Below are 72,089 nucleotides of genomic sequence, written 5' to 3' on the forward strand. Positions count from 1 at the left end.
TTCTTTGCAAATCTGTTACTATTACGGTTTTGCGAGGGATGAGCGACAAATCTTGCCGTCGCAATAGGGCATGTTTTCTTGTAGTGTTACTACTGTTCCGTTAATAGTTACCATCTTATATAGATGGTTGGTTTGTCAATATTGACCAAAATCATGAGTCAGCTGGAAGTTCTCAATAAACTTCCACTCACCAACCACCAGTTTGTTGACATAGCGGTTCACCAAGTCCTTCTTCACTGTTGCATGGATATTAACAGCTTGTAAACATTAGAAATAATAAATCGTAAGTATACAAATACTAAAAGGATGTATTGAAGTAACGGAAAGGAAGGAGATATGAAGCTTGTCATCAGAGAAAATGCATTCAAAAGTCTCGTCAGTCATGTTTGTATACTAGCGCCAAGAATGGAGAACTTTCACCTAAATTCTCCAAGCGGTTTTGTAAGGACGGACGTCTCTTAAGTAAGCAAATGAAGCAGCCATATCAGATTATAGTGGTGTGGGATTTTGTTTTCGTTTAAGTGTGGTGGTGCTTGTAGTGGGTGGTGAATGACACATATATATATACTTGTCAAAGTTGTACGTAGGGTTTTCACATATTGAGTCGTATATAATCTTGATTCGCAAATTTAGAACATATGTTTTACGATTTGGTTTGTTTTGATTTAGGAAATCTTGTTTTTGCGTATTCCCATATTGTTCTGATTTGGTTTGTTTCAAGTTTTCTATCTTAATTACATCTTACCTAAGATGATTGTGTCTTAAATTAGTAGCTATAATATAGGAATGTCAATAAGTTAGCAAGTCCAATAGAATATTCGTTTGGAAAACAGGATGAGATTTGCAAAAGAATAAATCACATATATTTTAGAGAAGATCTAATTAGGGTGATCGGTTTAGTTTTTTTTTTTTTTTAATCAATCCAAGAATGACAAAAAGAATGGCACAAATTTGTATTCTAAAAATGTTAAGGTAAATATATTTTTGTTTTGTTTTAGTTGGATACTATTACATCATTTGTATGTGTAGAACAGTAGAAGTGTTAGTGGATTTTTATTTTTATTTTGTCGTAGTTGTTCTACTATATACTTTATTTATTGAATTAATCTAACAATATCTTTTTCTTTACCAAAAAGAAGATAAAAGTGAAAAAAGAAGAGATTTAATATGTTTTGTATTTTTATATTTTAGTGGATTACTGTAACTCATATGATTGAGTAAAAAATCATGATGCTTTCTTTTATACAATATCAATATCATCTCACTCATCCACGTCCTACATCATTTTACTTGAAGCGGAGCATTAACAAGTTGTAAGGCGGTGGTGAGGATGGTGAAAGTAGTCATGCATGTGGATGAATTATCTAGTTTGGAATCTTGGATAGCCTAAAAATCTAAGAAAAAAAAAAAGTCATTATCAAGTCGGTTCGATGGTAAATAAGGTATTTCTCACCATCTAGGTTTGGGTAGCATTGGCGATAGTGCCACAGTGGTTTGAGAAATTTAAACTGGTTTCCATGGATCCCAGAAATTTGTTTTAGGTCTAGAACCTTTTAGATCACCCAAATTATATAGAAAAACAAAAAGAAAAAAACATATTATTATCAAGAAGTTTTTGTCACTTTAGTCCCCTGTTTTAGAAATCGCTAGGCGCTAGTCGGGCGGTTGGGATGGGCCTAGCGCCTAATGAAAAAATCAAAAATTAAACGAGGATTAATCAAGAACTAGTTTTAGGGTTATTTTATTAAATTAATAATAAAATAAAATATATAGTACTAAATATATGTATAATTGTGTTTATGTGAAAAGAAAAATATCAAATAAAATATAAAATTATAGTATTGTCTTTAAAATTATGGTAAACATATAAAAACGTAATTTTTATTATGATTTTAATTAAAAGTTTGTATATTAGTTATTGTAAAACATCATAAACTCTTACTTTAAATGTCTAAATAACAAAGATATATATATTTGATTTATGTTTGGCTCTAAAAATAATCGGTATATACAAAATTAAACGGGAAGTAATCAGATTAGGCGATATAATCGGATAATCGATCCTATGTGGAATTAGTCATTAATCGAGGCGGAGACGGTGGGCCTAGCGTTTTTACGGGGTATAATCAGTGCTAGGTGGGGAATTTTAAAACAGGGTTTTGGTCTAACCATTTTAAGCATCATGAGGTACTAACCATTTCGCGTGGCTACCCGAGAATTTAGATGTTGCCCCTTATATTGGTCTTAACTCTTAAGTAATCGTCAACCTACAGACCAGAAAAATTTATAACTATTATGTTTTTATTCTCCAATCTATAAACGAGTGAATGTTTTGTTTCTGACCTGAATTAGAAGATGTTTGCCAATAAAGCATCTCTATTCCCCTAAAGTATTACATCCACAATTTATATCTATAAAATAGTTTAAATTTTTATAAAATAGTTTAAATTTTTTTCAAAAATGAAAAACAGAATTAATTTGACTAGCAAATGATAAGAGAAGAATGTGCTTAGCCGAAGTTAAATATAAACATAGAATTTGATGTTCATGAATTTAGGGTAGATGAGTATTTGAAAAAGATACCTGAGAAGATTTTTTCCAGGATCCAATTTGGAATAAACTGATAGGTTGAGAGTACTATTGGTCTTTATGAAGAAGAAGAAGAGAACAAGTGGGAGAAAGGCTAGAGTTTGGCTAAGGAAGAAGTCAACAGAAAATGGCTAAGAGTTCAGGAAGAGTAAAAGTAAAGAGAAGTTTTCTCTCTGTATCTTTTGTGGTTCCTCTGTGGTTTATAAACAGCCATTGTCACAAGCTCAGCTCTCTATCTCTCTCTCTCTCTGGTTCAAGATTCTAACTTTGGAGCTAGTAAGTGAATAAAGAGGAAAAATGCTGGAAATTGAAAGCCCTACGAGTCTCTGTTTTAGTTCAAACACTACTTGTAATGCTCTGCTTCGGGATTTTATGCAGTCGGATTGCCAAGTTAGTTTCAGTTTGAGTTTATGTTTGTTGTGTTTGTTGTGTTTGTTGTGTTGTGTTTAAGATATTTACCGAATGTTTGTCAACTCTTGACTATTAACGATGTACTTGTGTTGTTTTCTCTCAATGTTTGCTTGTATTGTTTCAGTTTAACTTGTCTTAATGATATGCATAACTCTGTTTCACCGAATGTTTGCTTGTATTGTTGCTGAACTAGTGACTCTGTTTCATCGAATGTCACAGCTACAGGCTGTGAGGAACATTGGGTTTGTTGCTGAACTAGTGATGAGTGGAACGCCCATTGACGGCAAAAAGCTTGAAGCTTTGTTCACATCTGATGCATGGTTTGGTTCATTGCAATGGTTTTGGTCATTTGCTCTGTATCTCTACACATTGTTTAGTGATTTTGAGATTGAATCACATAAATTTTGACACTATTATAAACTTTTTGTTTTTGGGTTTCTTTGGCAAACCAAGATTGAATTTGAGTATTTCATTTTAAGAACCCCAAATTTAACAACCTTCAATGGACCCATGAAATATTAAAGTTTCTTAAGAAGTTCTTAATTTCATTTTTTTTCAAAATTAAGAATAAAATATGTTTTAAGATACTTTGTTTAAATTCTTTGATGGCAATGCCCACAGTTGCAATTTTGCACACAGTTGCAATTTTCTTGGACCCAAAAGAAGCTTTAAACCAGAATTTTCAAACCAAACTCGAAACAAAAATATAAAGATATGGCTTTCTTTTGCTGAATTTCAATTTTTCTAACCAACAATGTAAATGACTCTAAACTTAAATGGTTGTGGGTCAATCAAATGTCCGCGTTGTGGGTAATTCCATATTTTAAAGCGGTTCACTTTCAAATTTTATTTCTCAAAATGCTGGGTCATAAGATTATCCTCATCAGTAAAAAAATCCACAGAATTTCTTATAAACAAAATAAATTAATATTTTAATTGTTTGATTATATTTAATTTTTTAAAGAAAGTTGTACCAATGAAGATAGTCTAATAATGTAAAAAACGTTTCAAATGTTTCTTGATGAAGAAACGTTTCTCTCCTCTCTCATAACTTTTCATTACTTTTTGATTTTTTTATTGTAAAAGTTTCTAATAAGAAACAACAACGAGGATAGTCTACAAGATTTTAAGTTACTTTTTTTCCTCATGACATATCTCTACATTTATGATGTGAGCACTATTGAGAGATCTCTGAGGCATGTCTAAGCATGTGTTTATAACCCAACCACCTTGACGCTGTTTCTTGATAATCATTGAACAATGAGGAATAATATGATGAATCCAAAGGAGAAGGCAATGATGACCGCGGTTAGAATTAGTTTGATACAACTTTTTCATGAAATGCATCGTTTGTACATCGTTTGGAGTATCATTTATCGAAAAGAAATAATAAACTGAAAATAATTAATAATATACTAGTATGCATGATGCATCCCAAACCTATGTACGGGAAAATGGTTAAAGTTGATTATAACTACACTTATTTTATTTTATATTTTTAAAGGATCTATAACTACACTCAAATTAATTATACAATTATCATGCCCGTTATTTAATGAATAACAGTGATTTTTGTTTGTGTTAAAATAAAGAATTATGTAAAAAACATTTACACAATAATTTTGGACTTAACAACATGTTGTAGAAGTGTAATCTTTCGATGGCCTCTTCGTCTACATGAAAAACTTGGGTATAATAAAAACAACACACACGGAATCACAGATAATTGAAAAACATTCATAGACCTTCTTTCAAAAACTAAACTTTGGATAGTCAAGCATGAAGCATGTGTTTCTTTTATACAACTCTCAATAATATGCTTTGAGAACTCTAGAAAGTAGAAAGTAGAGACATGCAAAATGCAATAATAGTATTAGTACAATACGCATAGTTAATTTGTGCTTAAGGCACGGTATAAGTGTAATAGGCTTCGGTAAAAAATAAAAAGGAAAAAAAATCTCCAAACTACTCATACCTTAAGCTTAAGAAAGAAATACATGCTAGCTATTAGTTGGTTAGTTTATATAAGGTAAACAAGATTATAAAAGTAGAAGAAAAAACATAAAATCTCTAAAATCAAAATATTGAATCTTTTTAATTTGATAGATATACGTACCTACAGCCTAGTTTATGGAACTTTTAGATCTCACTTCTTTTTTATTTTTTAGTAGGAAACAGGGAGACAAACCTCCATGCAATTATTAAAAATAAAAAAACAAACTCAGCCTGGAACGAGCCTTAAAGTCGCAACCCCTCACCAACACCAATGACTCCACACACAAAGGAGCAGCCTCAAACAGATAAACTCCCAGTGGTAAGTTAAACGCATAGTTAGCTAACCCATCAGCAAGACGGTTAGCTTCCTTATACACATGTGATATGCGGACTATCGAGTTCCTCGATAACAAGTTGATGTTCATATATTTTACCCTGTTTTCCCTTAGTATATTCACATCTTTTGCTATCCATTTTGACCATTATTGCATAGGTTTAGGACTGTTCTTGCATTAGAGTATAGTTGCATTGCATTTGCATCTTTTCATGCATAAACAGGTGATTTTGGAGCTTAAGGAGCATGGAAGCAATGCTGAAGAGAAGTGAAGCAATCATGAGGAGAAAGCAAGAGAGTTAAGGCTGAAGAACCAATGTCCGGAGTCCCACTCGACCGCCCACTCGACGAGACACTCGACCGTGTGCAGAGAGGGACTCGACCGAGTGGAAGGAGCACAAGAGGAGCCAACTCGACCGAGCACCGAGTCAAGTTGGCCGAGCCGCCTAGCTATTTTGTCTTTTAGCATTTTTAGGGCTTCCACTACTTTTTATATATAAAGGCTTGTACCCTGCAGCCACCAAGGAGTCCAGCTTTTTAGATAGTCAGAAAACCTAGTTTTTACCCTTTTGGGAATTATTCCTTTTGCACTTTTATTTTCTTAGATCTTGTACCTTCTTTTGAAGGAGAAAACATAAGATTCTTGAATTTTGTTGGTTCCATAACTTTCAAGATATTAAGAATTCGTGTTTGATTCCTTCTTGAATATTGTAGATATTTGCTTTATCTTTCATTTGATGCAAGTTTCAGTATTTTCTGGGTTTATGACTTTGATGTTCATCATGTGTTCTTGTGAGTAGTTGTTTAGGATCTTGAGGATGGGTTAGGCTGGCTTGTGTTTGAGGTTTGTTTGATTTGGTCAAGCTTGATTGTGGTAGATCTCTTCTAGGCTAGATGTTCTTAATGTTGATCCTATAACTGAGAGGATAGGGTTTGATTTCAAACATCTTAGCATCACACCAATGTTTAAGGAGCATAGATAAGGCTAGATCTAGAGTTTACCATTAGGCTTGCTAAGAGATTAGAGGTCTTGTTTGGTATTTGACATATTGCTTAATGCCTGCTTGTGTAGATTCTTTACTTTGTGAGAACAAGTCTAGAGATGCATGAGTTTGATTGTTTCTTGCCATGAGAGTGGATTAAACATGTCTTAGAAATATATGTCTAGAGATTAGCTCAAGTTGTTTGAGATTTGTTGACCAAGTTAGATGAGCTCAATCATTAGTCCAGCCCATGAGTCCCTCCTCAAGGCCTTCTTTGTTTATATATTTCTAAGTCTTAATCCTGCTGCTTGCTTGTTGTTTGATTCACTTTCATATTGCTCTGTTTTTCTTGTGTTGCTCTGTTTTTCGCGTTTGTCCAGCTCGACCCTGCACTCGATCTACACTCGATCGAGTGATTGCTCGAGTTCATCCCCAGAACTTTTGTTTATGATTTGTAGTTGTCCTGTCTTATCTCTTGTCTCATTCTAGTTGCATTTCAGTAGCATTCACTTAGTGTCCTGTTCATTACTTGCCTTGCATTAGTTTATTACTTGCATTACCATAGTTTCTATTTATGTTCTAGCTTCATAATTGTCATAATCATTCTGTTCCATTTACATTTAGCATCTAGTTCTAGTAGCTTTTACATTCCGCACTTTACATTTCATCATAGGATTGTTAGTGACAAACATCCTTTGCATTTGGCTTGACTTAGACATATATGCACATCCTGATTGCTTGCAAACTCTCAGATTGGATTGACACCTCTTATACTACAACTGCATAAGAGGAATTGAAACAGCCTGCCATCCATTCATTCATATCTCACCATTCCATACATTCATCATTTCACACCCACAAATATATGTGTTTCAATTTGGCGCCGTTGCCCATTTGAGAGTGTTTTTGTGACATTTAGGATCTTTATTAGTCTAAGATTAAGTTTGTTTATCCACTTGTGAAGTTGCTGAACTCGAATCTTCTTTTGCTTGGCTGTCTTGAGTTTCAGGTACCAGCTCGACCACCCACTCGACCGAGTAGTGATCGAGCACTTGATCGAGTCAGAAGCTGTATACAAATAGACATCCATTCCTAGTCGACTCGACCACCCACTCGAGCCTGCGCTCGACCGTGTACCTGTTCGAGTCTGTACTCGTGTTTGTTGATGCACACAAGGTCAAAAGGCAAAGACAATCTTCAAAGGCCTATTGACAACATCCACAGGCTACAAAAGGGTTTGAGACATAAGCAAAGAAGAGTAGTTCCATAACAGCAAGAGGATCCAGTCATCATGGATCAACAAGATCCAGTTCCAAGACCAAGGAACATTGGTGCTGGAGATGCACCCAACACTCACAACCAGAGAGCTGGTATTGTGCCTCCCACAGTAGCAAACAACAACTTTGAGATCAAGAGTGGATTGATCTCCATGATTCAAGCCAACAAGTTCCATGGGTTGCCAATGGAGGATCTCCTAGACCACCTTGATGAATTTGATAGAATATGTGGTCTCACAAAGATTAATGGAGTGAGTGAAGATGGATTCAAGCTAAGGCTATTCCCCTTCTCACTTGGAGACAAGGCTCACCTTTGGGAGAAGACTCTTCCTACTGGAGCAATAACCACATGGGATGCTTTCAAGAAGGCTTTCTTGACAAAATTCTTCTCCAATGCAAGGACTGCTAGATTGAGGAATGAAATTTCTGGGTTTGCTCAAAGAAACAATGAGAGCTTTTGTGAAGCTTGAGAGAGGTTTAAAGGATTTCAGACTCAGTGCCCTCACCATGGCTTCAGCAATGAGTCCCTACTAAGTACTTTGTACAGAGGAGTGCTTCCCAAGATCAGAATGCTTCTTGATACAGCTTCAAATGGCAACTTCCTCAACAAGAATGTGGAAGAAAGATGAGAATTAGTTGAGAACCTTGCTCAGTCAGATGGCAATTACAATGAGGACTATGACAGAACCATAAGGTCCACCTCCACTCACCAAGAGGACAAGTACAAGAAGGATTTGAAGATGGTCAATGAGAAGCTTGACAAGATCCTCCTTAGCCAACAAAAGTCCATTCACTTCATTGGTGAAGAAGAGGTTCATGTTCAAGAGGGGGAGAATGAGTTTGCTGAGCTCTGTTATATGCAAAATCAGGGTGGATTCAAAGGCTACAACCAAGGAGGGTTCAAGAACAACAACCTCTCCTATAGAAGCACCAATGTGGCCAATCCACAAGATCAAGTCTATCCACCTCAACAGCCACAACAACAGCATAACTATGTCCCCAAACAACAGCAACAAGTGTTCCAGCCCCAATTGTGTACTCCACCAGGGTTTCAGACTAACCAATGCCAAGAACAAGACTTAAGAGCCATGATGCAACAGTTGTTGATTGGGCAAACAAATGGAAAGATTGAGGTAGCAAATAGATTTGCTGAGCTAAGCAAGAGGATGGAAGATCTTTACAGTGACCTTCATGCCAAGTTTGACACACTGACTTCCAAGATTATGACAATGGAGAGTCAACAAGCTTCTACCCTAAAGCAAGACAACAACAAGGGTAAATCTATTGTGCACTCTATAGAGTGTGCTAATGCTATCAATCTACGCAGTGGACGAGTTCTACCAACAAGACAAGGAGCATTACCAGACACTGAGGACAGTGTAGAGCAAGTTGGGGAGGATTTTCAACAAGAAGAGACTCAGAATAAAAACGGTGTTGAACTCGACCTACCACTCGACCACGCACTCGACCGAGTGACTGATCGAGTGCCTGATCGAGCAGCTGCTCAAGAGAAAATCAAGCCAGTTACCTCCAAGGAAAAAGAAGCTCGGTTCATTCCTCCTCCTTATAAGCCTCCACTACCTTTCCCAGGAAGATTTAAGAAGCAGATGGTTGAAAAATACAAGGCATTGTTTGACAAACAAGTTAGAGAGATTGAGCTTAGAATGCCTCTAATAGATGCCTTTGTGATGATCCCTCCTTACCAGAAATTCTTGAAAGATGCTGTGATGGAAAGGATCAAAGAAGTTCATGGGATGATGATTCTTAGCCATGAGTGTAGTGCCATAATCCAAAAGCAAGTGAATCCTCAAAAGCTAAGAGATCCTGGTTCCTTCACTCTACCTTGCTCTATAGGCCCTTTAAACTTCAACAGATGCTTTTGTGATTTGGGAGCCTCAGTAAGCCTAATGCCTCTATCAGTTGCTAAGCGCATAGGGTTTACAAGGTATAAGCCATGCAATATATCCTTGATCTTAGCTGATAGATCAATAAGACTACCACATGGTATTTTGGAGGATCTACCAGTTAGAGTAGGAGCAGTGGAAGTCCCAACAGACTTTGTAGCCTTGGAAATGGATGAAGAACCAAAAGACCCTTTGATATTAGAGAGATCTTTCCTAGCTACAGCAAGAGCAATAATTGATGTGAGACAAGGGAAGATTGATCTCAACTTGGGAGAGGACCTCAAAATGACATTTGACATTGTGGAGGCTATGAAGAAACCAACCATTGGAGGGCAAGTCTTTTGGATTAAAGAGATGGACAAATTATCAGGAGAATTGATGGAAGAACTAGCAGACAAGATCACCTTAGAACTGCTTTGACCAAAAGTGGGGAGGAAGGATTCATTCATAAAGAAACCAAGGCTTATGAGGAGATATTGGACTCCTGTAGAGAATCAGACCATCCAGAGGTTTTTGAGGGGTTACCTGCACAAAGAGAGGAAGCATGGTCAGTTCAAATAGCAAATACGGATAGCTCGACCACCCACTCGAGCATACACTCGACCGAGCACCAAAACCACTCGACCGAGTGCAATGCCGAGTCTTACACAGATGACTGGTCTGAACTAAAAGCACCAAAAGTATAGCTAAAACCTCTCCCATCTGGGCTAAGGTACGTTTTTCTAGGTGAGAACTCTACTTATCCTGTGATAGTGAATGCTAAGTTGAGTAAAAAAGAACTTGATTTGCTAGTTGTTGAGCTAAGAAAGTATAGAAAAGCTATTGGTTATACTTTGGATGACATTCAAGGACTTTCACCTAGTCTCTGCATGCATAGAATCCATCTTTAAAATGAATCTTACTCCAGCATTGAACCTCAAAGAAGGTTAAACCCCAACCTAAAAGAAGTAGTTAAAAAGGAGATTCTTAAGTTGCTTGATGCTGGTGTAATCTATCCTATTTCTGATAGTACTTGGGTTTCACCAGTTCATTGTGTCCCAAAAAAGGGAGGAATTAATGTAGTAAAGAATTATCATGATGAGTTAATTCCCACTAGAACCATTACAGGACATAGAATGTGCATTGATTATAGAAAGCTTAATTCAGCTACTAGGAAAGATCATTTTCCTCTTCCTTTCATTGATCAAATGTTGGAAAGATTAGCTAATCACACTCACTACTGTTTTTTGGATGGATATTCTGGATTTTTCCAAATTCATATTCATCCTAATGATCAAGAGAAGACAACATTCACATGTCCATATGGTACTTTTGCCTATAGAAGGATGTCATTTGGGTTATGTAATGCTCCAGAAACTTTTCAAAGATGCATGATGTCTATCTTCTCTGATCTCATTGAGGATGTTGTTGAAGTTTTTATGGATGACTTCTCTGTCTATGGAGACTCCTTTTATTCTTGTCTTGCTAATTTGTGCAGGGTTTTAAAGAGATGTGAGGAGACAAATCTAGTTTTGAACTGGGAAAAGTGTCACTTCATGGTTGAAGAAGGGATAGTTCTTGGACACAAGATTTCAGAGAAGGGTATTGAAGTTGACAAAGCAAAGATTGAAGTCATGGTTCAACTTCAACCACCAAAAACAGTTAAGGACATAAGAAGCTTTCTTGGTCATGCTGGGTTTTATAGAAGATTCATCAAAGACTTCTCAAAGATAGCTAGGCCATTGACAAGGTTGCTTTGTAAAGAGACTGAGTTCAACTTTGATGAAGATTGCTTGAAAGCTTTCAAGGAGATAAAGGCTGCTTTGATTTCAGCTCCAATAGTCCAAGCTCCAAACTGGGATCTTCTATTTGAGATTATGTGTGATGCTTCAGACTTTGCAGTAGGAGCAGTCCTAGGACAGAAAAAAGATAAGAGGTTGCATGTGATTCACTATGCAAGTAGAACCTTGGATGAAATTCAAGGAAGATATTCAACAACAGAGAAAGAGCTCCTAGCAGTGGTATTTGCCTTTGAAAAATTCAGAAGCTACTTAGTGGGGTCCAAGGTAATTGTCTATACTGATCATGCTGCTTTGAGGCACATCTACTCAAAGAAGGAAACAAAACCAAGGTTGTTAAGATGGATTTTGCTTCTCCAAGAGTTTGACATGGAAATAGTGGATAAAAAGGGGATACAAAATGGAGTAGCTGATCATTTGTCCAGGATGAGGATAGAGGAGGAGATTCTAATCGATGATTCAATGCATGAGGAGAAACTGATGCTAATTGGGACAACTCGGCCCACAACTCGACCCCCTACTCGAACAGGTACTCGGCCGAGTATGTTTGGGTACTCGATCGAGCAGGATGAGATGGAGGAGTGGATGGCACTTGAGAGTGAGGATCTGTCTTGGTATGCTGATATAGTCAATTACAAGGTGTGTGAAGAAATCCCAGCAGATATGGACCCCTATAGGAAGAAGAAGCTCCTCAAGGACATCAATGGAGACTATTGAGATGAACCTTACTTATACAAGAAGGGATCAGATGGATTGTTTAGAAGGTGCATAGCAGAGAATGAAGTTGAAGGAGTGTTAGGACATTGCCATGGTTCTGCTTATGGAGGCCATTTTGCAACTTTCAAGACAGCCCAGAAAGTTTTACAAGCTGGTCTATGGTGGCCTACATTATTCAAGGACACTCACAAGTTCATCACATAGTGTGATGCTTGTCAAAGAATGGGTAATATCACAAGAAGGAATGAGATGCCCCAAAATCCAATTCTTGAAGTTGAGATATTTGATGTGTGGGAAATTGATTTCATGGGACCCTTTAATACTCCTTCAAATGGGAATGTCTACATCTTAGTAGCAGTGGACTATGTCTCCAAATGGGTGGAAGCCATTGCTAGCCCCACTAATGATCACAAAGTGGTTCTTAAACTTTTCAAGACTATAATCTTTCCAAGATATGGAATCCCAAGAGTTGTGATAAGTGATGGAGGAACACACTTCATCAACAAGATCTTTGAAGGAATGCTAAGGAAGTATGGAGTTAAGCACAAGGTGTCTACAGCCTATCACCCTCAAACAAGTGGGCAATTTGAGGTGTCAAACAAACAGATCAAGACCATTCTATCAAGGATAGTAGGAGCAACAAGAAAGGACTGGGCTAGTAAACTTGATGAAACACTTTGGGCTTATAGATAGCTTTCAAAACACCTATAGGAAGAACCCTATTCCAGCTTATGTATGGAAAGTCTTGTCACCTCCCAGTTGAAGTTGAGTACAAGGCTCTATGGGCAATCAAACTTTTGAACTTGGATCTTGAAACAGCACAAGCTAAGAGAAGCCTTGATTTGCATGAACTTGAGGAGATCAGATTGGAAGCTTATGAAAACTCCAAAATCTACAAGGAAAGAACTAAGGCCTTCCATGATAAGAAGGTTCTCATCAAGGACCTAAAGGCTGGAGACCAAGCCTTGCTTTACAATTCAAGACTCAAGTTATTCCCTGGGAAGTTGAAAAGTAGATGGGGAGGTCCTTTTTAAATAAAAAAGATTTTACCATATGGAGCTGTCACACTTCTCAACAAAGATGGTAGTGAGTTTACAGTTAATGGTCAGAGAGTTAAGAAATACTTGAGAGAGAAGGAGACACATGAGAAGTGCACAATGCTTCTCAAGGATGCCCCTCAAGCTTGAAGGGCTATAGAAGTCAAGCTTAGTGACTCTAAACAAGCTCACTAGGGAGGAAGTCCCTAAGGTATCTCTGTCTATATTGCCTAGGATTTTTGGTATTTTGATTTGTTTTGGTGTTTTCATGGTCAGGGAAGCAAGGGAGTCTAAACAGAAGAAGAGAGGAAGATCCGCATTCCAGCTCGACTCCCCCACTCGAGCACGTACTCGACCGAGTCCCGGTTGATCGCCATCGTCGAGCTGCCCCAATCACCATCTCCAAGTCACCAACAAGCCCCCACTTACACTTTTGACAGCATGCAAGAGGATGTGGACAATTTCTTCCACAACCCTTGAGGTACCACTATCACCTTTACTTGTAAATACCATTGCATTTCATATTGTGTTTTGTTTTACGTCTTGAATCCTCAATCAAATTTCTTTCACACAGAGGACTGTGTGATTTAAGTTTGGGGGAGGGTTTGAGATAGCATTTGACATTGTGTTTTGTGTTCTTATTTCAAATTTTTAGCATCATCATGTTAGTATTTGCATAGCATCTAAGGCATAGAAAAACCCTAAAAATTTGAAAATTTTTTGCAAAAATCTTTATAAAAAAAAGAGTGTTCATGTAGTTTGCATCATATTAGGATCTTGTTTAGCATGTTTCATGTAGGATTGTATAATATTTGCATTAGGGATCTATGATGAGTTTTGCCTTGTTAGCTTGTTTTATTCACTAGACTAGGATCAATGCCCAAGTTAATAGTACTTTGATGCTAGTTGAGTAGTTAGAAGCATAAGATTGAACCAAGCCTTGAATTCCTGCATTGCATTTGATCTAAATTGAAGCATGTTGTGATTTGAACACCATTTCCTATTTATAAGAACCTAATATTGACTTTCAATTATCAATGTGTGCATTGCTTTAAACTCATGGATACCATATACATACTTGGATCATCTTTCTCCTTTTTACCACTCTTGTTGATCCAAGTAGCTGATTAAACCATTAAAATCAGTTTCCCTACCCATTAACCAATCCTTCTTTCAAGCCATGTTTATTCTTGTGTGTGTGAGGCCTATCTTTAGGATTGAGCTTGGTAGAAAGTGTTAGGTTTGAACTGACAAGAGTAAAGCCTTGTGTAGTTCTAGTTTGCATTTTTCAAACTAGATAGGACTAGGTGGTTCACTTGTTGGGTTTGGGACTTGGCTGTTATGAAAAGAAAAGAGGAAAAAGAGAAAGAAAAAGGATAGAGTCTTTAAGAGGAGAATGTGTTTAAGCAAAGTCTAGTGAAAGGATGGGAAGTTTAAAAATTGTTGAAGATGGTTCTAGTTAAAGAAAAGAAAAGTCTAGCAAAATGCTTGTATGTCTTAAGAATAAGAAGAAAAGAGAACCATAGCAAATAAGTAAGAATCCCCCATCCCACTAGAAAGATCAAATAAGAAACCTCTCCTAAGACTTGAAAACCAAAAGAGAAAAGGGTGAAAGAGAAAAGAAGAAGTTAAAGGGTAGCACTAGGATCATTTGGGTTTAGATTGATAGGATAAACACTTTGGGTGCCTTTGGGTAGACAAGGTTTTGTTCTTGTATGTGTCTAAGTGTTCTTACCTTTAGCATTCTCTAAAGCTCAATCTATTTTTTATGAGAGAACCTTGATATTGATAAGCCCCACTCTAAAGAGAGACCATCATTGTCTCAAAACCTTTATCTCCAAGCCAAATTAGTTTAAGCATTGCATAGAATTGATTCATGTTCTTGATTAATAAATGTTAAAGGAAATGGTTGATTTGAATGCATGTGGACATCTAAGGCTCAAATCAGTAAAGGTTGTGATATGCTTGTCTAAAATCTTTAAGTACAGCTCATTCAACTTGCATTATAGTACTAGTAACTTGGACATTGATTCTAGATGGTCTATTTGCAAGCTTTAGGAGCTGAGATCCCACTTTCAAACCTCACCTACCTTCTTATGTCTTGATTATTTGCTTGAGGGCAAGCAAAGACTAAGTTTGGGGGTGTTGATGTTCATATATTTTACCCTGTTTTCCCTTAGTATATTCACATCTTTTGCATCTTTTGCTATCCATTTTGACCATTATTGCATAGGTTTAGGACTGTTCTTGCATTAGAGTATAGTTGCATTGCATTTGCATCTTTTCATGCATAAACAGGTGATTTTGGAGCTTAAGGAGCATGTAAGCAATACTGAAGAGAAGTGAAGCAATCATGAGGAGAAAGCAAGAGAGTTAAGGCTGAAGAACCAAGGTCCGGAGTCCCACTCGACCGCCCACTCGACCGCCCACTCGACCAGACACTCGACCGTGTGCAGAGAGGGACTCGACCGAGTGGAAGGAGCACAAGAGGAGCCAACTCGACCGGTCACTCGACCGAGCACCGGGTCGAGTTGGCCGAGCCGCCTAGCTATTTTGTCTTTTAGCATTTTTAGGGCTTCCACTACTTTTTCTATATAAGGGCTTGTACCCTGTAGCCACAAAGGAGTCCAGCTTTTTACATAGTCAGAAAACCTAGTTTTTACCCTTTTGGGAATTATTCCTTTTGCACTTTTATTTTCTTAGATCTTGTACCTTCTTTTGAAGGAGAAAACATAAGATTCTTGGATTTTGTTGGTTCCATAACTTTCAAGATATTAAGAATTCGTCTTTGATTCCTTCTTGAATATTGTAGATCTTTGCTTTATCTTTCATTTGATGCAAGTTTCAGTATTTTTTGGGTTTATGACTTTGATGTTCATCATATGTTCTTGTGAGTAGTTGCTTAGGATATTGAGGATGGGTTAGGCTGGCTTGTGTTTGAGGTTTGTTTGATTTGGTCAAGCTTGATTGTGGTAGATCTCTTCTAGGCTAGATGTTCTTAATGCTGATCCTATAACTGAGAGGGTAGGGTTTGATTTCAAGCATCTTAGCATCACACCAATGTTTAAGGAGCATAGATAAGGCTAGATCTAGAGTTTACCATTAGGCTTGCTAAGAGATTAGAGGTCTTGTTTGGTATTTGACATATTGCTTAATGCCTGCTTGTGTAGATTCTTTACTTTGTGAGAACAAATCTAGAGATGCATGAGTTTGATTGTTTCTTGCCATGAGCGTGGATTAAACATGTCTTAGAAATATATGTCTAGAGATTAGCTCAAGTTGTTTGAGATTTGTTGACTAAGTTAGATGACCTCAATCATTAGTCCAGCCCATGAATCCCTCCTCAAGGCCTTCCTTGTTTATTGATTTCTAAGTCTTAATCCCGCTGCTTGCTTGTTGTTTGATTCGCTTTCATATTGCTCTGTTTTTCTTGTGTTGCTCTGTTTTTCGCGTTTGTCCATCTCGACCCTGCACTCGATCTACACTCGATCGAGTGCTTGCTCGAGTTCATCCCCAGAACTTTTATTTATGATTTGTAGTTGTCCTGTCTTATCTCTTGTCTCATTCTAGTTGCATTTCAGTAGCATTCACTTAGTGTCTTGTTCATTACTTGCCTTGCATTATTTTATTACTTGCATTACCATATTTTCTATTTCTGTTCTAGCTTCATAATTGTCATAATCATTCTGTTCCATTTACATTTAGCATCTAGTTCTAGTAGCTTTTACATTCTACTTGACTTAGACATATATGCACATCCTGATTGCTTGCAAACTCTCAGATTGGATTGACACCTCTTATACTACAACTGCATAAGGGGAATTGAAACACCCTGCCATCCATTCATTCATATCTCACCATTCCATACATTCATCATTTCACACCCACAAATATATGTGTTTCACAAGTCATGGCACAACCGTACCATGAACGACAATGGATGAGCTGCATCAATCCCTGTCCGTAAAAATCCAACTACCAACTCAGAATCAATCTCCAACTCCAGCCGACTCACTCTCCTCCCCCAAGCAATATAAAGGCCATAGTACACCCCCCACAACTCTTCTAGAGGAGCCGTACATATCCCAATGTTCATCACAAAGCCCCCACACCTATTCTCCGCTTCGTTCCTCAACACACCTCCTGCCAAAGCTAACCCCGGGTTCCCTCGAGATGCTCCATCTGTGTTCAACTTAAACCAGTCCGCCTCTGGTGGTGTCCAAGCTATCATACGGCCAACCTTTTATCCCCGTCCCATACGCCCCGACGATACGCGATGAACTCGGTACACCTCCGCAGATATGTCCCTAACATATTTTACTCGATCTTGGCACTTACCAGTTACTCCGAAGACATAACCACACCTCCACTTCCATGCCCACTAGACACACTTAGCAAACATTGTAGGCCATACCCCCTCCATACCGTCAGATTTGTCAGACAAGTTACGAAAAACCCACTCAAGTATCGTGCTTGTAAAGAACCACACTCGTTTGGGGGCTGGTACTAACCTGTTCCAAATACCAACTATAGCCGGGCAGTCGCGCAACACATGTAGAATGGTCTTCTCGCCCATCTTACATAGTTGGCATATATTTGTGTCTCCAAGATGCCTCCAATACCGTTCAGAATTTGTCATAACCACATGGTTCACCACCAAACAAAGGAATACTCGTACCTCTCCGGGGCGATAACTGTCCATACTCGATCAAAGAAACTAGCCATGTTCTGGGCTGCTGTTCTCATCTTAACAATAACAGCGTGTGCCGATAGTGATGTTAAAATGGGCTTAAGGCCCGCGGGTCTTAAAGGGCTATGTACAGCGTTTTTAGACCCGAATCCATTAAAAAAACTAATAATTTTAATTGGGTGCACCCGTTTAAGCCCTTTTACTAACGGGTCATGTTTAATTTTAAATGGGTAGCCCGTTTACTTTTTTTTTTTCGAAATTCTTAATGTCATCCCAAGTTGTGTGACTCGCGACGGTGATTCCCGAAGCAGAAACCCTTTTTCTCTCGTGACGGCGACTTGCGATTCGCGAAGCAGAAAGCCTTTTTCTCCACCGACCGTCACGCCACCATAACAGCAGATTCAGAGGTCTCTCTCTAATCTCTAATCTCTCAATTCGATTTGCTTGGTGTGGTCTTGTTATGTGTTGTATGCTTCGTGGGTTTATGGAGATTGATTGAATTCGAAATTGTATGCTTCAGGTTTCTTCATGTGTTGTATGCTTTGTGGGTTTATGGAGATTGATTGAGTTCAGTGTTCATAAGTTTATGGAGATTGTTGTTCTCTTAGCTCTTTGTCATTTCTATTCACCTCATTGTTTTCTTTGCTTATCATGATTTCTAAAAAATCATTTCTTATTGTTCTGTGATCTTAGGTTTTAACGGTTGATTCAAATGCAGTGACTGAGCTACTGACTGAGCTAAGGTAAAGGGCCTTCAAAGGGTTGCATCAAAGAGTTACGAGCAAGAGTTATCAATGTCACTAGATTCACACTGGGTTACTTGTTACTTGTTTCAGGTAGGAGAGTCTCTTGATTTTAGCGGATCAAAGTACTGGAAAGCAAAGTATTTTACAGAATGGACTTAGAGTCTCAATACACAATAGCATTGCTCAATGCTCAGAATGACTATATTGCTATGAATGAGGAAGATGCTCAAGATGAAGACATTGAGATGGATGAGGGAGAAACAGAAATTGAAGAACCAGTGCAAAGTGACACAGTGTCTCAAGCATCAACTCAAGCTACACGAAAGAGACAGTTAACTTCAGTGTCTCAAGCATCAACTCAAGCTACACGAAAGAGACGGTTAACTTCAGAAGTTTGGAAAGAATTTGTATCAGTCGGGATAGAAGAAGATCAAAAGGAGAGAGGCAAATGCATCCATTGTGGTACAAAGTTGGTGATTAATACTAAAACACATGGAACAAAGATTTTGCATCGCCATTTGTTGACGTGTCCAAAGAAGCCTAGATTGGAAGACAGGCCTCCATATGATTCGAAGAAAGACCGAGAGATGACCAGCGAGATCATAATCTATCACGATCTGCCATTTCGCTATGTTGAATATGAAAAAGTGAGAGCAAGAGACAAGTATCTAAATCCGGACTGCCAACCGATTTGCAGACAAACAGCTGGAGCAGATGTCTACAGAAAATATGAGATTGAAAAGGTTAAGGTAAAAGAGATGCTTGCAAGACATCGAGGTCGTGTGTGTTTCACTTCAGATTTTTGGTCTGCTCGAGCCACAGTTATGAGTTACATATGTTTGACGGCTCACTTCATCGATGATGATTGGAACTTACACTGTTTGATTTTGGCATTCTGTGAACTGAAGTCTCCTCATACTGGCGAAGAAATTTCCATCAAGATATTGGAGTGTTTGAGAGAATGGGGTCTGGAGAAGAAGGTATTTTCTATTACCTTAGATAATGCAACAAATAACGATAGTATGCAAAAGATACTTAAGGGTCAACTTCAGATAATTGGTGGCAGTGGCCTCTTATGCGATGGTGATTTTTTGCATGTGAGATGTTGTGCTCATGTGTTGAACCTCATAGGGAAAGCTGGTTTAGATTTAGCAAAAGACATCTTGCACAATATTAGAGAGAGTGTTAGATATGTTAAAGCATCTCCTTCAAGGAAAGAAGCTTTTGCAGATTGTGTACAGAGAGTTGGAATTAAAAGTGGAGCTGGTCTGTCACTTGATGTTGAGCATCGTTGGAACTCTACATATGAGATGCTTGCAAGGGCTTTAAAGTTTAGGAAAGCATTTGTTAGCTTGCAATGGTATGACACAAATTACAAGACATTGCTGTCAGAAAATGAATGGAACTGTGGAGAAAAGATTTGTGAGTTGTTGAAACCGTTTAGTGTCATCACTACACATTTTTCAGGATCGAAGTATCCCACTGCCAATGTGTATTTCACACAAGTATGGAGAATTGAGCTATTGTTGAGGAAATTTGCATCTTGTGATGATGAAGGTGTTGAAGACATGGCTAAGAAAATGCAGAAAAAGTTCTCTAAGTACTGGAAAGCTTATAGCGTAATTTTGGCCATGGTATCTGTTTTAGATCCAAGAATGAAACTGCAGATAATTGAAATGGCTTATGAGAAAGTGGATCCAACAACTTCTAAGTTGAAAAAAGATGAGCTTAGAGCAAATTTGGTTAGGCTCTACAAAGATTATCAAGCTAAGTCTACGGCAAATGCTTCAGGTGTTTCAGCAGCTCCAACTCCACATGAGTTAGTTTCTGAGTCTCCACTTGATGATGATTTTGATTACGTAAGTGTACTTTCTTTACAATACTAATTTTGCAATAATTTTGTATCATAATTTTGCAGTTCGACTAATGATAATGATGATGTGAATCTTTATGCAGGATCTTTTTGAGCTTGAAAGAAACATTGGAGTTGGGGTGGAAAATACAAAGACACTTTTGGATATCTATTGAGATGAGCCAAGACTAGAGAGGAAGTCTTTCCCGAATTTGGATGTTTTGTCTTATTGGAAAGACAACCAACATCGACTTGGTGATTTAGCATGTATGGCACGTGATTTGCTAAGTATACCCATCACCACAGTTGCCTTAGAGTATGCGTTTAGCATCGGATCTAGAGTGTTAACTCCATACAGAAACCGTTTACTTCCAAAGAACGTTCAAGCTCTATTGTGTACTCGTAACTGGTTAAGAGGATTTGCAGAATATGAAGGTAACTTACGAGTAAGACTTACCACAAGTACAAAACTTATGTATCTAATTCAGTGACTTAGCAACTAATTCACAGCTTTAATAGGTAACATAGAAGACGAAGAAGATGAAAAAGATGCTCAAAATACAGGGAGTAATCAGGATTAGTGATGAAGCTGTTCAAGCATCTCCTCACGATAGGTTTGTTAACATCGTTCTTTGCTAATTCAGTAATACCATTGGTGAATTTGTTAATCTTTGCTAATACCACTAGTGATGAAGCTAAACTTTAGCTGCTAAAGCCATTGTTCTGTTGGATAATCATGTATTCATGTCTGTTCTGTTTGTATGTGTTTCAGCTGATATGGATTATCTTAAAGGATGATGAAGAATGTTTCAGTCTTTCAGAGTTTGCTACTACTTCCTCGTTGTGTTCATCAGTTCATGTTTTAGTAGATTATTTGGGTTTTAACTTGATAAGTTGATGTAATGTTACTTCTTTACTCGTTCTGTTGTTCATGTTTTAGTTCATGTTGTGTTGAACAAAAAAAAAATTTATGTTGCTGTAGAAAAAAAAACACTAAGCTTAAATGGGTAAACGGGCTATTATAAATTTCACGGGCCTAAAAGGGCAGGGTTTAAACGGGCTCGGGTTTAAATGAATATTAAAAAAATTATGTGAAATGGGTTCGGGTTTAAACGGGCTGGGTTTAAACGGGCCGGGTGCACCCATATTAACATTACTATGTGCCGACTTCACCAGGAACCGACCATCTACAGTACCTCCCATGATAGACGATCCTTAACCCCTGCGAACTTATCCACTACCATCGGAGCCAGTTCGAGACTCACTCGATGAGACACATATGGCATAATCTCCTCTAACTTCCATCCCGCTCCTTCCCGCCAAAGGTCATGTACCCGCAATTCTGCGTAATTCTGTGGTAAACTGACACTTGCGGTCTCTACCAGTGCTTCATTCTTCAACCATCTATTCGTCCAAAACCGTATATCCCGGCCATCACCGACAACCCAACTCCTGCCCCGCAAGATCACCTGTTGCAGCCCCTGCTTTACACTCTGCCATGTCGATGACCCTGGCCATTTTGCCATCAACCTACTCTGATAAACAAGGTCGCCCACTTTATACTTGCTTCGGAGAATCTTAGCCCACAGACCCGTAGCATCATGCAACAATCGCCAGCCTATCTTTGCGATAACCGCCATATTCATATCTTGCGAAGCACGGATCCCAAGTCCCCCTTCTCATCGTGGTTTACATACTCTATCCGAAGCCACCAAATGTAATTTCTTCTTATCCGGGGTACTTCCCCATATAAACGATCGCGATACTCTGTTCAACCCGTCTAAGACTGCTTTAGGATGTACAATCGTGCTCATTGTATGTATAGGTATCGACGCTAGTACTGACCGCGTCAATGTTATTCGCCCAGCCATACTCAAAAAACGTCCTCGCCAACCCGCTAAGCGTGAGGACACCCTTTCCAATACTTCACCAAACGTCTCCTTGTTAATCCTCTTCTGGAGGATAGGCATGCCCAAATATTTGCCCAAATCCACCATTGCTTGTATGCCACTCTCCACACTTATTAAACTTCTCAAATCCCGTGACACATTTTCAGAAAAGAAGATTTTCAACTTCTCCAAGCTTACCTTCTATCCTGAGGTGACACAAAAAAATTTCTAACCCCTTCTGAATCACTCTGATCTGAGAAACAGAGGCTTCCGCAAAAAGAATTAAATCGTCGGCAAAGCAGATATGAGAGAGTTTCGGACCTCCTCGAGATAGTGTAATAGGTTTCCACTCTTTAATCGCCATTGAATGGTCAATCATGTGACACAGCCGTTCAAGACAGAGAACAAAGAGATACAGTGATAGCGGATCCCCATGGCGGAGACCACGAGCAACTGTAAAGGATGTAGTCTTCTCCCCATTAAAAAGCAATGACATAGATGGACTCACCACATATTGCAAAATCCACCGCAGCCAACAATCCTCCAATCCATCAGCCTTCAAGGTATCTTCCAAAAAATCCCACCGAATGTTGTCATATGCCTTCTCGAAATCCAGTTTTAGAAGCATCCAACCCTTGCGACCCTTCTTCCGTCTCATAGAGTGTACCTCCTCTTGAACAATCACAATATTATCAGTACTCCACCTACCCAGAACAAAGCTAGACTGAGCAGGTCTGGTAAGTGTCCCAATCACGCGTTTCAACCGTAACACCATTATCTTAGTAATCGTTTTGAATAAGACATTACAAAGACTGATAGGACGGAACTGAGTTATTCGTTCCGGAGTAGACACTTTGGCTATTAAAACAACCAACGCCGCATTCGCCTCTGCCGGCAGCTGATCTGATGCAAAGAAGTCCATAACAAATTTAACCACTGACTCTCCCACTACATCCCAACAATCCTGGTAGAAGATCGGTTAATATCCATCTGGCCCAGGGGCTTTAAACCGTCCCATGCTCCGCACCACTTCCTCCACCTTAACCGCAACAAATGGTTTGGTCAGCCCTGTCTGTTCATACTGCGTAAGAGGGACAAACCCGTCCCGTGGGAAGCATTCAACCACCGCCGGAAAATCATCAAGTGAATACAGTTGTTTATAGTAATCAACAACAAGCATTTCCAGTTCCTGTGGATCCACAACCCACGCATCATCCGCATTCTGTAGCATCTCTATCTGATTATGCCGTCGTCGGATAACCGTAGAGGTGTGAAAGTACTTAGTGTTGCGATCTCCAAGCACTATCCACTTCTCACATGATTTTTGAAACCATAAAACCTCATCCTGCTAAAAAACAATGTCAGACTCTTTCAAAAGCTCCTCCTCCTCTCGCAGCATATCATCAGTTTGGGAAACATCCAAAGCATCCTGAATAACCCGTATCTTCTCCATTAATGCCTCCTTCCGCTTCTGGGTATCCCCGAACACCTCACGGTTCCACCGTTTTAGCTTAACTTGTAACGCAAGCAGAGCCTCCAACATACTCTTCTCACCGTCCCAAAAATCAACCAACAATTCTTTAAAGCTAGGGTGTTCAAGCCACGCTGCCTCAAAGCGGAAAGGTCTCCGTCCTGGATCTCACCCCACCTCCGGATTCAGTTGCACATACAAAGATGCATGGTCAGATGCTAAAATTGGCAAATGTGTAACGCAACCATCCTGCCATTTAAGCCGCACATGGGGGAAACACAATACCCGGTCCAGACTCTTAGCAACATAATGCCCCTCATTTCTCCCCCTCTTCCAGGTAAAGTGATGTCGTCGAAACCCCACATCAACCAAGGAAAGGCCATTTATCCAATACCGAAATACCAACGAATCCGCCGATAAACGCCCATTACCCCCTGATCGTTCGTCAATTCTCAAAATAGTATTGAAATAGCCACCTACCACAATCGGTCCATCCAACGCCTGAATAATAACGCTCAGTTTCTCCCAAAGTCCGCTTCTCCTACTCGCAGACAGAGCCGCATAAACCACCAATAGGTGCAAGACCTCACTTCCGTTTTGTAGCTTTGCGACAATAAAATGATCCGAAGACTCCAAAATCTCCATCTCCCCGATCCCTTCTCTCCACACAAGCCACAAACCCCCGCTTTGACCCACAGCATCAACTCGAAACGAGTGCTCAAAACCTAGCCCTTGACATATTTGACCCGCTCTGTCCCCAGCCGCATGCGTTTCAAACAAAGCCAAGATATATGTTTTATTCTTCTTCAACATGGATCGTATTGCTCTCCGGAAATTAGGTTTATTCGCCCCCGGAAGTTCCACAAGATTAGATTCATCATTACCGGGGAAAAGCGTCATGCCCTCCCTATATCCGACTCGGCAACAGCCCCAACCTGTTGCTCGTCGTTCTCCATGTCACTCATCAAGCTAACAGGCACATCAGGGTGAGTTGCAGAATTTATGGAACCCCCCTGCACACTTTCCTCCTGCACTCGATTCTCGCTATTCGCCAACACGACTCCTGGTCATCCTATCACATTCGATTCCACCCGCAATTGTTTACCAGTCAGAGAAAACTCCTCCCCCTTAATGGATCCAAAGACCAAACCCCCTATGGACTATTATGCACCTGCTTCTGTTTCGGCCCATTGGGCTCCAAACTTTCCCTACCCTCTTTTTCTTTGTTTTAGGTCCATTCCGAGGACCACTATTTCCTTTCGCCAAACTTTCCGTGAACGGCACTGCTTTTATGTGGTTTAGATTTGAATCTTTATTACCATAGGTAAGAGGTAATTCATTTTCCTTATTTGCTCCATTAATTTCGGCCACTTCCCTTATCTCTCCGGATCCTGCATCTTCGCCAAGATCCCCGAAACGATTCAATGTTTCCAATCCCAAACTTTTCGTGATATCCTGAAGATTCTCTCTGCTTCGAGTTATCGACGGACTCACCGCAACCACCACCTGCTGACTCACCGGCTGAGACGACCGGCGCCCTTTCCGGCCAACCATCATAAACCCATCATCAACCTTATTCAGCTCGGGCTCCTCAGTCGTTGCACTCCGCTCCGCTGAGGGAGTCGCCTTCTCTACCACATGGTGAGGACAGGAATGGACCAAATGTCCATACAAACCACACAAGGAACAAATCTTCATCAAACCTTCATATGCCAAATAATATCGTTCACCATTGACTACTACTGATCCTTTCAATGGTTTTGATAGATCAACCTCGACACAAACTCGAGGATATCGGGCCCTTTCAAACGTTAAGATCGTCGTATCCACCCGCACAGGCTTCCCTAACCCACCTGTGATTTCCCTAAGAATGGCTTTATGATAGTAACTCACCGGAAGGTTATTCACCCTCACCCACACCGGCGTTGTCACAATTTCATCATGTAATGAATCAAAATCCGGTGACCAATTCTGCACTAACAGATAGTTCCCAAACACCCTGCATGGACCTCCAGTTAGCGCGTCTAGGTATTCCTCCTCCACTTCAAACCGGACCATAAACAATTGTCGGGAAAGGTCTGTAATGACCCGTAAATGGAAATATGGACCCGACAGAGAAACGTATCCAAAGACGAGGAGGAACCTCAAGAAAATGGAGACAAGAAAAACTCGAGGAAAGACTAAGAGACTTGCGAGAGAAGTCATCAAGTGGACAGATTAACCAAGACCGGGAAAGGGTCAGGAATCGTTAGAGTTTCCAATGATTTCGACAAATGATGGTCGAGATTGATGAAAGAGACCAAAAGAAAATGGTCGTGGAAGAATGGCAAGGAAAAGACGTCACGGACGGGAGGTCCGGGGACGTACGAGGAAAGTCAATCTCGGACGAGAAGACCGAGAACTGACAAATAAAGTCGAAGTCTCAGATGAGAGAATCGAAGGTTGACAAAGAAAAATAACTTCGAACGTAAAAATGTGAATTTGCGGACAAGCGCGGGAGCTTGGGACGCAAGAGAGTCGTGGGAAGGATGGAGGAGATAGAAAGGTCTCACAGTGGGCTGAGAAACGGCACGTGTAACCATCAGAAGCTCTCTCGCCAGAGAGTGAGATCCACTCGCGGGTGAGTGAGACTAGAAGTGCTCTGCATGCAAAATTTCTGCCACTTGTCAAACACAAATTGCCACTTGCCTAGACAGAGAACTCGACCAAGGGCTTATAAAAAGCCTCTATGGTCTCAACAAAGCTTCTCTCAAACACAAAACTCTTGCAAATTTTTCTCTCAACAAAATTCTTGAAGAAAATCAAGAGAATTCCAAGGGAGGAAGAGGAAGAAGCTCGGCGGAGCTAGAGGAGGAAGAGGAGGCGAAGCGCTGTCGGATTTGCGGTGTGGAGGTGGAGCTCGACTCAGTCAATCATCGGCCTAAATCACTGTGAGTTGAGGATGAGACCCTAGATTTGTTGAGTTTTACTCTTGGTGTGAGTTTAGAGAAGTACATGAGCTTGGGGGCTCATGTGACTCTCTTGTTTTTCTTGAGTGTTGCATGTTTATCCTTTAGATCTACATGGCAACAAGTTGAGATCTGGGGAAGAGACTAACATGCACAGATGTGGTGTGGCATCTAGTCTTGTTTGGGGTTAAAAGATCATGCATGCATAAAGAATTGAGTAAATCGGTTGCATGTAAGGTCAGATCCGAAATAGATGATCATGCATGCATCCTTGGTGAAATAATTCTCAACCGGAAGGGTAGAGAAATTTAAGTGGTGAAATGGGTGAAATTAGCAATAATTAATTGCATATTTTGAGAATTTTGTTTGTTGCATGCATGATAGAATTTGAAGAAAATTGGGATAGAATCACTTGCATGTTAAGGAAAAATATATAAGAAAGGATTCTTAATTTTTCCTTGAGAATTGGTTGAATTGCATGCATGTGGATGTGGTCTTAAATGCTTGAATTTCGTTTCTTGCATGTTAAGAATTTTTGGGTGATTTTTTCCTTGCTTGTTTCTTGCATGAGTTGCTTGATTTCTTGCTTGGAAATTGTTGATAATTAAGTACTTGATTCTTTGTGTCGGTAGACTTAGAATAAGTACTTGTCTAGCTAGTTCTCATGTGTCATGTTGGACTAGCAATCGACTTCTGTCCCCAAGTGAATGTGGAGTTCTGGCGAGTTAACCTTGAGGGTCTCTTGGCTGGACAAATCAGCGTCTAGTGAGAAACGAGACCGATTTTGTGCATGACGATGCAAGTGTGTGTGATCCGGTTGGTAGCCTTTGTGGTTTCAACGCGGTGTGGTTTGGGGAGATGGGACAGAAGGTCATTGGGGCCCTAGGTTGCGTGTGTGAGAGGAAGTTTAGTGTGTACCAAGGGTGGTAGCATCACTAGTACTTTCCTTCCCATGAGTTTTGGGAGTTGTCTTGAGATAGCCTATGGTGGCTATGACAAGTGTCATGTTGGGTTATTTCTAGTTCTTGATTGCTTGATTGCTTGACTGCTTGATTGCTTGATTGCTTGATTGCTTGATTGCTTGATTGCTTGTTTGCTTGTTTGCTTACTTGCTTGCTAATCGCTCCCGCTTAGTGCGATTCTGATTGTGGTTGTGGGTAGATGTTTGGGGGTAGTTGGATTGAGAAAGTTTTCATGTTAGAGAGTCTCCCAACTCACTGAGTAATCGTTGATTACTCACTCCTCTCCTTGGACTGTTTTCTTGCAGGGAAAGTAAGTGAGTAGAGTTGGGCAACTAGGAAAACCGGATAGTATGTTTTGTGTTGTGTGATTGCTTGAACGAAACTTCTTGTTTTCTTTAACATGCATTTCTTCAAAATGGATCCAATTGTTTTACTTTGTATTCTTGTTTTAATCGCAAACATTATACATAAGTAATATTTTCTATATATTCGGACAAGTGGATAAGTACATGGTCTAGTCCGGACGAGCACAACGCCGCGCATGCGCCAAAGGTTGCAAAGCCGGAGGTGCAGGCGTAGCGGATAGGTGGTGGCTAGTGGACTGGTCGGGGAACCTAATTCGTTGGTGGAACCTCGACTAGAATGCGGCTGCCTACCTCATCGTGACGCTCTCTCGGGCCTGTCTGTGGTTTGTCCGGCCGAGTGATGGATGCGGTTCGGGGGCGTTACAAGGTCCATGACATACATAGCTCCCTTTGGCTTCCACAAGTCCCTCAGTTTCCGACTCAACACTGCAACGGGGATATGACTCCCAAACACCTTCACAAACATACACTTCTTCCATAAACCATGCATAGCTTCAATCACCTCATCCCCAACCGTTACGACCTGTTCCCCATTCTCTCCGTCAGGGAACTCCAACCGGCACCTCTCGGTAACAAAGTCATCATCAAGCACGCTATCCGGCGAAGGCACTCATCCAAACTTGCAGCCCCGTACTCTAGCCACCCAATCTCCAGGAGCATTCTTTATTTTCATTTAGCCATCCCTCATTCTTCGTGCTTCTTTTTCCTCATCTTCTCGACTGTTTCCATAAGAATAAGTTATTTTGAATAACCCTTTAAGCAAATCAACTGTCGAAAATTTCATAGCCAAATCCTTCCTCTTTCATCAGGAACACCACCAATTTAGCACCAAATCAAATGTTTGCCAGCTACTTGAAGTTACCCTCAGAAACATACTCACACGTACATACAATTTAAATGTTTTCTAAAGTTACATAAAGACATAGATAAACTAACACAAATTATGTATTTTAGAAACCTTGGTTTATGTTAAATAATAATTTGTGAATTCACACATTTCACAATACTATTTGTTAAGTTACTTATGATTTATAAGATAAAAGATTGGAAAAGAAACAATAAACTGAAAATATTTATCATTTTGGGTTATTGCTTCCGATAAAGAAGAATTTTATTAAGATTATACATTGGTGAAAATGATCTATCAGCAAATTTTCCATTTATCAGCAAATGATCTAAACTTGCCATTTATCTCTATCAGCAAATTTGGAAATATCTAAAATTTCTATCAGCTTATGATTGGTTTCTGAAAATATATATTTAAATATTTACAGTTAAATATATATGGTCTTCAGATGCAACTTGGAAGTATGTCAACGATGAAGAGACTGCTATAGACTTTTATGTTGCTTGATTTGCAGTGTACTTGATTTACAAGCTGCAACATACACATAATTAATGGGAAAAACTCGAAACAAATGTTTTCTGTTTACAATAAATTTTGAGCAGTTTTAAGAGAAAAAAAAAACCCCCCAAAGAGCATGTTGACAAACAAAAGTATGAAGAAGATTTAAAGAAGATACTCTGTGATTTTTTAAGAATAAATAGTTTTTTAGATCAGTAAAATTTGTTTTACAAAGTTTAGAATACATTTCTTACCATTGTAAATATTCTACAAATTTTAATTTTTGATTTATGTATAAAAAAAATTGGAATTTTATATGTTTACGAAATTTGGAGTTGTATATATTTTATACTCTACTCTATGTTCTATGAAATTCTGAATATGTCTTTGTTCTTTGGATTACTTTACGTTCTACAATTGTTAGAATATGTTTTCTACACTTTACTTTGTGCGAAAGTAAGAGTATATAACATTCGAATTAATGTGAACAATATCGCCAATTATAGATTTCTCTCTTCTAATTTAATTCCATTGTTAGAACAAGAAACTAAAGAAAGATAACACGGGAGTACGAGAGAAGAACGTCTCTATGCTTCAGTTGAAACACAAGACCAAAACAGAGCATACGAGATCAAAGTGGGAACCGACCTTGAAAGAGACTTAAAGGAGTCAGAATTGCAAATGCAACAGTCAATATGTCAAAACATACCTTTTTTATTGGTGGTTCCGTAGAAGCAGACATCTGGCACTTAAGCCGGATGACAACTTCTTCTGATTTTGGGAGATCCAAATACTCGGATGACTGAAGAGTAGAAAGATTCTTGTCTTTTAACTCCAAGCAAAAACGAACCAAAGCCTTATAACAAATTAAAAAGAATATATATCTTCGTAATCCAAAATCGATCTTTACCTTGAAATTCACTCCTGCTTGTGATAGTTTGTCAGCATTCCGCAACATTGTGATAGACCAACTCATGCGGTGCATTGACAACTTCTTTGTTGGAGTAATGGTTTTATAATTTTTACAAAACCGCTAACAAAGAAGTTGAAAATGGGAGGGTAAAGACTAATAATTAACCATTACTTAATTCACATTTTATATGGAGCTGAAAATGTGTCGAACAAAGAGACGAGAAGAACCTAATCCAACAGTTCCAAGCATGAGGAAGAAACCATATGTAGGAGATGCAAGCCATGTATTCGAAGAAAAATGAGTCTTGCATTGACCCTTACATGTCAGCCCCGCGTAATATGACAACGATGAAGAGACTGTTATAGATTTTGTAGACTCTGTGACCTCAAACGCTAGCAAGTGCGTAGTAAATCCAAACATCTTATAGCTGGTTTACGTTTTCAAGATTTGTACTTAAATCTTAGCGGTTTTGTAAAAATTATAAACCCTAAAATCTTGTTCATATTGTATAATAGATGGGAAAAAAAAAATTAATATTGCTAAAAGAAAACAAAGGGTACTTCCCAAGTTGAGGACAATCAACTCTCTGTTTCTCCCCACCTCCTCTTGTCTCAACACGTTTTGCTCAAATCGATGCCTTTTCCTAATCGCTTTGTTCTTTCCTTTTGACTCCTTTATGTTGCTTGATTTGCACTGTACTTGGAACATAAGAGCACACAAGTGGCCAACACTTTTTATCTCCGGGTTCTCCAAGAACCCATTTCTTCAAGCATCCATCCTCTCCAATGACTTTAACAGTGTTGTGAGTGAGGTCGCATATAGTTTTTCCTTCTTTATCAAAAACCACAGCAACTTTCTTCTCCTCGTCAATGAAGAAACTCTTATCTGAAAGACTCTCAAGGTATGTTGTATCCATTGTGAAGAAATTGATCCATGACACATTGTTGGCCTCAATCTTAGTCGTAATCCATACCTCAAGCTTATATGTTTCACTTGTCTGAAATAAAGCCGCGAGCTTCTCTTCTCTAACACAAGATAGTGATGCAAACTGTTTACCCCAAGCACTAAACGGCAAAGGAAGAAGCGGTCCAAATCTCTCTTGTAAAATCAAAACAGATTATACGATCAATGGGTCCATGTGCGTTTCGTTCTACAGCACCGCAATAAGTGTTTCCCTTGAGAGAGAGACCACGGTCAGACATTATACGCCAGTGTGGAGAGACATCATCAAGAGTAATCCATGAATCAGAATCAAGATCGTAGATTTCATACCGTAAAGCAGGGTTTTCGGGGTGTAGTCTGAAATCATCTATAAACCTCAAGATCTTAAAGCTACGACAAGATCTGTTTTGGCTATAATTTTTGTATCCGAGAGCATACTTGCAATAGTCTCGTACTTTCCGTCCACTTCCGCGGTTATATTTTCTGGTTTGGATCCACCTTGTTTCCCCCAAACTCGGATTCCAAACCACAATCTTAGTGTCATCGTCTTTCAAGATGCACAACAATAAACCCTCACAATGAAAGACATGAGATATCTTGACTTGTTCTGAATCCTCTAGGCAAGTAAGTTTACCTAGAGACTTTATGGATAGATTGTCGTTCACGGCAATGCCCATTAAATGAATATTGTAATCCAACATCACAATCATCCGAGTCTCCCCTAATTCCTTTGCTGCTTCTTCTTCTTTGGCAATGCGCATCTCCATAAAGCTCCGGCTTTTGAACAAACCGTTCCACTTTTTGCAAGTTAATCTCACTGATCTCATAAATTTCGAAGGAACCCTAGAGACAATCTCCTCTACCAAATCCCTTGGAAGATTTGACATCGACGGCGTCATCATCATCATCATCGTTTCAAGTTGAAACAAGGGACCTTCACCACCAGAATCAACATTGGCTACAGTCACCTTGAGGTTATCGAGTAACAGAGCGAATCTTCTTGACCTAACATCAATACCCTTCTCTTTGAGGTCAAGCTCAAGTCCCAAAAGGTGTGTGTATTTCCCTGACCCGTCACTTACAAACTTCACATGCTTCTTCTCAGGGTATGTCTTTCCCCATGCCTTCATCACAAATGAGTCATTCACTGCAACCAATCGATTCAAATGATGGATCAGTCTACCAAAACATGCAAATCAAGCACACTCAGCCAAATACGATAACCAATCCAATTGTTTTAGACTTTTTACTCTGCATTCTTCTACCAAACGAATTCAATATTTTGACTTAAGAGATGAGATGAGAACATAGCATTCATACTCACCGCTAAAGCAAATGATCTAATCAATACCCTTTGACTTAAGCTCCTCTGTTTTCTCAATGAATCCAGGCTCAAGCTTCATGCTAACCTCACAACAAGAAAACACAATTCTCAAATCAAATCTACAGATTCATCAGCTTATAATCAAAACCCACATCTATAAAACTAGTTTGAAGGATAAATCAGAAAAAAACTTTGAAACTTTATACCTGCATGTGGGAGTGAAACCACCAGGGACATTGAAGAGAATGACTTTTTTACCGGCGGCGAGAGAGTGAACGGAGACGGTCTGAAGCTGATCATTCTCATCGTAGAAAGAGATAGTTCCGTCTGCTACAACATCGCCCACACCAACTGGAGCCATGAGGAGAGAATGAGAGATCTCTGCGGCTGAAGAGTTTTGGAGTTTGAGCAAAATGAAATTAGGGCTTCAGAAAATTTATCATTAATTGATTAATTTCTTGAATTATGATTTTTATTAGACATAAAAAAAATATCTAAATTTGAACCTTTTTGTTTTGTTGATCGAAAAAATATTGTTTTCCAAAAATACAACAATTTGATTTTAGCCTTGAAACCTTGCTGATTAAAAATTCTATAATATTTTTATGGTAACATCCTCTAATACTGGACTGGGGTGGGAGGAAACAGTTATGTTATTTTTTCAATAATATTAATATATTTAATAAAGGAAATATTTTGGTAAGAAAATACTATCCTTGATTATGTATATATATATAAAAAAAACTATAGACTAAAGGAACGTTATCTATAGTACGTACTATTGGACTAAATAATATCAAATAGATAATTTTATCTTTTCTGAAGCTAACAATAGTATTTTTTAACATTTCTATTATTGTTATCTTTATTTGTTGCAACTTCTAAAAGGATAGAAACTACAGTAGAACCTCTATATATTAATACTCTTTAAATTAATACTCGATATAAATTAATAAATTCTTCCGGTTCCGAATTGGGCCAGTGTAAAAAATGACTCATTTCGATAAATTAATAAGATAATAATTTTTTTGGAAATCCTATGTATAAATATGGTCCCATCAATATCATAAATTAATAATCAAATAATATATATATATATATATCTAAGAAAATTTTGTGAAATATGACTCTATTGTTGTTTGTATATTCTTCAATTTGCATTTTTATTGTAGCTCATCTCTAATCTTTTTCATTGTCGTCTTTTCAAATCGCATCCAAAAATTATGGAGAGTCTTAAATGCGATAATTGCTTTTTTACATGTAATTGGTTAAAATTACCTCAAGATCTTCTTTGACTTCATCATTACCATGAATGATACTAGTAGCAATTTCTTCTAAACTCTAAACTTCTAACATTTATCATTTTTACCTAAACTCTAAACTTAGCAATTATAATAGCGAAGATTATAAATTAAGAAATTCTTTAAAAATATAAATGATAACAAAAGTATCTTATTGTAATATAAAATTTTCAAAATTATGAAAATTAAAAATCTCTTCATAAATAAATATTTTATTAATTTATCGATAAATTAATAATTATTAATTTATGGGGAATTGTCACAAATACCATAGTTTTATGTTTTTAGGCCAAAAATACCACATGGTTCTTAAATTTCCATTTGTAACATTTACTACTAACACAATTGACTAAAATAACCTTATTCAAATCACTTTTGTTTCTCATATCAGAAACTTCAATCTCCTCGACTCGGCGCACGAACTTCGATCTCCTCGTCGTCGTCGTGTTCTTCTCACCTTGTTCTAATCACCAATATGTCGTTTCCTCGCCGTGTACTTCCTTTTCTTGTAAGGATCGAATTTGACGTTACCTCAAACACTCGTTGTTTCACGTCATCTCCTCGCCTTCCCTTTCCTGAAGAGATCTGATACAGAGTTTGCTCAGATTCTTTTCCCCTCGCCAATCTCTTGTCTTTGATCTAACGTCATCGGTCTATCACCATCTCCGATCTGTTTTTATGGTTCTTCTTTTTTCTAAATCCCTCACACGACGCTTTATCACTGTGTCTTCCTAAGTAAGGTTTGTATCTACTTTCACTTGCTATTCTCGTTACATTGTAGAAATTGCAAGTTTTAATTTTGAATTTTCTAATTTTTCAAAACCCTCAATCAATTGGGTGCAAATTTTATAGTAGATTCTTATGGATTATACTAAAATTTCAGTAAATTTTAATAGATTTTGTATTGTGGATAGTATTCTTTGTGTAATGATTTGGTTTTCCTAAACTATAATACTATTTGTGAATTTTCTTCTCCGTATAACAATGGTGATGCTAGTTTTGTTGGATACAATGGTGATGGTAGCTTTGCTAGTTTTGTTGGATCTAATGGTGATGCTATAGTTATAATAGAATTTGGTCGATTTTGGATTCTTTTGTTAGGTCCCACTAATGATTTTTTTTTGTAGGATCTTGGTTTTCAAAGAGTTGTGCTACCGTAATTGTTAATATCATACCATGTTATCAACCCTTGTTGCTTGTGTACTGATGTGTTTTTAGCCACTTATGATCTTACACCACATTATCATTTTTATTGCTTGTTGCTTGTGTTTTGCTTATTGCTTGTTGCTTGTGTTTTGCTTATTGTTTGTTTCTTGTCTATTGATGTGTTTACGAATCACTTTTGAAAATTTAGGAAGCGTTGTTTATAATTCAGGAAGCATTTATTGAGAGAATTCAGGAAGTATTATTGAAATTCAGGAAGACTTTTCTGAATAGATTACTGACTTCAATTTTTATTGTAGGACATGGGAGATTTTTTTTCTTACAAATGCCCCCACTGCCTAAGCTCATTTCAAAATTGAAGAGGAGCCAAATTGTACTTCAGAAACACAAATTGTATAAGTCCGCTACAAAAACAACAAGATATCACATGATGTTGATATGTTTGTTAATTATTGTATTAAGATTTGTGGTAGGTAGCTATGTTTTCACCACAGTCCCATAATTGTTTTGAATTAAACATTTAAGAAGGTTATGAAACAAAGGCTTCAATAAAAGGTTGGTTTAATAACTCATAATAGAAATAAGTATGAACTAAACATTCAGGAGGGATTTCTTGAGATTTAGGAAGGCTTCTTTGAATTTCAGGATGGTCTTCTTAAAACAAAAACAAATGCTAAAAGCCATCAACCAAGACACAAAATCAAACCATTCACCTTAACTAATGGATCAATCTGTAATAAATTGAGGCAAAAACAGAAAATAAGGAGATAAACACATTTATTTTAATTCAAAGAAGATTTCATAATGTTTATAAAAGATATCTTAACATTTATGATGACTTTCATAAATTCAGGATGACCTTCACAAATTTAGGATGACCTTCACTAAGTGATCTTCTTCTTCTCGAACAATTGCAAAATCCCAGCCTTATTCGTCATTGTGTTTCCACTCTCCACAAACTGAGTACAACTCAACCATTTACACAAGAATTCAAACAATCACAACTTGAGATACACAAATGTAACCTAAACCAAATATCTAGGATTGATAAACATTAATCAAAATTGAAATCACCTTACAAATCCAAAGCAACATCTCTTTATGACTGAGAAGAATCTGATATTGGCAACGTCAAAGCTAGACAAAGCTATAATTGTTAGAGACCATAAAGCACAACGGCTAATTAAACACAATCGATTGAGCATAATCAATTCATTTTTCCAAATAGTAAACCTCAAGATAACTAAGATACGAGAGTAACAAAGAAGAGATAAAAGAGAAAACTAAAATTGACGACATCGAAAAGAGACGAAGACGGATGACCTTGTAGCTAGATCGCAAAAGCTTCGTGAATCTCGCCAGAGATAATAGAGAACGACGAAGAAGAACGTAGAGAGGTCCAGAACGATGAGAACACAAAAGCTTCGTCGGATCTCGCTGGAGACCATAGATAACGACGTCGTAGCTAGATCATAAAAGATTCGTCAGATCTCGCCGAAGACCACAGACGCATACCATAGAGAGGCTGAGAATGACGATGTATAACATAGGGACAATATAGTCTTTTTAATGAATAAATAATGGTATTAATGGAAAATTAACGAATGTGTGGTAGATTAGGAACTAAACTATGTTTGATGGTATTTTGGGGCATTTCTCTTAATTTATCGATAAATTAAAACCTCTATAAATTAATAAAATTTCATGGTCCCGACCTTATTAATTTATAGAGGTTTTACTGTAAAGAGTTAAAAAAATCTACCGAAGTAAAGAAATTATAACAATTTTATTCTGCTCATCATTATCCTATCTACAAAATAAAGAAGCAAATCTAATTTAATGATGCGTAAATATATATATACGTTTCTATCTTCAATTCTTCTCTATCGAGTTGTTTCCATGGAGAAGCAGAAGACGCCGACGAAGGAACCTTCCGCCCAACACTTGAACGAAGCTGCCTATAAGCTTCTTGCGAATCCCCACATCGAACCGACGGTGAGATTCCTCGCCACCCTCACAAAGCCATCGGGGAATCAACTGATCAGAACCAAGTTCTTCCGTTTTTGCGTCCACTCTTACCCGGCATGTCTCTCTCTCAAGCTCATGCGAATCTACACCTCGAAAGAGCCACGTGTCCATGACGGTATCAGAGAGAATGCGGTAAGGTGTCTTCACGCTATTTTCATCGTAGAAGAAGCGTCTTTGAATTCAGCAGTGGTTCACGTACTCTCGCCTGAACTCATATCTTGCCTTGAAGAACAAGTCATCTCGGAAACAAGTTTCAAGATTCTTTCCATGCTCGTTAACCGTATCGCTTTCGAGGTGTTCACCATTCACGAAGAAACGTGGCATGAATTGCGTGAGTTTATCTCGTCTAGAGCTGAGACAGAGTTTGCGAAAGCGGGTTTCGTGTTCACGAGCTTGTCCATGCCTTTGGATGAAGACGATTTTGTGATTCCACTCATGGATTATCTTTTACCAGCGATCTTGAAACGGTTAGGAAATTTCCACGAGGGTTCGGGTTCGAGTTCGAGCCAGTGGGGTTTAGCGTTCGTGGGTGGGTTTTGTGCGGCGGTTCACTTGTTGGAGACGACAAGTGTTGCTTTGGTGGAGAATCTTGTTAATGAGATGTTAAAGTCTGTGAACAGAGGAATGGAATTAGGGTTTCTTGGGAAGGCTCTTAGGGATGTTGAAATCGCTGTGCTGCAACAGTTATGGTGGTATTGTACTAGAGAGTTTAAATTTGTTTTGGGTTTTATTAGGAGGATTGATGCGATGATCACTGAGGAGACAACGAAGGATGTGTTGCAAGGGATTAAGATGGTTGTGAGAAGATACTTGAAATTAGTTGAAGAGATTGATAACGATGATCACGAAGATTGGCTTAATCAGCGTCATTGAATTTTATACTTTTCTTCTCGGAAACACAATTTTGATTTGTAGGTTTTTGATATGAGTAGTGTGCTATGTTTTGTGAAATAGTTTTTTGAGGACTAACTTTTTTTTTGGCATATTTGGTTTGTAATGATTTTCTTTTGCTGATGATGAGCAAATTCTTACGATATATAATGTTACACCAAAACGAAAATTTTTGTTCTTTCCAGTAACTTAACCAGATCATCTTGCATGTATACACTAAAAAAAAAAACCTCTGTTCCTTGATTGTCTTTTTTCTATAAGTTTTCACATTCACAAAATAATAACTTTTAGTTTTAGCAATACATGCATCATTTTCTATCCAAAAATTTTTGTCATAACTTTACATATGATTAAAATTAAATTAATTATATAAAAAACATAAAAAAAAAAAGTTACTGTATAAAATATTTCTATGAAACAGAGGAAATTTATATTAACATTTTTGAGTAAAATTTTAGAGAGTAGCCTTTGTGTTAGTAAGCATTTACAAAGAATGTAATTGATTTAAACCTCTAAATTTTGAATTCATACAATTAATCATCAAAGTAAAAAGTTTTGTTATTGTAAACGTTCAAAGTGGCTCTTATATTCACACATCTATAAAAATTAACGGAAAAAATGATTCGTCAACAAATAATTTACTTTGTAATAAAAAATGGCATAGGTTTAAATTAAAATAATTTAGTTAATTTTTTTTATTTATCATCAATAATATATTTTAAAATTCAAAGAAAAGCAACAAAATTTCCTTATTTCTGTAGTGAGTTCTCTCTTTTCTCACAAATGGCCGGAAACTTGATGTTCATCATAGCAGATCTAAAAGGATATTGGACTAAGATTTAAAAAAACCACTTACAGAGAGAGGGCCACACACAAACAAAGTTATTTATTTTTTTAAATTTAAAATATATTATTAATGATAAATATAAAAATTAATTAAAATACTTATTATTAGAGCATGTCCATGGTTAAAAATGAGAGATGTGTTTTTCAATATAATTTTATAATTTTAATATAATATAATTATTTATTTAAAGATTTGAAACGACTCGATCCATTTTTTAAAAATAATAAATAAATAATCTAAATATTTATTTAAATCTCCAGAAACTCAAATCACAAAATAAGAACCAGAAAAATACCAATTATAATAAACCAATAATTAACTATAACAGCTAGCAACTTAAACCATGATTCAAACATCAAGATTCCAATTCTAATAAACTAGAAGAAACTAAAGCATAACAACTAAGTCTCTAGAATATTCTCCTCTTCATTGCAATGATCCCACAATAACTCCTTGCATTTACATATACCATAAACACAATAAGATGCATGAGTATTACTAGAAATACTCAGTGAGACGATCCTCCCATCTACGAGCTATACACACAAGCAAATCAAGAGTACAACTACAAATACAATATAACAGACCAGTCATCATAACATCAAATAATACATGCATCACACCTACACATCATCAAACAAAACAAATCATACAATTCAATTGCTCAGATAAGCCCATGGTCACGCACTCACCTTAACAAGTGATTCACAAAAATAACTACAACCAAAAGAGAGGATCTCCAATTGCCAAGAATAACCAAACTCGCTCGTGCAACCAATCAGAACAACAAACAAACATTGAAAACAAACTGCAAGTAAAAACAGAAAAGAACAATCTCACAAGTGAAACCACGAAATCAAAACGAACCGTTAACTTTCCATTCCCTCTGGTGAAAAGAAAGGTCTAGACGTCCATAAGTTTTCCACAAAATTTCGGCACGATCAAATCTCAGATGAACCTGCAATGGAGCCCAAAACACCCACTGGTCTCAATCCACGACTGAAAAGAAACGCCCCATGAAATTGCCGATATCTTCTAGAATATTAACTCAAATTCACTTCTGTAAATAGGTGAGTCTACGAAAATCTCTTAGCTACAATCCTACCAAAAACAGTATCTTCCGAAACGATTTGAGCAGTCAGATCCACCTTCTCCTAAATCCTGAGAGTTCTATTTCTCTCTTTACTGTAAGGAAAAAGTTTGATCTCCTTCTCTTTCTCCTTTACAACAAATAATCAAGAGTTCTCTCTCTTTCTTTCCCTTTCTCTGATGACAATGTCAACAATAGCAAAGAAATAGAGATGAGGCGTGACTTTATGAGGGAGATCATGAGTTTTTGGTTTAATTAGATTAAACCATGATTTAATTAAACTAAAATAATTTAAAATCTACTCCTTTGGTTTACTCAACACATCCCAAACTCTATTCCCGGAACACAGATGTTACAACATTAAATCAGAAAAAAATTCAATTATTAGTCATTTGACATCTGTCGAGAGACGGTTCTATAGATTTTCAATTGAGAATCGTTTCTCACCTTTCTCCTTATCTTTCTCATATTCTCTCTTCTTTTATTATTTATTTATTTTTAATGAATGAGCAACTTTGTGAGAATCGACTGGTACATATGGTCTTAGACCTTGAATGGTAACTAATTTTAAAGTAGATTTTGGTTTTTGATTTTTTTTAAATCTATTTTTTTACCATTCAAGATTTTAAAAAATTGGATTCTCTAAAAATTAAGAAAACTAGTTTTAAGTGGGTTTTTCAAATTTCAAAGAGAAACTAAAAACCACAATATTGAAGTTTTTGTGAAAAACTTTTATTTTCAGTGTAATGTTTTTATTTTGACTTTTTGATTTATTAATTTTTAAATATTCAGCAAAACCAAAAACCAAAATTTCAAAAACCAAAATCTAAAAACTAAAAACCAATAAAAAAACTGTTGCCATTCATAGCCTTAGTATTTATAATGAATTTTCATGTAATCAATTTACTTATTAATGTTAATAGATCCGCGAATACGAAAGGCACTTTAAAGATTTGAAATTAGCAAAATTGTTAATTAGTCGTTTATTTTAAGAATTCAAAACTTTAGAGATTTAAAATAAAAGTGACTACACCATACAAAAATGGTTATGAGACTTTTTTAAACGAAAAATATATTAAGATTACAGTTTTGGACTAGAGAGACCGGCACATAGAAGGAAAGAATAAGCAGGCTTGTTAAGTTGTACACATAACTTTATCATGATAAAATTGTCTAACCAAACTATATATTTTAAGAGAAACTAAAAACCACAATATTGAAGTTTTTGTGAAAAACTTTTATTTTCAGTGTAATGTTTTTATTTTGACTTTTTGATTTATTAATTTTTAAATATTCAGCAAAACCAAAAACCAAAATTTCAAAAACCAAAATCTAAAAACTAAAAACCAATAAAAAAACTGTTGCCATTCATAGCCTTAGTATTTATAATGAATTTTCATGTAATCAATTTACTTATTAATGTTAATAGATCCGCGAATACGAAAGGCACTTTAAAGATTTGAAATTAGCAAAATTGTTAATTAGTCGTTTATTTTAAGAATTCAAAACTTTAGAGATTTAAAATAAAAGTGACTACACCATACAAAAATGGTTATGAGACTTTTTTAAACGAAAAATATATTAAGATTACAGTTTTGGACTAGAGAGACCGGCACATAGAAGGAAAGAATAAGCAGGCTTGTTAAGTTGTACACATAACTTTATCATGATAAAATTGTCTAACCAAACTATATATTTTAATGTTATAAAGAAGTGATTATTCATCACTAAACATGACACATGTTTTAACACTTGTCATGTTTCTCTCTTTTGATTAAGTGACTCATCACTTGTTTTGTACTATAAATATGTGATGAATGTGAGATATAGACAATATAAGAAAAGAAAAGAGATGTGTTAGTGTTCCTCACCCTCTCCCTCACCATCACGTTTCTTATCTAGTTTCTTTGTGCAATTATACAATTGCATAAACATAAATATATATATATACATATATATATATATATATAATAACCTTCTATATTTGCGTTATTATCTACAACACGTTATCAGCACGATCGTCTCTATGCTCCAACCGATCCAACCGTTTCTATACAAGATCACTCTTTTGAGGTAACATCTAATTTATGTCGAATTTGTTTATTTAAAATTTCTTTAAATTCCTTTAAATTCAAGAATATATATATGAGATATTTACGGAGTAAAAAGACTATGTCTTCTCCTTGATCATAATGGTAGGCTCTGCCTCCTTGATCATATAAATCTACATTCTTGATCAGAAAGATAGGCTCTGCCTTCTCGATCATTTGTTAAGATTTATATTATATTATGGAAGGCTCTGCCTCCTCAAAATCTCATGAATAAATTAATAATGGACTTGTTATTCATGTAGATAATTATGTCAAATCTCGCCAGACTCGAAATCCTTGCCCTTGATGTATCTGGAAAAAATTATATGACATGGGCATCGGATGCACGAATGCATCTGAGATCGGATGGGCTTTTAAGCACCATCGATCCGTCAAAAACGACGTCAGATGATGATAAGGCCAAGGCCATGGTGTTTTTACGCCACCACCTCCACGATAATCTGAAAAACGAGTACATCACGAAAGAAGATCCTGTAGATCTTTGGCAATCACTCAAAGATAGGTTTGATCACCAGAAATATGTGATCTTACCAAAGGCTAGACATGAGTGGTTAAATCTCCGGTTCTTGGATTACAAAAGTGTTGGTGAATTTAATTCCGCTATGTTCGGAATCACTTCCAGGATGGCTTTGTGTGGCGAAGAAGTGAGCGATTATGATATGATCGAAAAAACGCTCTCAACTTTTCATCCTGGAAATGTAATCCTGCAAGAACAATACTGGACCAAAAGATACACTCGATTTTCTGAGTTAATGCACGTTCTTCTTGTTGCTGAACAAAATAATCAACTCGTGATGCTGAATCATCAAACTCGCCCAACTGGATCAGCTCTACTTCTAGAAGTGAATGTTGCTTCATCCAGTTATAATTGGCAAGGACGAGGACGCGGACGCGGACGAGGCCGTGGCCGTGGTCGTAGGCGTGGAGGAGGTCATGGCCGAGGTAGAGGAAGAGGTCACTATTCTAATAGCTTCAACGCTGGCAAAGCCAACAACGATCTTCATGTAAATGATGCCAGCCGCATTATAAGGAAAAAAGATGAGAGTATTTGTTACAGATGCGGCATGAAAAGTCATTGGTACCAAACTTGTCGTATACCAAAGCATTTGGCCGATCTATATCAAGCGTCTCAAAAGAAAAAAGAAAGAGACGTTGAGACCAATCTCATCTCAAATGAAGCTGGACCTTCCTACCATGGTCTCAATGATGAAACTCATCTGGATATCGCAGATTTCCTCGTCAATCAAGAGAGTGAAAAATCATGCGATTAAAATCTTTATGTAAAATATGCTTGTAAAACTTTTGGTGTTTAAAGTCCTTTTTGTAATATATTTTAAATCTCCTAAGACTTTGTTATATATTAATGCATCTTTTATGAACGTTTTATCTCCAGAAAATGTCAACTTTTGAGATTGAGGACGAAGAAATGTGTCTAGCAGATAGTGCTACTATGCACTCAATATTTAGAGATAAAAAATATTTCTCCTCTCTCAAAATGAATGACTCCGCTAAAAGCGTGAGCACTATATCTGGAAATGCAAAGATTATAATGGACTTTGGCGAAGCCAATTTTTCAATGCCAAGGGGAACAAAATTTGAAATAAAAGATGCATTATATTCCCCTAAGTCTCAACGAAACTTGATAAGTTTCAGAGATATCCAAAGAAATGGATATCATATAAAGACTATGAATAAGAATGGCATTGAATATCTTTGCATCAAATCCGAGGAAAAACATATATTGGAAGAGTTACCAATGTTATCCTCTGGATTATATTGCACAAAAATAAATGTATTCGCATCGTATGTTACAGTAAACTCAAAGTTTACTAATACGTTTAAGATTTGGCATGAGAGACTTGGACATCCTGGTTCAATCATGATGCGAAAAATTGTGCAAAATTCTAATGGCCACTCGTTAAAAAACCAGAAAATTTATTGTTCTGGTGAGTTTTCATGTGATGCATGTTCTCAAGAAAAACTTATAATTAGGCCATCGCCAACCAAAGTCGGGAATGAATTGCCAATATTCTTAGAGAGAACACATGGTGATATATGTGGACCTATCCACCCTTCATGCGGGCCATTTCGTTATTTTATGGTAATGATTGACGCATCTAGTAGATGGTCATATGTGTGTCTTTTGACAACACGAAATACGGCTTTCGCAAAATTCATTTCCCAAATAATCAGGTTAAAAGCACAATTCCCTGATTATGCCATAAAGAAAGTAAGGCTTGATAACGCTGGTGAATTCACTTCACAAGCCTTTAATGAATATTGTATGTCAATGGGAATTGATGTTGAACATCCGGTCCCTCATGTTCATAGACAAAATGGCATGGCTGAATCTTTGATTAAACGGTTACAACTCATTGCTAGACCGTTGATATTAAGAACAAAACTCCCAATTTCTATATGGGGTCATGCTATATTGCATGCTGCAGCGTTAGTCCAAATACGACCAAGTGCATACAATACATATTCCCCTTTACAATTAACGTCTGGTCAAGAACCAAACATTTCTCATCTCCGTGTTTCTGGATGTGCGGTTTATGTTCCTATAGCCCCACCGCAAAGAACAAAAATATTGCCACAAAGGAGATTGGGAATATATGTCGGTTATGCATCACCGAGTATCATAAATTATCTTGAACCACAAACTGGTGATATGTTTACAGCACGTTTTGCTGATTGCCATTTTAATGAAGATGAATTTCCAGCGTTAGGGGGAGGAATTAAACAGGTACCAAAAGAGATTACATGGAATGCACCATCTTTGGTACATCTTGATCCCCCTACGAATCAACGTGAGCTGGAAGTTCAGAAAATTGTACATTTACAAAATTTGGCAAATCAATTACCAGATGCATTCACAGATACAAAAAGGGTGACAAAATCACATATTCCCGCTGCAAATGCACCATCAAGAGTTGAAATTCCTAGAGAGGAAATCGATGGGAAAAAGGTTAATGAGCCTAAAGTTCAATTGAAACGGGGGAGGCCAATAGGTTCTAAAGATAAAAATCCCCGAAAGAAAAAGAAAATAGGAGACGGAAATGAAAAGGTTCAAGAGGAACCAAGTGAAGAAAAAAGTCATCAGGAAGACGATACAGAAAATTATGAGATCTCTATTAACTATGCCCAAGATGGAAAATTATGGGCTAGAGATGAAATCGATGATGATAATGGAATATTTTCTTTTTCTGTATCTAAAGAGATTGATTATGAAAATGATGATCCTGATCCAAGGTCTGTGTCAGAGTGCCAACAAAGGCCTGACTGGGAGAAATGGAAAAGTGCAATGCAAACTGAATTGTTCTCCCTTAATAAAAGAAATGTCTTCGGACCTATTGTCACTGCATCTAATGGTATAAAACCTGTTGGGTGCAAGTGGGTTTTCGTGAGAAAAAGAAAAGAGAAAGATGAGATAACACGATATAAAGCCCGACTCGTTGCACAAGGTTTTTCTCAAAGGCCGGGAATTGATTATGAGGAAACATATTCTCCGGTCATGGATGCAATTACATTCAGGTACTTAATGAGTCTAACAGCTTCTAATAATTTAGAAATGTACCTTATGGATGTAGTGACAGCGTATTTATATGGATCATTGGATAATGAAATACACATGAAAATTCCAGAAGGATTTAAGGTTCCTGAGACTTTAAAGGAAAAGCCTAATGAGATATATGCGGTAAAATTACAGCGATCACTTTACGGATTAAAACAATCCGGACGCATGTGGTATAATCGCTTAAGCGATTACTTATTGAAGAAAGGGTATGTAAATAATGAAATATGCCCTTGCGTCTTTATAAAGAAATCCTCATCGGGAATTGTGATCATTGCTGTATATGTTGATGATCTCAATATAATTAGAACTCAAAAGGAGATTGATGATGCTAGAACTCATATGAAAGAAGAGTTCGAAATGAAAGATCTTGGAAAGACAAAATTTTGTCTCGGTCTTCAAATAGAACATCTCCAAGATGGAGTATTTGTGCATCAGTCAAATTATACGAAAAAGATTTTAAAGCATTTCTATATGGATAAAGCGACTCCTTTGAGTACTCCAATGGTCGGTAGGTCTCTGAATGTTGATACAGATCCATTCAGACCTTGTGAAGAGAATGAAGAAATACTTGGTCCCGAAGTACCTTATATGAGTGCTATCGGTGGACTTATGTATCTTGCAAATTGTACCCGACCAGACATTGCATTTGCAACTAATTTACTTGCAAGATACAACTCAGTGCCTACCCGCAGGCACTGGAATGGAAGTAAGCACATATTCCGCTATCTTCAAGGTACGATTGACTTGGGATTGTTGTATCGTAGAAACTCTGCGTTTGGTCTAGTTGGTTTTGCAGATGCAGGATATTTATCAGATTCAAATAAATCCCGATCCCAAAGTGGATATGTTTTCACAATTGGAGGAACTGCAATCTCATGGCGCTCACAGAAACAGACTTTGGTCGCCACTTCCTCAAATCATGCAGAAATAATTGCTCTTCATGAAGCATCGAGGGAATGTGTATGGCTCAGATCAGTGACTAACCATATACAAGAATCAAGTGGAATAGTCACCAAGAAAGAGCCAACAACATTATTCGAAGACAATGCTGCTTGTGTTGCTCAAATCAAAGAAGGTTACATCAAGAGCGACAGGATAAAGCATATACCTCCAAGATTTTTCTCCTACACTCAAGAACTCGAGCAAAAGAAGGAAGTTGATATTCAACACATCCGCTCAAGTGACAATGCAGCAGATCTATTCACAAAATCGCTTCCGACTACCATATTCAGAAAGCATATTCATAGCATCGGGATGCGTCATCTACGAGATCTTTGAAGAAAAGACCACTCATATCTTTTCCAGGGGGAGATTACGTCACTGTACTCTTTTTCCCTTGTCATGGTTTTTATCCCAATGGGTTTTTTAATGATAAGGTTTTTAACGAGGCAGTACGTAATTCTCTAGTGATGAATATTCAAGGGGGAGTGTTATAAAGAAGTGATTATTCATCACTAAACATGACACATGTTTTAACACTTGTCATGTTTCTCTCTTTTGATTAAGTGACTCATCACTTGTTTTGTACTATAAATATGTGATGAATGTGAGATATAGACAATATAAGAAAAAAAAAAGATGTGTTAGTGTTCCTCACCCTCTCCCTCACCATCACGTTTCTTATCTAGTTTCTTTGTGCAATTATACAATTGCATAAACATAAATATATACATACACATATATATATATATATATATATAATAACCTTCTATATTTGCGTTATTATCTACAATACAAAACACATAGATGGGTTTTTATTTTACTTTTGGACAACATACGTAAATGGTTATATTACCTCATTGTACACATTAAGATGCTATATGTTATGTTTTTGGTCAATATATTTCCATTTGACCAATTCTCTCAAATGTACAAGGCAAAAATTGGCTCATGGTGTTATAATTTAAGGTCATCTGGGAGAATCACTTTTGTTTGTTCTTCAAGAAACCCTTCAATTACTCTATAAAGAAACCCTAAAAATAAGTTACTTTGCGCTGGGTTACATGTAACGAGAGTCATGTGATCCTTGTTTGTAGGAGATGACGACCATTGAACTTCAACATGAAGCCTCCTGAAACGCTATTACATGCTTCTGGTTATTAAAAGACACACATAATTATTTTCAATTCTTTCTTCATCGTGAATCCAACGATTTCCTCTCTGGGAATTTAATTGTAATGAAACAATGGACTTTTAAATTCGTCTGGTTGATCTATCATCATGTGTATAAAGCCAACTTCCTTTTATTTCTTTTGTACCCAAAAAAAAAACTAACTCTTTCTAATGACTTCGATAGGGTTCTTTGAAGCATCCATAGCTTTCTTTTGCTTTCTCATATTCTACTGCTGCCGCACCAAGAAACCCTTTGGAAGGTGTCCATGGAACTGGCCGGTTCTTGGCATGCTTCCTGGTGTAGTCATGAGGTTACACCGCGCCTATGACTCCATCGTGGAGGTTTTCGAGAACTCCAACTTGACCTTCCAATTCAAGGGCCCATGGTTTACTGGAATGGATATATTAGGCACGGTTGATCCAGCTAATATAAATTATATGATGAGCTCAAACTTCTCAAATTACTACAAAGGTCCTGAGTTCCATGAAATTTTTGAATCTTTTGGAGACGGGATCATCAACACGGACTACGAGCTATGGAGACAATGGAGGAAGACATCTCAGTCTATATTCCACCAACAAAGCTACCAAACTATTTCAACAACTATCACGAAAAGTAAGCTCAAAGACGGGCTTGTACCTCATTTCAATCATTTCGCAGAGGAAAAGATGGTGGTGGAGTTGCAAGATGTGTTCCTGAGATTCATGTTCGATACAACCTTCATGTTAATAACTGGGTCAGATCCTGGAAGTGTCGCCATTGAATTGCCAGAAGTTGAGTTTGCAACGGCTTTTGATGATGTTGGAGAAGCGATTTTTTATAGACATATTACACCAAGATTCTTATGGAAGCTGCAAAAATGGATTGGAATCGGAGCAGAGAAGAAGATGATGAAAGCTGATGCCACTTTAACTCGTGTTTGTAACAAATATATATCAGCCAAGAGAGAAGAGGTAAGATCACAAGGGAATGCTGACAAATCCAATGGAGAAGATCATGAAGTTCTTTTGACTTCCTTCATAAAGCTAGATACAACCAAGTACGACCTCTTGAATCCTGGTGATAATAAGTTTCTCCAAGACTTCACAGTGAACTTCATGGCAGCTGGAAGAGATTCAACAGCTATTGCACTAACTTGGTTCTTCTGGAATCTTTCTGAAAACCCTAACGTGTTAACCAAGATTCTCCAAGAGATCAACAACACAAATCTACCAAAAACTGGAAGTGATCATCAAGACATGTTATTGTACTTGAATAAGCTGGTATATTTACATGCTGTATTGAGTGAATCAATGAGACTCTAGCCACCAATTCCATTCGAACGCAAGTCTCCAATCAAACCAGATGTGCTTCCAAGTGGGCATAAAGTCGAATCAAATATCAATATCATGATCAGTATTTACGCGATGGGGAGAATGAAAGCCGTATGGGGAGAAGACGCGAGAGATTTTAAGCCAGAGAGATGGATCACAGAGACAGGAGGGTTGAGACATGAGCCTGCTTACAAGTTTTTATCGTTCAACGCTGGCCCAAGATCATGTATAGGTAAGAATTTAGCTATTAATCTAATGAAGACAGTGATCGTGGAAATATTACAAAACTATGAGATTAAGGTCGTCAATGGACAAAAGATTGAGGCAGAACTTGGTCTTATTCTCCGCATGAAGCATGGGCTAAAAGTCACAATTAATAAAAAATGTTCCAGCTTGGTGTGAAGTTCTGAAAGTCTCTTTTATTTTTCTTTAGCAATCGATATTAAGAATAAGAAGGATGGTCGTCCAAAATTGGTCGACCAATGCTGAATTTGTATTAAACTCTTTCAATCAATAAAAAATGATAATCTTGTTTCCTAAAAAAATATAATGTATTCAATTTAAAAATGGGGTTATGTTATCAATTCGGATGAACTTTAGACGAAATCTGGATGAATTAAGGCGAACATTCATTTTTCTAGACTCTATTTTAGTTATGTGTAAAACTGTTGACGAGTTCTAGTTTGATAATTGGTGTTCTTTAGGTCGGTTAAACGACTTGATTGGTGAAAGAGGTTATATTGCTCTGGGAATTCCGGAACAAAGCACTGTGGCTGATGTATTTCTTATGTCTCGATGGCGAACACATAGACATACTCTGTTCCAATCGGTTGAAGAGGAAATTCTGAGATATAAGCGAGCAAGGGGTTCCTGCAGACCATGACATTTCTTTGTGGAAGAGTTCAGATGGAGTTTACAGGAACAAATTCTCAACTAAAACTACTTGGCATCACATCCGTGTGATTCATCCCACAATGGAGGAACACAAAGTTATTTGGTTCCAGCATGCTACCCCCAAATACGCTTTCTTCACATGGCTAGTGGCGAAGAACAGAATTGCAACTAGCGAAAGAATGCAGCGTTGGAGCCAGCCAGTAAATGTAGGTTGTATCTGTTAGATTGTGGGCTTCCAACTCAAAACCAATTGGCAATGTGTGGAGAGGCCCATATCTTATATATACTACTTAAGATCCTACTCAACTTCCAATGTGGGATATTATATCCCTAATACGCCCCCTCGAGATGATGGCTTCTTTAGGCATCAATCTCGGTATGTTCGGACATGAATCGGCGGGCCAACTATTGGGCTGGACCGATTGTGGATTGGGTTGAGTATGTGCAGACCGGACTCTGATACCATGTTAGATTGTGGGCTTCCAACTCAAAACCAATTGGCAATGAGTAGAGAGGCCCATATCTTACATATACTACTTAAGATCCTACTCAACTTCCAATGTGGGATATTATATCCCTAATAGTATCTTCTGCAGACATCCTTTAGAGACACGAGAACATCTGTTCTTCCAATGTCCTTTCTCCGCGCAGATATGGGAGGCTTTAATGAAGAAGCTCCTCTCGGACAAGTTCACAAACCATTGGCAGGCTGTTATGACGTTACTCGCTGGGCGTGTACTAGACAAGACGAAGCAACTAATTGTGGGCTATGCTCTTCAAAATACGATTCACTCTCTTTGGCGAGAGCGAAATGACCGACGACACAATGAGCCACCTTCCCCAACAGAGAAGATCGTGCAACTGATAGACAAGAACGTCCGCAACCGTTTAAGTACAATCAAAAATGGTGGAGACTTGAGTATCCAAGGTTTGAAGCAAGATTCTACTAAGTTTGATATTTTCTACTAAATTGTTTTAAACAAGTTTTAAAAACACTTTCTATCCAAACTATGTAAAATGTTTTTTTTTCTTTTGAATATAATTTAACATTAGATTCAAAAAAAAAAAAAAAAAACTGTTGACGAGTAAACTTACTAATTCTCTGTGATATCCTTATACAATAAGACACATAGCATGGCTGAGTGACTATGTGAACAAATACGGTTTTCGTGATCAAGAACTTGTGATTCTCTCACAGAGAATGTTCTTGCAACGATCTTGAAACGGGTATGTAGGCCACGACGATAAGGAGAGTTAGAGGCACTGATGTGTGTAGCGTTCCTGGATGGTTTATGACATGTGTTACGGTTCACTTGTTAGAGACGACAGGTGACGATTTGGTAGAGAATCTTACATATGAGATGCTAAATCAGCGTCACTGAATTTGGATGCTTCTTGCACAAGTAAGCAAAATCGTAGGGGAATGTTTTGGTTGTGATTTGTGTAGTTTGGGTTTATATTGTGTCAAGTCTCACAAAGAATCTCTCTATTTTAATGATACTCTATATAACTTATTTTGGTTAAGAAAAGTGAATAAAATTATAAACTAATAACATATTAATTAACTTCATAACAATCCTAGATTCTTTTGTTTTAACTGAATAGCACAAAAGATTTATTGACTTTCTAAAATTATGAATCCAATAACCCCATATTTAGGTTATTATTCTTAAAAAATATTTTTGTTTTGACTCTCAGATGGGCAGTAAATTATTCCGGTCAAATATAAAGCTATTGCCTTTTATTTGAGTAGAAATTATTCAGTAGAAGATAAAGAAAAAAAAAATAGAAAATCAATTATTAACTTCTGCGTCATGAAATCTGTTACTTTGTTTGTGGTTTCATGTGTTTTCATATGTTTCGTGATGCATAATGCTAAAGGTGAAATATATTTAGATTAGTTACTTGCTTAATATGAAAAAAAAATTGACTGATAAAAAAATGTTACAAAAAAACTTGTAATTTCTTCGGTATTATCAACTGTTTTTGTCTTTAATATATAAAGGTTTAATAACCATCATCAAATATTTTTTGGGTTGATATAAAATAGTGGAAGCACAACATGCGCAAGTACTTGTTGAATTCATTCCGGGAAAATCATGTGATCCTGTTCGTACTCGAGCTGCTGCATAATGCGGATCAGAAACTCAAGATAGTTATTATACTCGCTGCTATTGTAAAAATGGACAAGGTGGACATGATTGTTCATGTTATCATTAATAATTTTACTTTATATGATTTACTGAATGTTCAAAACGAAAAAAAAAAAATTAATAAAAGGTTAAATATTAATCAGTGTTGAAGGTAGGAAATATTTTTTTTACACATATAATAAACCCTCAAGAATGACACATACTTTGGTTAAATTTTAAACCATGTCATTTCTTTATTTTTTTTCTAAACATTTCTTAAGACCAATTTATTATTATTAGACAAATGATGATATAAATGCATAAGAAAATATTTTTTAATTATATATGCTAGTAAAGTCAAATTAATATTATCAACATGTGGATGATGATGATGCATAACAAGAGAAAAAAAAAAACCTAATATATATGTATATTTTTAAATTTAATTAAAATTAAATATGTCAGATACATAATTTACTATCTAAATCTGTCTATCTTGTATAGGTTATTATTCTTAATAAATATCATTGTTTTGACTCACAAATGAACAATTATTCCAGTCAAATATACAACTATTGCTTTTTATTTGACTAAGAATAGTATCTTAGTGTGTGGTGTATATATATATATATATAAACAATGTTGATTAGAAATTATTCAGTAGGGAGATAAACAAAAATAATAATTGGAAAAATACAGAAAATCAATTATTGATTTCTGCATCATGCAATCTGTTACTTTGTTTGTGGTTTCTTGTGCTCTCATGTTTTTCGTGATGCATCATGCTAAAGGTGAGATATATATAGATTAGTTATTTGTTTATTATGAAAAAATTGACTAACGTAAAAATGTTACAAAAAATACTTGTAATTTTTAGTATTATAAATTATTTTTTGTCTTTAATAATTGATGCTTTTATCCATCATCTAATATTTTTTGGTTGATATAAATTAGTGGAGGCACAACATGCGCAAGTACTTGTTGAATTTGTTCCGGGAAAACCATGTGATCCTGTTCGTACTCGAGCTGCTGCACAATGCCGATCGGAAACTCAAGATAGTTACTATACTCGCTGCTATTGTCAAAATGCACAAGGTGGACATGATTGTTCATGTTATCATTAATAATTTTACTTTATATGATTTACTCAATGTTCAAAACAAAAAAAATAATTAATAAAAAGTTTCAGTGTTGTGGGTAGGAAATTGTTTTTTACACATTTAATAAACCTTCAAGAATAACAAGTACGTTGGTTAAATTTAAATCATAAAAGATCAAAGTTTTTCCACTTTTCTTTCTACATATCACAATGATTACGGACGTGAGGCATTAACTTTCGTCAATGCTATTACTGTCTAGGGTAATGCTTTCTTATTAGATTTACAAAAGTAAAGTGAGGACTAATACTTGTCCAGGAGAGGCTGATAATCTTGTCTTCTCATTTTCTTTGTCGATAAAGGGACTTCCAAGTACTTGGCTGGAAAGGAACCCTGGATCAATCCCGAACTATCTGCTATAGCTTGATTATGGTGAAGATTATCACCATCCAAAAACAGGGCAGTCTTATATATGTTGATCCCCAAGCTTGATTCAACTTTAAACTCCTCAAGAATACCCAGAATACTGTCCAAAAAAGTCTGCTCTCCATCAAAGAAAATCAGAATGTCATTGTAATGACCCTCACCAAGGGCAAAAATCCCAATATAAAAATTTGAGAAAATGGACCGGAAAAGACCTAAGAAGAAAGAAGTAAAACAAAGAAGAACGACCGAAGGAAGTCCGAAGAAATATTCATGAGTTGGAAAATGGCCGAGTCAAGACTGGAGTGACCGAAGGTGTGACCGAGACCTTAAAACCGATCGAAAGTTAGCAGTTTATGTGGAAACAGTATCCACGGAAGAGACGAATAAGTACCAAGAAAGAAGACCGAGGCGTCCGAGAGATGTCCGGGTGATGTTCGAGAAAAATCGAGATGTCCGAGAGATGGTCGAGGAGATTATGAGAAGTCCGGACATGATCGAGAAAACTGTCCGAGAGACAGAGAAGATTATTCGAGTATTGTCGAGAAGACCGATAGCATCCGAGAGACCAAGAGAAGCTGTCCAAGTATTGCCGAGGAGACCGATAGTATCCGAGAGACCGAGAGAAGCTGTCCGAGAATTGTCGAGAAGCATTGAGAAACGTCGGACGAGAGAGTAAGTTTTGCGGTCGCGGGAAATTTTTGTTTCCTTAAAAATTTTGACCAATCAAATTGCATGCATTTCCATGCACTAATAAAATCGATTTAGTGGACTTAATGTCGATTATTGATTGGGGAGTGAGAATCACGCTCCACATGCAAGCAAGGAGCTTGCCATTTGTCAAGGCGCACTAAGGAAGAAGAAGGAGTGATCGACTCTATCAATAGAGGGCTTGGGAATCATTTGCTCACTTTGCTCATTTCCTCAAAATCTCTTAAGTCCTTAAACTCTCTTTCTTCACTTAAAATCGAGAGATATCGAGAGAAAGATCGAAAGAGAGATCGAGAGAAAGATCGAGAGAGAGATCGAGAGAAGAGATTATCGACGCTGCGTCGAGATAAGATCGAGAGGAGAAGGTGATTGCGTCAAAGAGAGTAGAGAGGAGACGGTGTTGTGATCAAAGTAATCGAGAAGAGAAGCGGTTCAGGATCGGGAGAAAATCAAGAGACGAGACGCGGTTTTCAATCAAGAGAAAGACGAGGGAGAAATCGTCGAGTAAAGAGGACGGTTGTGTTGAAGAAGACCGAGAGCGAGACGATACTTGCGATCGAAGAAGGCCGAGAGCGAGATGTTACTTGCGATCGAGGAAGACCGAGAGCGAGATGGTATTTGCGATCGAAGAAAACCAAGACGCGAGACGCGGTTTTGATCGAGAAAAGACAAGAGTAAATCGGTGGTTGCGGACGAGAGCGAGACGCATTCTGACGCGAAGACTGTCTGATCCGTGGTGCGGTGGAATCCGATCATCATCGACGCGTAAGGGTGAGTTTTGCGGTAATGCATGTAGACTAGATTCATGTTATAATCGGTTTAAATTGATGCATGCAAAATTTGGTAGGATCATGCTAGATTCATGTTTAAATACACATCGAATTTGAGTTAGGGATCAGCATGCGAGACTAAATAAATTTGGATGCATTTTAAGTAATTTGGACATACTTAAAATTTGGATAAAGGATTGCATGCATGATCGAACCTAGAGAATTTTATTTGCAATAGTTCTTGCTTAAAATTTGGTTTCATGCATGATTAATTTGGATAAAGTATTTTGCATGTTATTGCATAATATTGCTTGAGGTTAGTGACATGCATAAATGAACTTAAGGATTTATTTGGGTTAAATCAATTCGGTTGCATGTATATTAGAACTTGTTGCATTAATTTTGCTTAAGTTGCTTAATTTGGTTGCATGCATGTAGATTAATCTTAAGTTGCTTGAATTGTATTTCTCGTTGCTTGTTGATTATTGCATGTCGTATTCTTGCTTGATTTCATGCTTGTTTGCTTGATTTATCATTGCTTGAATTATTGTGTGTTTTATTTTAGCTTAGTCTCTTGAATTTGTTTCTCGAGTCTTAGCTAGAATAGTAAAGTCGATCTTCTGTTCCAAATGCGGTTTGTCTCACGAGAGTTCCCGATGACCACTCGCGCGGGACAATGTCACGGCTAGCTAGCTACTAGCGTGACCGCTAGATGACGATGTAACATATTTGTGGGCTCATGCTGGTGACCTTTGTGGTCTCGGCATGGGAAACGTTGTGGAATGGAACAGATTATCGAGGGCCCTTAGGTGTAAGAGTCTAGGGTATTTCAAGTATTTCCTTGTTGTATTCTAGATGTCTTTGTGTGGTTGATAGGTAAAGGAGTCTAGGGTATTTCAAGTGTTTCTTGTTTATTCTAGTCGTCCTTGCGAGTCGTGTAGAGTTAAGAGTCTAAAGTTTCTTTAGTCGTCTTTCTCTGTGAGTAGCGAGTCTAGATCGTTCGAGTCGAGTCGTAGTGATCTAACCTCTCTCGCTTGTTTGTTGTTTATTTGCTTCCGCTAATGTTTCTGCTGCGTTGCTTTGATTACTTGCTAGCCGTTTGCCTTGCTTGTTTTCTTTGCTTGCCGGGGTAGTCGGGTTGGGGAAGTAGAATCCTGTTTAGGAGAAAAAGGGGTACCCAGGCTCACTTAGTAATCTTAGATTACTCATGATATTATTTTGTCTTGCAGGTAGCCTAAGTGAGTCTAGAGCTGGAGCAAACATTAGGGTACCAGATAGGGTTTTTCTGTGTTCTTTGTAAAACCCTATGTTTTTCTAAATAGTTACTGTAAAATTTTTCGACTATCTATGTATATTGCTTTGATGATTTATTTACAATGTAATATTTTGTTAAAGTAATATATTCGGTTTTCGGGGAAAACATGGCAAGTTGCAAATGATACTCGGCCTTGTCCGGGCTGACACAACGCACCAGGCCACGAGGGTTGCAAAGCCTAAGTAGTCTCGGTCGCGGGTGGAGTTGTGCCAGGGAGGACCGGTCGGGAAGTCTGCAGCTTCCGTCCCTTGACCGGATCACGTCGGTGCAGTTCCGCAAGTGGCATCCCGTGGCTGTCCGATGACCTTCATGGTCATAGAATGGTTCGGGGGCGTTACAATGGGTGGTATCAGAGCGGTGTTTTCGAACCCGCGAGCACTTGTGCATTTCAAAGTTTTATCGAGTAAATGTGTCGCAAAAACACAAAGATTTTATCCGGTTGTTTGCTTGTCTAGTTTTAAGTTGAACCTTAGAATGGACTAGGCATCTCACCTTGTTTCTTATGGGTTTTAGATGTCTTCAGGTGATTCAGGTTGCGGGGATGGTTCAGGAGATGAGGGGCCGAGACATGAGGATTGTGGGCATCACAATGGGTATTTGTCGATGGAGTCAGAGAGTAGTCACGAGCCTATTGACCCGAATGATTGGAGCGTGGACGGGTTATTGGACGATGATGACACCAACTTGTCTATTGAGACCGATCCATCCAAGTGTCTAGATGAGACGGAGGAAGTGGAAGCGGATCAGGATGATCAGACGATCGTATTGTAGATTGGTGAACCAAGTCGTATCCAAGTCAGGATGGATGCGCAAGGAAAGTTTCAAACTATTCCTATTGAAGATCATGGAGAGGCGGAAGTGGAGCTCGCCGATAAGTTACAGAAATTGCTGTTGGATCTTGTGGAGGATCAGGGCAACGATATCAGTCCTGAGAATTAGATGAGAGAGTACCCGGAGGCAATTGATAGAATCCTAAACTTCTTGACGGATGTGTACGTGCCGGAAGAAGAAGGTGCCACTAGTGGTACGGGAGTTGTACCGGAGACCGGAGATGCCAGTGCGGAACGACCAGTGGAGGAGAGACCAGAGACGTTCGCGAGAATTCTTCTTTCATTGAATGAAATGCGCTCACCGGAGAGAGTGAACGAAGACGATGGAGAAGTTATTGTACCGGAAGCCAAGGGAGAAGAGAATCCAGTCGATGGAGACTCTAAGATTAGGGAACCAACGACGAGAAGGGAGCAGCGTGTAGAGGTGATCGACCTCTTATCGAGTGACGACAAGGGGATTCCAACTTTTGTAGCGGAACCGAGGAATGACCAAGACCCGATACCGAGAGATCAAGATCAAGAAGCCGATGCGAGTGTGGAACATAGAGAGGACGCGAGATCAAGAGCTAGTACGAGTCAAGTCGCGAGAGACCAAGGCGAACTAGACCAAGTTGTACCAGACCAAGAGGAGCCGAACCAGATTGTGCTGAGGCGCAATAGTCCCATTCGAGCTATACCTTTGCGAATGGTATTACCGGAACAAGAAGAGGAACCATTAGACCCAGATTTGGAAAGGATCGCTAGAATGGTTGAGTTAAGGAGGTTGAACTGAGAGCAAGTAAGATTCGAGAGAGGAGAAAGCAGTTCGAAGAGGCCGAGGATATCTTACCAGGAGTTTCAGTCAAGGGAGCAGCCAGAGACGCGACCGATGACTTTTCAACCAAGAGGCCGACTGAGAGTAAGAGCCACTGCATGAAAGAGAGTGGTGTATCCAAACCAAGTCCATATGAGGAACCAACCTTATTGTGATCTGTGCGAAGGGATTGGACATTGGACCAGGCATTGGGGAGGACGGAGCTGAGGCGTATGTGTGATCCAACGAACGTGGAGTGTGAATGGTGTGGGATGCGAGGGCACGTTGCCTATCGCTGCTCGAACCCAGATCTTATGAGATATACGAGGCTGTGAGATTCGTGCGGGATGCCGGGACATCTGAACAATCATTGCTGGAGGACAAAACCACAACACCTGACGATCCCAGAACCTATCCGATGTATCGAGTATGGGGGAAGTGGACACCTTCCTTCTAGTTGTCCATACCGAGTTGTGCGCGAGAGTTTGAACCCATCCAATCAACTTATGGAGACGGGAGAAAACCCATTGGAGCAAGCTGATCAAGTGGAAGCGAACCCGACGAGCCAAGGAGGAACCTCATTTTCTGCTGCCTCTACCTCAACCGCATCTCCCGCTGAACCGCCACCTGATGAGCCAGCTAGGGAGTGTGTGTGCACTTGCAAAGCGTGTACTAGGCTCAGGAACCAGTAGAACTTTTGGGAGTAAGAGAAGTTCTTTTTGGGGTTTAAGTGTAAGGGTTGGATAGTTTTCTTTTTGTGTAAGCTTCTAGACCTAACCTTTGTTGTGTTGTTCTAGGATCCGAACCCTTAAGATTATCGGCTAAGTGGTGTAGAACCTCCGTATCTTTTGTAAAGTACTTTGTGTTCTTTAGCCGTGTTTGTGTTATTTAACTGCTTGCTAATCTTTGCTTGTTTGAATTGTTTGCTTTGATTGTTGCTTGAGTTTTATAGGTTGCATAGTTAATTATTTGCATAATTAGCTTGCATTGCTTCAGCGCGATCGATGAGGATTCACGTAAGCCACCACACAGCGCGATCAGAAAAAAGAGAAGAAGATCAAGAAAGTCTAAGAAAATTCAAGAAAGTTCAACCAAGGGAGGGCAACCAGTTCAGTTAAAAAAGAAAAATCAAAGAAGGAGAAGAGAAAAGAAGAAGGATGATGGAGGAGGATGAGGCGAATCCAAAGAAATCAAAAGAGCAAAAGAGCGGTGTAAATCGAACGAAATGGCGAAACAAAATGAGAAGGTCAGACCAAGTGCGATCAAGAAAGTGCGAAAGTAGTGCGCGATCCAAGGCTTAAGTGCGAAAGAGGATGCAAGAAGATAATTCGTAGAAGACGAAATTGTCTAAAATCAGACAAAGAGGGTGCAAGAAAATAATCGACGACAAAGAAGAAGCATTCCTATGCTAAATGATGAATAGCTGGAGGAGAGATGGGAGTTAAGGAGGAAAATCGCAAATGGAGATGGAGAAGGTGATTGCGTCAAAGAGAGTCGAGAGGAGACAGTGTTGTGATCGAAGTAATCGAGAAGAGAAGCGGTTTTCAATCAAGAGAAAGACGAGGGAGAAATCGTTGAGTAAAGATGACGGTTGTGTCGAAGAAAACCGAGAGCGAGACGATACTTGCGATCGAAGAAGGCCAACAGCAAGACGATAATTGCGATCGAGGAAGACCGAGAGCGAGATGGTATTTGCAATCAAAGAAAACCAAGAAGCGAGACGTGGTTTTGATCGAGAAAAGACGAGAGTGAATCGGTGGTTGCGGATGAGAGCGAGACGCATTATGACGCGAAGACTGTCTGATCCGTGGTGCGGTGGAATCTGATCATCATCGACGCGTAAGGGTGAGTTCTGCAGTAATGCATGTAGACTAGATTCATGTTAGAATCGGTTTAAATTGATGCATGCGAAACTTGGTAGGATCATGCTAGATTCATGTTTAAATGCACATCGAATTTGAGCTAGGGATCACCATGTAAGACTAAATAAATTTGGATGCATTTTAAGTAATTTGGACATACTTAAAATTTGGATAAAAAATTGCATGCATGATCGAACCTAGAGAATTTTACTTGCAATAGTTCTTGCTTAAAATTTGGTTTCATGCATGATTAATTTGGATAAAGTATTTTGCATGTTATTGCATAATATCGCTTGAGGTTAGTGACATGCATAAATGAACTTAAGGATTTATTTGGGTTAAATCAATTCGGTTGCATGCATATTAGAACTTGTTGCATTAATTTTGCTTAAGTTGCTTAATTTGGTTGCATGCATGTAGATTAATCTTAAGTTTCTTGAATTGTATTTCTCGTTGCTTGTTGATTATTGCATGTCATATTCTTGCTTGATTTCTTGCTTGTTTGCTTGATTTATCATTGCTTGAATTATTGTGTGTTTTATTTTAGCTTAGTCTCTTGAATTTGTTTCTCGAGTCTTAGCTAGAATAGTAAAGTCGATCTTCTATTCCAAATGCGGTTTGTCTCGCGAGAGTTCCCGATGACCACTCGTGCGGGAAAATGTCACGGCTAGCTAGCTACTAGCGTGACCGCTACATGACGATGTAGCATATTTGTGGGCTCATGCTGGTGACGTTATAGTCATCCGCAAAGCTTAAATGAGTAATTAGGAGAGCTATGCAAAGCGGATGAGGTCCAATCCTCTGATTCAATACTCCCTTATTTAATGTCTTCGACAAAATATCCATGGCAAGAATAAATAATAAGGACGAAATAGGATTACCTTGACGAAGACCCTTCTTACCTGAAAAAAACCCAATGAGTTCTCCTGGGAAAGCGATACTAAACGATGGAGTAGTAAACATTCCTTGATCAAAGCAATGAACTGATCTGGTAAGCCCAGGGCAGTGAGAACATTGAATAAGAACTACCAATTTAGATTTTCATAAGCTTGTGTGAGGTCAACTTGAAGACAACCCGTGTAGTATGGCCGGAGAGTGGAAATTGTTTACTAACTCTGTGGCAAGGAGCATATTCTCGCACAACTGTCTCCCTTAAACAAACTCCACCTGATTACCTTGAACTGCCTCGGAGATGAAAAAATTTAGCTTATGCTTCAACAATCTGGCAATCGCTTTATACACCATGGTACAACAAGATATCGGTCTGAGTTGGGTGATTTGTTGACTTGTTAAGTCTTTCTATAAAGTGACCAGTTGTGCAAAAAAAAGGTACCACAAAATCTTTATGGTAAATCTCTGTTATCTACCAGAGAGACCAAATCAAGAGTTCTTAAGCTTTGATAACTAAGAACACCACAAAATCTCTGTTATCTACCAGAGAGACCAGTTTGTCGACTTGTTAAGTCTTTGTATGGTTTTAAACAGGCTTATCACCAAGAGTTCCACAAATTATCTGGCGTTCTCCTTCAACATGGTTTCTCGCAATCACCATTCGACCTACGCTGTTTGTGAAATCTGATTTAGAAGATTTTCTTGCTCTCCTTGTCCATGTGGATGATAAATTATTAGTAAGTAATAGAGATTCAGTGGTGTTAGCTGTCAAAACCTTTATTGTTAAGGAATTCAAGCTCAAAGACTTAGGTCAAATGCGTTATTTCTTGGGATTAGAAATTGCTCGCTCCAAAGAAGGCATTTCTACCTCTCAGCGTAAATATGCTTTGGAATTACTTGAAGATTTTGAATATCTTGGTTGCAAACCTTTTCCAACACCTATGGAGCTGAATCTGAAGCTGAGTGAAGAAACAAGAGAGTTGCTTCCTGATCCATCTTATTATAGAAGATTACTTGGTAAACTGGTATATTTAACAGTTAGAAGACCAGATATATGTTTTGCAGGTAACAAGTTGAGTCAATATGTTAAGGCTCCCAGGAAGCCTCATTTAGATGCTTCTCAACGTGTACTTGGTTACTTGAAGAATGATCCAGGTCAGGGCTTATTGTATCCTGCCAACTCCTCTCTTAACCTTCGTGCCTGTAACGCCTATGTCCTCAAAAATATGAAATATTGGAGTTTATATCGAGAATTAGAGTGGAGTCGGTTTAGTTTCCAGTTATTTTATTAAGCTGGTCGATTTATTAATTAAATCAAAAGATGATTTAATTAATTCTGGTTTAGGTAAATCTCGGTTTAATTTAATTAAACCAGAAACCTTTTTTTATTCAGAGAATGTCTCTTCTCTCTTCTCTTGGTCGATTTGTTGTGAAGGAGAAAGAGAAAGAGATCAACAAATCTTTGTGTTAGAAAGAAGGAGAAGGAACAGAATCGTTAGGTTTGGGAGGAAATGGTTTCGACATATCAAAACGTACTCAAAGGTAACGAAATTTGGTAGACCTGTTTACAAGACTTTCATAGTCATTCTCCTTTTTACAGAAGTGAATTTGAGTTAATAGTCTATAAGATATTGTCAGTTTCGTGGGGCACGTTTTCACAGACGCGAGTTGAAACCATCGGGGATTGTAACGGAGATCGTGGTCTCGTCTGGTTTATGATCGGTATAAGATTTTTTGGGAAGCTTTGTGACGACTATTTCTCGCATTTCACCGGAGGGATTTGATAGTTAACGGTTGGTTTGTATTTTAGGGTTTTGTCTTTGAGACTGTTTTTTTCTTATGTTTATGTCCAGTTTTGCTATAAGTCATTTTTGGTTGTGTTGCTTGTTATAGGCCGTTGGTGGGCTGTTGCAGACGTCAGGAGAGTCTCAACTGGTTGTATTTGTTGTTATAATCAGTTTTCTAAAGTGAGTGCATGACTATGAGCTTATCTAAGCGATTGGGTTGTATAACTTGCTTTGTGTGGTGATGTGGAGGTGTGGTGAATGTGTTTTTGGGTGTTCTATTTAATAACTGGTTTATTATGTTTTATTTGTTGTTGTACTCTTGATTTGCTTGTTTGTATAGCTCGTAGATGGGAGGATCGGCTCACTGGGTATTTCTGGTAATACTCACGCATCTCATTGTGTTTGTGGTGTAGGTAATGTGTAGCATGGAATCATGGTGATGAGGAGGAGGATGATCCAGGGTCTCAGTTTTTTATGTTGGTTTTAAGTGTTTGTGTAGTTGGAACCTGGTTTAGAAACATGTTAGGTTGATGGTTTAATTGGTTATAATTGATATGATATTTATATTAAATTGGAGTTGGTTTGATATGTCTTCCGCTGTGTATGTTGGTTATTGATAGTTTGTTGGTTGGTTATAATTAAATATTATGGGGTATTTAATTATATTTTTTTATTATATATTATATTATTATTATTATTAAAAAACGGGTGTGGTCGTTTCAGTGCCTTTGCTGATGCTGACTAGAGAAACTGTCCTAAGACGAGCAGATCCATATCTGGTTTCTGTATCTTTCTTGGTGACTCTCTTATCTCCTGGAAATCGAAGAAGCAGGATGTTGTCAGTCGAAGAAGAGTATAGAAGCATGGCCAATACTACTTGTGAGTTGCTCTAAATCAATTATTTGCTTGAAGACTTGTACGTACCATTAGTTGATACTATTGTTATATACTGTGACAACCAAGCTGTCTTACATATTGCTCAAAACTTCGTCTTCCACAAACGGACAAAGCATATTGATCGAGACTGTCATGTGGTTCGTGAATGTGTAGCTTCTGGTTTTGTGAAGACACTTAAAGTTAGTACTCAACATCACCTGGCTGACCTGCTCACCAAAGCTCTTCCTGAACCGAAGTTCATCTATATATTGTCCAAGATGGGACTACATCATATGTACTCTCCATCTTGAGGGGGAGTATCAGAATATATAAACCGATTATGTTGCTTGGTTTATTTAGTATTTTGGTTTACTATTGAGACTTGGTTTTGGTGCTAGTATTTAAGTTGTAATCCTTTGTTATTAACATTTTAATGAAGCATTTTAAAGATAAGAAAAGTTTGTTACATCTGAAATAGAGATGACTTTGATGAAGTTATTGGGCATTGAGAAATTAGAAGTGTTAACTATTTTGAACACTGGAAACTTTTGTTGTTTGCGCTCGTTAATTTTCATAATCTATCCACGAAACATCAAGATGTGTTAGCTTTAAGGCTGTAGCGAATGCTTTGATTAGTTGTTGCAAGTCTGAAGCACAAGAAAGTTTTTGATACCCTACCTCCAAAGCATGTTGGAGAGCAGAGTTCATCGCTAGGGCTTCCGCCAGCAAAGAGCTGACATTCTAGGTGGTCTCCTGTCCAGTCACCTCGGATCTAAGCCTCTGGGGAGAGACTTGGTATAGTATCAATCCTAATCCAACCTCTTGGGTTTCTTCTCGCCAAGCTGCATCTGTGGATAGTATTATCCTACTTCAGGAAGTGGGTGAGGAGTTAGCCGAGTATTGGTGGAGGTTGTTCGGGTTTGGGCTGAAAGCTATTCTCGACCATGAGCAATTGCTTGGTTTAGGGCATCTCATATGGTAATGTGTTTTTGTTCAAAGATGAGTGTGTTGCGACACGACCAAACTGTCCACATGATCCAAGCTCCTAATATACTAGATGAGGACCCGCCCGATGTGCGGGTTTAAAATTTTATATATTATATTAAAAATTATTGTACATTATTTATAAATTTTATTTTTGTTATAATACACTAATTTATATCTATTTACAAATCATTTATGTATGTTACCATTAAAAGTGTATTTTTTACGCCTAAATATACTCTATGTATGTTGGTTATTGATAGTTTCTCGTTACAGGACAAGTTGCCACCAATTGATCTGCAGGTCAATTGGTGGCAACTTGTCTGTGGGAAGGTTGTTAAAGGGTGAGGGACCAGGGTTCTAGGAACGCCTGATGTACCAATAACCTACTGGTGGATTTAGATATCCACATTAATGGGTTAGGATCGATGCCCTGCAGTAACTAATGTTAAATTTCCCAATGTATTCGTGAAAGTGTCTTTGACACACCATGTTGTAGCCTTTGTCTCTGTAACGCCTCAACCACCATCTTGCTTAGTGAGCCCATATCCACTCTCAGTCCATGGACCCACCTTCCTAAGTGGGCCCTACATCTATTCCCGTCCCGTGGACCCACTCATATTTGATGGCCGGTTTGTTACGTCTGGGAGGCTTTAAAAATTTGTTTACCAACCCTACAAATCAACAAATGATATTTTTCTGTGTTTTTTCGTCACTCGCACAGTTTCGACAATCACTTCTAGGAAGGTCGCCCATCATGAAGTTCTCTCAGGACGCTTGACCGAAAATTAATTGCATTTTGGTAACATATATGGCCAAATCAATTCTTTTAAACCTTTACGCAAACCAGGATGTCAGTCTTTGAGCTCCTATGGATATATCAACAACGATTTATTTTTTTCCAATCTATCTATCTATGTTTGTTGTAAGCTTGTATTTGATTAGCCTATTTTATCCATCCATTAGGTTGATGTGCTTCTACTCGTTATCTCCCTATGGGATTGAATGAATAATGGTAACAATTATGTTTGCCAAAAAAGAAGGGTTTATGGCCAACCAATCAAGGTTGAGAAATTAAAAGAAAATTAATTTGATATAATTAAAGAAACAATAGAAAATTATAAGAACGGTAATATATGAATCCCAAATAATTCCAAGATGAAAATATAAATTAAAAAACAAAATCTAAAAATAGTACAATAAATTTTAAAATACAGTATTAGGAAAAGAAAACACATATATTAATCTTTTTTTGGGTCAACATATTAATTTTACCTATTCCCAACTGAAAAAAGAGAAAGTATGAGAAAATTTTGGTTTAAAAAAATAAGAAAAATTCTTTCCCAATGAAAAAAATTTCCCAATTAAACAAAGTTGAAAGCAGTGTTTTTGAATAAATTATTTAAATATAAGACGATCAAAATTTTTTTATATAGAAGTGAGTATTTACAAAAATTTAGAATTAATAATTAACTGTATATTTTTCCTTAATCCCTTTTTCTATTTTTTTGTAGAATTAATAACTTAAAATTAAAAATAAGTAAATAATATTGTAATTTTGAATTTTATGAAATATATTTATATCTTATTATATAAAGCTTGGTTCTCAAAGTTAGTAAATCACTAGATCGTGACACGTGTCAGTTTTAATGATCAGAGATTAAAGTTAAAAACTTACCAGATCGTGACACGTGTCAGTTTTTTAACGATTGAATATCCAAGTTATAACTCATCGGATTGTGATACGTGTCAATTTTAACGATCAGAAATCACATATCAAAGTTAGTAATCAGATCGTGACACGTGTCAATTTTAACGATCAGAAATCACAGTTTTCAAGCTTGGTAAAACGATGCATAAGATAATTGTAATCTTATTATTTTTAAAAAAAAAGATTGTAAATACAGCCCTCTATGTAAGCAAATAGATGATGACATATTTTTCATCAAACAAAATTAATTTCGATTAGCTTTGTTTTTCTTGGTAAAATTTTATTTTTTGTTTTTTATTAACCTTTTGTTTGATACATCATTGTTCTTGAACAAGTCTCAAAGGCAATTTGTTTTTTGTCTAATCGAAGCAACTATATAAAAAGATTCCTAGATATTACAATGTGTTTTCGTCGTCATTTTTTTGAGTTTTGTTTCGTTTCTCAATTTTTACTATGAAATCTTTGACTTTGAAATGTTAACAAAGTTTCTTACGCATAATAACTAAGGTTTTTGGGATTAACAAATTTCTCAGTCTTATTTTTATTTCTATTAATTTGCATGACAGGTAGCATAAAAAAATGAATAGACAAATGCAAGATAACAACATAGATTATATAACACTAGATCAACTTAACAGAAAGCGTTCTTATCGTCGAACGATAGTACGTCTTACAAGAAAGTTGGAAACAAGAAAATTTTTTAAAAGGAATAGGCTCATTGGAATAAATTTGCTCATAAAATAGGAAAGGGATTAAGGAAATATACAGAAAATTATTTATTCTAAAAATGTAAATACTTACTTCTATATAAACATAGACTGTCTCATATTATTCATCTAACAAAATAATTTATTCAAAAATATTGCTTTCAACTTTGTTCTATTGGTCAAATTTTTTTAATGGGAAGACAAATTTTCCTTATTTTTACTCTTACTTTCTACTTTTTCAGTTTGGAATAGGTAAGATTAATATGTTGACCAAAAAAAAAAAGAAAGATTAATAGTGCATCTTCCTTTTTCTAATACTGTATTTTAAAATTTATTGTAGTAGTTTTAGATTGTTTTATTTAATTTATATTTTCATCGTTGAATATGAGATTCATAAATTACCATCCTTATAATTTTCTATTATTTCATTAATTATGTCAAATTAAATTTCTTCTAATTTCTCAATTTTGATTAGTTGGTCATAGACATTTTTTTTTTTGTAAACATAATTGTTACTATTCGTTCAATCTCGAAAGCAGATAAAGAAGAGAATGTTATCAACCTAATGGTTGGATAAAATAGGCCAATAAAACACAAGCCTACAACAAACATAGATAGATTGGAAAAACATAAATCATTGTTGATAGATCCATAGGACCTTGGAGACAGAGGTTACATCACTAGCCGTCCCAACAGACGGACCGTCCGTGGATCCCACTAGTCTCCCTCTAGCTGCCCCAACGGACCGTCCGTGGACCCTGCTAGCCCCCCACTAGCCGTCCCAACAGACCCCAAGCTGGCCCTACAGGGCATCGATCCTAACCCATCACTGTGGATATCCAAATCCACCAGTAGGTTATTGGTGCGCCAGGTGTTCTTGGAACTCTGGTCCCCATCCTTTAACAACTTTCCACAAGACAAGTTGTCACCAATTGATCTGCCATGGTTATCTTCCCAAAGGAGGAAGGTGGGGGAGGTTGGGCTCAAGGTTATCACCTCAAGGGAGGATGACGGAGCGAAGGTTCTCTCAATGGTGGAGGAAGTTGGACGCAAGGTTCTCTCCATAAGGGAGGAGGGTAGAACCGAGGTTCTTTCCATGGTTAGTCATACACTATTGTGATGCAATTTATTTTTTATTCAAAAATTTTTTTGAACCAAAACTTTTAGTGATTAAAAAAACTATTCAAAATTGAGAGTAAAGAGACATATATTAGTTGGCTTAATTTGTTCATATAGACATTATCTAGGTGGTGGTAAATAAATATTTGTAACATACATTATACCTAAAAGATTTGTATATTGATATAAATTAGTGTATTATAGCAAGAAAAAAATTTCTAAATAATGTACAATAAATTTTAATATATTTTTATTAAATTTGATTTTATTTACAAAACTTTAAATTCGCACATAGGACGGGTCATTATCTAGTATATATCTTATAATTATTTTAAAAAAACTTTCTATTTTTATAAATTCTGTAATTTTTGATAATTTTCTTTTTACATTATTAATATTTAAAAATATATATTTTATTTTTGTTGTAACCAAATTCCTCCTATAAAATATTAAATTTCATACATGTCAAAATCGGAGATTGATACACATGTCAAAAAAAAATTTTAATGGCTAACTTTCAAAATCCAACTTTATATAATAAGATATGTATGTTTTTAAATTTAATTAAAATTAAATATGTCAGATACATAATTTACTATCTAAATCTGTCTATCTTATATAGGTTATTATTCTTAATAAATATCATTGTTTTGACTCTCAAATGAGCAATTAATTATTCCAGTCAAATATACAACTATTGCTTTTTATTTGACTAAGAATAGTATCTTAGTGTGTGGTGTATATATATATATATATAAACAATGTTGATTAGAAATTATTCAGTAGAGAGATAAACAAAAAAATAATCGGAAAAATACAGAAAATCAATTATTAATTTCTGCATCATGAAATCTGTTACTTTGTTTGTGGTTTCTTGTGTTCTCATGTTTTTCGTGATGCATAATGCTAAAGGTGAGATATATATAGATTAGTTACCTGTTTATTATGAAAAAATTGACTAATGCAAAAATGTTACAAAAAATACTTGTAATTTTTAGTATTATCAATTATTTTTGTTTTTAATAATTGACGCTTTTATCCATCATCTAATATTTTTTGGTTGATTAGTGGAGGCACAACATGCGCAAGTACTTGTTGAATTTGTTCCGGGAAAACCATGTGATCCTGTTCGTACTCGAGCTGCTGCACAATGCCGATCGGAAACTCAAGATAGTTACTATACTCGCTGCTATTGTAAAAATGCACAAGGTGGACATGATTGTTCATGTTATCATTAAATATTTTACTTTATATGATTTACTCAATGTTCAAAACAAAACAAAAAATAATAAAAAGTTTCAGTGTTGTGGGTAGAAATTTTTTTTTTTACACATTTAATAAACCTTCAAGAATAACAAATACGTTGGTTAAATTTAAATCATAAAAGATAAAAGTTTTTCCTCTTTTCTTTCTACATATCAAAATGATTATGGACGTGAGGCATCAACTTTCGTCAATGCTATTACTGTCTAGGGCAATGCTTTCTTCTTACATTTACAAAAGTAAAGTGAGGCATCAACTTTCGACAATGCTATTACTATCTAGGGTACTGTTTTCTTCTTAGATTTATAAAAGTTAAGAGTCCAATCATGGGTGTGACGCTGATCCACACTAAAAAGTGATGATGGTTTGCAATTAGTCGTATAGACGAATATATATATATATAGTTCAAATAATATGAACATTTACAGAGATAAAACTGTTTGTAAGAAACACAGTTTTAAGAACAAATATTTTGTGATGAAAAAATGTAAATAAAAGATAGTGAAACGACACAATCTACAATGAATATACGTAATTATATAAAGATGTGCACCCGCGTTTCCAGAAAAAAAATTCTAGAAAAAGTTATAATTGTTGTTTGTATTTTTTCCGATTGTTATTTATATAGATTAGAAGATTCTCATTCCATCTAAGATATCCACATGCTCATATTAAATATTTAATATAAATAAGCAATGTCATTTCTTTATTTTTTTCCAAACATATCTTAAGATCAATTTGTTATTAATCACACAGATGAGGATATAAATGCATAAGAAAATATTTTTAAATTATATATGCAAGTAAAGTCAAATTTATATTATCAACACGTGAATAATGATGATATGGCTGGATTCATAACAAGAGAAAAAAACAAACATAGTATATGTATATTTACAAATTTAATTAAATTTAAATATGTCAGATACATAATTTATTATCTGAATCTGTCTATCTTATTTACCAATGGGCTTGATTGGTAAACACAAACAAAGCTTTACAAATGGTACAGCTTTGGCTTTTTACCAATCACAAAAACTTTACCAAAAACTTTATTAAAAGTTTTACTCTCAGCTTTTTTGTACAGTTTTCATTTACAGTTTTTTCTTACAGCTTTGCACTATTACGTAAAAGCTTACAGCTTCAGCTTACAACTTTTCTGTACAGTTTTAGCTACGTTACAATCAGATTATTGTTTTGACTCTCAAATGGGCAATTAATTATTCCAGTCAAATATAAAACTATTGCCTTTTATTTGACTAAGAATAATATCTTAGTGTGTGGTGTGTGTATATATAAGCAATGTTAATTAGAAATTATTCAGTAGGGAGATAAACAAAAAAAATCGGAAAAGTATATAAAATCAATTATTAATTTCTGCATCATGAAATCTGTTACTTTGCTTGTGGTTTCTTGTGTTCTCATATTTTTTCGTGATGTATAATACTAAAGGTGAGATATATATATATATATATATATATATATATATATATATATATATATTATTTACTTGTTTATTATGAAAAAATTGACCAATGCAAAAATGTTACAAAAAGCTACTTGAGCTGCTGCACAATGCCGATTGGAAACTCAAGATAGTTACTATTAGCTAGTTACTATACTCGCTGCTATTGAAAAAATGCACAAGGTGGACATAATTGTTTATGTTATCATTAATAATTTTACTTTATATGATTTACTGAATGTTCAAAACGAAAAAAAAATTAATAAAAAGTTTCAGTGTTGTGGGTAGGAAATTTTGTTTCTACACATTTAATAAACCTTCAAGAATGAGATATACTTTGGTTAAACATAAATCATCAAAGATGATATTTGTAAATTGTAAGAATGTTATCAAGAATCTTTTCATAAAATAATTTTTGGTTTTGAAAAAATGAAAAAAAATGTCATCTGCATTCGTGTAACCTTTTGTAATTTTTTAATTTTTTTAATTTATGTAAAATGACTTATATGATTGCACCTATTCATTTAGAATTTTATCTTTTACAAACAGTTGTGTGTTTTTAATTGGTTATATTCAACTATATATATTTGTTCATTTTTGTTGAAAACTACCAAAAAAAATTTTGACACATTTTTTTCGTTTTTATGATGAATCAATACTTTGAAATTCATTATTGAACTATATTCTATACTTTCTAAACTATTTATTAACATACATGATTTGGAAGTTTGAATAAATTCCAATAACTCTTAAATTTTGATCTAACTAAAGACATTATGAATATAATAATATATATTTTCAACTTTAAATAGAAAAATTCTAATAAAGATGCCAACAATTTCCTTCCTTGATTTGGATGGATTATATATACTAGCAATGTTGAAATTTTAATCAACTTTAAAAACGTATTTAATTATAGGGCATTTACAAAAATATTTTTTTTTCTACACCTTTTTGTAAAAATATACTCCCTTGTTGTCCATTTTTAATGATACCATTTTCTAAAAAATAATTAATTTCTAAACACTAAACTCTAGCTCCTCAAAACTATACCCTAAATGTAAAATAGATAAAAATGTATGAGAAATATCCTAGAATAGCACTATCTAGATAAAAATAGATAAAAATGTTTTTTGTTCCAAAAGTAGCACACATACTTAAATATTCCTAATCTAGCATTTTTAATATTAAGTATTAAAAAAGAACAATATTTATTATTTAAAAAAACTCAAACGCATTATCTCTTTTACATTTTTCGTCAAAGTTTGTGATGAATCTTCCAATATGAAATCTTCATTTCTGATCTCGGATCTTTAATTACAGACCAAATCACTCCACTAAAGCTTTCATTAAGCGTTACTTTGCTCCATGAAGATTCAATCAGGTGTTAAATAGATGGTTATCATCAATTTCTTATTTCTTCTTCTTCATCACCCATTGAGATTGCAGAGTTTGCTAATAATCTCGATCAATCTGTGTTATAGATGGAGCAGAGAGATGGATCAATCTGTGTGAGAAACGAGCATCGAGCATGTAGTGATAGTGTTGAGAT

At 36.8% G+C, this 72,089-nt stretch overlaps 4 protein-coding genes, 1 non-coding gene and 5 pseudogenes across 6 annotated transcripts; 6 read left to right on the top strand and 4 right to left on the bottom strand.

The window, feature by feature from the left end:
• Positions 1-7,996: 7,996 nt before the first annotated feature.
• LOC147944565 (small nucleolar RNA R71) lies at positions 7,997-8,103 on the bottom strand. Its single transcript, XR_015558729.1, has one exon. It is a non-coding gene; the product is annotated as a small nucleolar RNA R71 (small nucleolar RNA).
• Positions 8,104-18,610: 10,507 nt separating this feature from the next.
• LOC147944566 (zinc finger BED domain-containing protein DAYSLEEPER-like) lies at positions 18,611-20,927 on the top strand (annotated as a pseudogene).
• Positions 20,928-23,181: 2,254 nt separating this feature from the next.
• On the bottom strand, positions 23,182-24,573 carry LOC147944567 (uncharacterized). Its single transcript, XM_087512645.1, has 4 exons — positions 24,076-24,573; positions 23,851-23,922; positions 23,560-23,748; positions 23,182-23,511 (listed from the first exon to the last, which is right to left on the bottom strand). Exons 1-4 carry the CDS (start codon positions 24,571-24,573, stop codon positions 23,182-23,184), a joined length of 1,089 nt encoding a protein of 362 aa, XP_087368771.1.
• LOC147944568 (uncharacterized) lies at positions 24,570-25,731 on the bottom strand. Its single transcript, XM_087512646.1, has 2 exons — positions 24,845-25,731; positions 24,570-24,717 (listed from the first exon to the last, which is right to left on the bottom strand). Exons 1-2 carry the CDS (start codon positions 25,729-25,731, stop codon positions 24,570-24,572), a joined length of 1,035 nt encoding a protein of 344 aa, XP_087368772.1.
• Positions 25,732-30,606: 4,875 nt separating this feature from the next.
• On the bottom strand, positions 30,607-32,893 carry LOC104787615 (peroxiredoxin-2A pseudogene; annotated as a pseudogene). Its single transcript, XR_015557614.1, has 3 exons — positions 32,679-32,893; positions 32,473-32,552; positions 30,607-32,295 (listed from the first exon to the last, which is right to left on the bottom strand). The product of XR_015557614.1 is annotated as a peroxiredoxin-2A pseudogene (transcript).
• A 3,943-nt stretch (positions 32,894-36,836) lies between these two features.
• Positions 36,837-37,838, top strand: LOC104789595 (uncharacterized). The gene has a single exon (XM_010515268.2). The coding sequence runs from the start codon at positions 36,837-36,839 to the stop codon at positions 37,836-37,838; it is 1,002 nt and encodes a 333-aa protein (XP_010513570.2).
• A 4,314-nt stretch (positions 37,839-42,152) lies between these two features.
• Positions 42,153-43,175, top strand: LOC147944569 (uncharacterized). Its single transcript, XM_087512647.1, has one exon. The coding sequence runs from the start codon at positions 42,153-42,155 to the stop codon at positions 43,173-43,175; it is 1,023 nt and encodes a 340-aa protein (XP_087368773.1).
• Positions 43,176-47,750: 4,575 nt separating this feature from the next.
• Positions 47,751-49,380, top strand: LOC104789596 (alkane hydroxylase MAH1 pseudogene; annotated as a pseudogene).
• Positions 49,381-50,152: 772 nt separating this feature from the next.
• Positions 50,153-50,261, top strand: LOC147944570 (uncharacterized; annotated as a pseudogene).
• Positions 50,262-71,765: 21,504 nt separating this feature from the next.
• The window catches only part of LOC104751207 (uncharacterized), an 11,050-nt pseudogene continuing 10,726 nt past the window's right edge, over positions 71,766-72,089 (top strand).

This window comes from Camelina sativa, chromosome 5 (genome assembly GCF_030686135.1).
Source record: "Camelina sativa cultivar CO46 ecotype springtype chromosome 5, ASM3068613v1".
Taxonomy (NCBI): Eukaryota; Viridiplantae; Streptophyta; class Magnoliopsida; order Brassicales; family Brassicaceae; genus Camelina; species Camelina sativa.

What these genes read in the sequence shown, in the direction of transcription:
- LOC147944567 (XM_087512645.1), bottom strand. Translation starts at nt 24,573, where the DNA reads ATGACGCTTTTCCCCGGTAATGATGAATCTAATCTTGTGGAACTTCCG. An exon ending in ATGTGCAACTGAATCCGGAG is followed by an intron (nt 23,749 to 23,850) that starts GTGGGGTGAGAT and finishes GACGGTGAGAAG; the next exon opens with AGTATGTTGGAGGCTCTGCT. An exon ending in TTTTGAAAGAGTCTGACATT is followed by an intron (nt 23,512 to 23,559) that starts GTTTTTTAGCAG and finishes TCATGTGAGAAG; the next exon opens with TGGATAGTGCTTGGAGATCG.
- LOC147944569 (XM_087512647.1), top strand. Translation starts at nt 42,153, where the DNA reads ATGTCAAATCTCGCCAGACTCGAAATCCTTGCCCTTGATGTATCTGGA.
- LOC104789595 (XM_010515268.2), top strand. Translation starts at nt 36,837, where the DNA reads ATGGAGAAGCAGAAGACGCCGACGAAGGAACCTTCCGCCCAACACTTG.
- LOC147944568 (XM_087512646.1), bottom strand. Translation starts at nt 25,731, where the DNA reads ATGGTCCGGTTTGAAGTGGAGGAGGAATACCTAGACGCGCTAACTGGA. An exon ending in ATGGGCCGAAACAGAAGCAG is followed by an intron (nt 24,718 to 24,844) that starts GTGCATAATAGT and finishes GTTGGCGAATAG; the next exon opens with CGAGAATCGAGTGCAGGAGG.